This window comes from Engystomops pustulosus, chromosome 1, assembly GCF_040894005.1.
Source record: "Engystomops pustulosus chromosome 1, aEngPut4.maternal, whole genome shotgun sequence".
Taxonomy (NCBI): Eukaryota; Metazoa; Chordata; class Amphibia; order Anura; family Leptodactylidae; genus Engystomops; species Engystomops pustulosus.
The window spans coordinates 213,581,457-213,653,545 of NC_092411.1; positions in this window are offsets into that span (position 1 = coordinate 213,581,457).

The following is a 72,089-nucleotide window of genomic DNA, read 5'->3' on the forward strand; positions in this document are numbered from 1 at the left end:
TTCACCTAAGTAGAGTTTTTTTTAGATCCTGTCTTTGCCTAATAAAAGTGAAAGGAGATACCATTTTCAATTTCCATATATGCATTTTCATACTAAAGATAAGGCTACATTCACACTAACGTATGGGGGACGTATATACGGCCGACGTATATACGGCCGATATACGTCCCCCATACACTTCTATGGGCGCACGGCACCCTACGGGAGTGGTACGGTGCAGCACACGTGCGGCACCGTACCGTTCCGTACCCGGGAAAAAGATAGGACCTGTCCTATCTTTTCCCGTAATACGGCGCCGTGCGCCATAGGTTGCTATGGAGAGGGGCGGGGGTGAGCTGCGCTCACCTCCTCCTCCTCTCCCCGTACACTGCAGTTGCCCGCTACGGTACGGGCGGGCAACGGCAGTGTGACTATAGCCTAACTGTTGCTTCATAATAACAAAGGTAAGACTCTTCACTAAAACCTTATACAGGATTTTTATCAGCACATTGTAGCTTCTTGTAGCTCAGAAATTGTGTAATAGCACTAAAATGTTACCAGACACAAGATCAGTAGAACTTAGTGGTTTATCCATCACACCCAGACACGCGCCACATGCACCTTTGACATCAATGTGTTTTTTAAAACAGCTCTTTGATACTGTCAAGTGCTCTATCATTAAGTGGAGGCATTAATATTTCCTCTTTGACATGTTATTTTAACCTTTTATTATATGGGGACTCATCTATTCACAAAACTGGACAATGTTATACATTCTTTATTTGTAAACTGTCTTTAAATACCTTTCCTCCATAGGGAGCTACCATGAAAGTTTATGTTTGACCTATTGAAGAGCTATTATGGGATCAGACATCAATTTACAGAGTAGTCATCTACAGGTGATACTCAAGAGAAAGTATTCATTGTTCAGAGAAAGCTGTATGCTGACAAAAAAAAACAGGTACATTCTTTTGATGGGCACATGTGACAAGTATACCAAGAAACACAGTAATAGCCCAAAAGAACATTAATAGATAATAATGTGCTTCATCTATTGACCTGACTTCTAGAATAAACATATACATGTCATGTTTTAGAACTCCTTATTAAACTAAGATTTTTAACTGTTTTTAAATAAGTAAGGCAGAAAACAACCAAAATTATAGGCCAAAAATATGTTAACATATAAACTACTGCAATGCTGTAATGGAATAGACACAGATGAAAAGGTAGGACAGCCACTAGAATGAGCCCCAAAGCAAGACCTTCATGTCCCTAACTAATTTCCCATCCTACTCTAAACTGTAGGTGACATCCGGTTGACGTTCTCTTACATTGGACATGTTGAAGTGCAACATTTATTAAGAGGTATTCAAGAGTTATAACTGCAGCAGCACAGAGTCATGCCTAAATTAGAATGGTTGTGCTCATAATTGTTTATCTTTATTAATCATAGTTTCCGATTGACATGTTCTACCAATTTTCCACATATTGTCATATTGGTGTTGTGAAGGAAACCGCGACGTTCCAGACCCCTAAAGGGTACGCAAGGTCATTTAGTTATCCTCTTATAGACACTCCCAGAACGCACAGGTTCTGAGAGGGGCGCAGGAAGTGATTTAAAGTTGTCTACACAACTTCCCGATATGGCACAAAAATAAATCACAACCCTGAACTCAAGGAGATGCCACCAGTTCTCCTTTAATATAAGCCCTGTCCGTAACAGGATTATATAGGGTGAGGAACCAACCTGGTAGCATGTATATAAGCGAGACTTGGACATGGGGATTCATGTTCCCAGACAAAGACAAATGTGGCCTTAGAGGTGGCTGATTATATCAGGTGAGGACACACCTCTGCCCACTCAACAGGAGGATTCATGGGTCCCTCCTACCTGGGCTACAATCAGAGCACTGGAGAAGCCATAGCTTCTCAAGGGGAAGTCGTAGGGTCATGGTTCTGGCATCATTGGATCTGGATAAATCCCTAGATCGGATTGATACCAAAGCTGACCTATTTGCCATGGTCCTATCCAGAGATATTGATATCTCTGGACCCAAGTGTGCTAGAGCCCCTGAAATTGGACTATTGTGATCTCCGGAAAATAAGGAATCCAAAAATGTATTTGTTCTTCTGGTGTGATGGACTATAACTCCAACCTAGTGGTTTAAGAGTTTTTATGACCCTTTGTCTGTTTGGTAGTGCCTGGAGACGATTTGACTGCAGAGGTCTTTTGAAGCACAGCCAGCTGCTGTGTGTAGCTCAATTAGGCCAATTAGGCTGGTCTCATTTATCACTTGAATTCTAGGTCCAAGTACCAGGTCCAAGTGAGTACTAGGTCCAAGTAAGGACTATCTGTTATGTTTTATCTTTATTTTCCATAATATTAAAAGGGAATAACAGTGGTTAGTTTTGGATCCTCTCTTAGTTATAAGATATAAGATATCCTTTATAGCAGATGTACATAACCTTTATCAGTTCACAAGCTGAATTTTCATACTGCTCAATTTCAAGGATGCACACTAGAAACCAAAACCTTAATAACCACAGTACAGCACAAATGCCACCCCCGAAAGCTAACACTGCATTCAGACAATAAAAAACACAGACCCAGTGCAGACTACAAATTCAGTGCACAAACCAGACAGTAATAATAACAGAGATCGTCCAAAGCAGATCAATACTGCTGGAGACCCCAGAGCAGATGTGTAATAGCCGACACTGCATGTTTTAATCCAAACGTGTGTCTGTCCTATCCTGTTGTTATATACCCCAGAGCAGATGTATATTACAGGAGGCCCCCTAGAGCTGACGTTTTTTCTTTTATCATTTTAGATGAGTCAAAAATCTTTTACTTCCATCCAAGTGCTATAATTAGTATTTACTAATACTCTACGTAACATGTTTATCCAAATGTTTGTTGTGTTGTTTTTTATTTATGTAATCAATTATATATGTGTTGGTGTGAACCTTTATTCGAGTGACCAAGACATAAGGTCAATCAGCCACTTTAATTTAGTTTCTAAAGTGAAAATACGTTGGAGATGATCTGTTTTGCTTAAAAGAGAAACCATAAAATTGCAAAGTGTCTGCAGGAGACCGAGGTGAAGCATCCAAGAAAAACAAGCCCAGGAAGGTTTATTTGAATACCATTACTTCATATACTGGGTCATGACTGGACTCCGGAGACCTTTGGGCTGATAGCTTGCTGTGAGATAGTCATTTGGCCAAAATGTTAAGCTTAAAAATTGCTTAAATCTTGTAAAATCCTTTAAAATCTCACGCTGGGTACAAACTACTATTCTAGTAACTGTATTAAGACTACGGAGGTGTCACAGAAAAAAAATGAATAACACATGGAAATGTAACACAAGTCATGGTTCAACACTAATCATTTACCACGCTTTCCTCTTTCTTTTGAAATCTAAATGAAGCAAATCTGTGGCATTTTTGCGAGGTGATCTGTTTTTTCTTGGACATATAAAGTAAAGTATCGGGCAAGTGGTAGCAATTTAATGTCAAGATTTAGCAAATGTGACTAGCTATAGTAGACAAAGGTCATATATAATTCTGAAATCCAGGAAACGTTTGCTATTTGTACAACAAAATGTGAAATATTCTACTTATTATCTTATTATCACCTTTATTTTCATAGTTTTAAAAGTCCAGACCACAACTTGATGAAAAGGGAAATGAAAACCTATTTGGGATGATGAAAAATGCTTGTAGAAAAGAGAAAAACAAACACATAAGTTTGAGGTTTGACATTTCTTTATTTTGCTTATTTATGTTACAGAAGGGGTCTGGGTCCTTAAAACCTAAATTTAAATAAAATGCCACAATTCTAATTAATTTTAACACAGTTCTTTTCATGTTTTGGGAATAAGTTGTTGCGCCAGAAACAGCCCAGTTCAATAAAAGCCACAACGATTCCAGCAAACCTTTGCAGTTTCTTCATTTGTAAAAGAAGGAGGTGTCTTTGATCAGGGTCACTTTATTATATAGGTTTCATGCCCAGGGTTGGGTCGGGGTATAAAAATAACCGACACGTTATACTCAACCCTCCTGTATAGGGCGGCACCACTCATCACTGCCATCCTCTGTTTGTATATGGAGGCTCAGAGGTGACGCAGCATTGACAGTGCACACCCACCACAGAACAAGCTGCATGCTGTAGCTAGTGCACATGTCATCACTGCTGAGCCTCTGTATATAAACTAAGGCTGGCAGTGCCACATTGACCTGGAGTGCCAGGTAGGATACCCGAGAACAAAACTCCAAGAGCAGTCATTTTAGAACTGAGGATTATTTCCATAGTAGCTAATGTATCTGAAATTGTAATATTGGATAAGAATGCTCTGTGCTTTCATGGAGTATACAGATGTAGGATTGAGATGGGGAGGGAATAGATCAACCCTTAACTGGTTACTCTGCCTTATTTACACAAGGTTTCTAGGCAACTTGTGACAACAGCGGGGGAGTCCTGTGGAACCAATATGGTGGTTATATGTATGTTTAATAAGAGCAGGATTCCCACCACAGGTAAAAAAGTGAAAAGGCTAAATGGGAAGAAATTGGCAATCCAGAATGAGAGAACAAACATAAACCACAGTGATTTGAATGTCACAGTAACAAAATTGTCAGAAAAGTATGCAGTGGTTTGGAAGTGATGGAACAGCACCAAAACTTCCAGAGGAGGTTTGTTAAAATGCTAGACAATCTACAAAAAGTTCCAGGATAAAGGAAAACCAGTTTAGAATAATTACAGGCCTTATAAGTACAAGGTCTGCCACACGTTATAAAACCATTTTTTAACGACAGGACAGAACTCTATATGCCAATAGATAAGCCTGTGTATTTTTATAGCGGAACTGAGATTACTGTCTTAAATATAGTTGAACATAGTTGTTAGTAATGTTTTAACTCTTCTATATGAAATAATAGAAGCTAATGCATGTTTTTAGCCACTGTCACTTCCGGTTACGGTAGTTTGGATTGCTGGAAATTTTTAATAATTTAATTTCCAAGAAACAAACCCATTGTGCTGTTTTTCTATTCGCAAAATAAAGACGTTTGCTATTGAACTTCAGTGCTAAACTCCTCACCGCCTTGACTTTGTCCAACAATTTAGCATTGCACTTCAAAGTAGATTGTCTGGATGATGCCACTACACTGGGCCATGAAAGTAACATGATCTGAAAGGTCTTTAGCTGCTTGACACCATACTGGTGGTGGTATAGTAGGTCATTTTCTGCTGACAGGTTCCCTTTAAAACCCACTTAATTCCCCCAAACATTACATAAAAATGTATGAAAATGGTATATATTAAATAAGCATAAGTATTGGATCTATTTAAGCAAAGGAATCACAAGGACATTTATTTTCCTGTGGTATAAGTTGTGGACTAGAGAAATTTGTCACACAACCTCTCTTAAAACAAAAAAAAATTGAAACATCTGGGAAATTTCTGGAATTTGATGTCTTGCAATGTGCCAAGATACAGTCCTGATACATGTGCATTGGGAAATAAGAAATGTTTTTCTAGGAGTTTAACTTCACACTGCGGAATTGTCCATATTAATGAGCATAATTGGAAAATTAACATTCTTGTTTGCAATCAGAAGTCTGAAATATAATATTTTATATGATATTCCCAGAAAGCCAGTGAAATATTTCTCATCCCTTGTTACACGGGATATGTCTGCTGTACATGCTAAAGTATAACACAATCCTAATTACTTTCTATAGAAGAAGCCGTGTGCTTTACCTCATGTATCTCATGTAGACATTTAGGTTAGAACTTTAATTGTGTCAAATTAAGAATGAAAAATGAACTCATAATACATAATTATTTTGCTAGCAGTTCAATGTTCTACAGAAATTCCTCAGTGCTTTGATTCAATTAACTGAACAATATAATGATAATGATGACTTTTCCTAGAGGTATTAGTAAAAAAAATTCCAAACTACTGACAGGAGTTCTAAAGTGCTCTGATATTTGATATACTGATATTTACTATGTTCATTTTTAATACAGTATATGGATTATTGAATTCAAGTGGCCGTAAAGAGATGTACTATAAGGTGCAGGAGAACGGGTGATAGAAAGGCCTAGTCCAGATTGTTCATTGAACTGAAATGTTTTACTGAAAGGAATGCAACAAATGATATGTTATAGTAGAAAAAAATCTACAGCTTCAGTCTAGTTCATGTGATCTAGTTAAATGATATTATATTATATGAAATAGATTAAAGATAAACCCAGTGTTTTAGCCAGAGACTCACTGGTATAAAAGTTAAGCTTGGGGAACATACACAGTCTCTGCTCGTGCTCCCAGTTGAGGTCTGTCTGTACCTTTCAGCACAGCCTGATGCCGTATTTGTAGCCTGGTTAGTTTCTTTGATAATAAGGTTAACTCTATGTATGGGAAATACATCTATAATATTGTTTCAATATAATTATACCAATATTGTTTAGTCCAGTTTTACACAGTGATAAGTACTTATGTTTCAATGTTTTTATGTTTCGGATGAGAACAGACATACAAACATAAATACTGCATATACAAGTTTTTCAGCACAATTTTTGTGCTGAAAAAGCCCCACTCGGCTTATACGCTAGTATATAAAAAATAAGCTTAGTAGTCACCCTCCGGCATCCTCCCCTCCTCTTCGGATTACCGGTAGTGTAGGTAGATACACATTGATGTGCTCTGCTCTCGCATAGACTATGAATTGGTGGTGTTGCTGCCTGTTGAAGACCGTAAAAAAATAGCCATTCATATGGCCCCATGCTTTCCATTGGGCAATACGGCCATCCATGTACATGGCCGTATTGTCCACTGTATTGTAACATACTGTAAGCAAGCCGCATAAAAATATAAACCATGTGCTATTTTCCACCATATTTCCATTCTGTACAGCCCTTAGAAGTCAATGGGAATGTATAAAATACAGGCTAAATACATGCTGTATACGGCTGTGCACTGTATGGTGCCACATATACGTGCAGTATCCAGAACCGGTGGGAGGTGAATTCTGTCATCCAGCCAATAGTCAGCCATCCATCATCTGCCGGCCCACTGTATTTTATACGGATACGGTACGGATACAGTGCAATACATTGTCATACTTTTGCAATAAGTCCCATGCTTGGAACCCAAAGACCAGAAGAGGATATGCAGGGAGAAGAGGACGCTGGAGGTCATACTAAGTGTATTTTCTTAAGGGAGCTGGGTGGGACATTTCATTAACCCCTTCCCGCCGCAGCCCTTTTTTGTTTTTGCGTTTTCATTTTTCACTCCCCACCTTCAAAAATCTATAAGTTTTTTATTTTTCCATGTACAGAGCTGTGTGATGGCATATTTTCTACGTTACAAATTACACTTCAAAATGGTGGTATTTAATAGTGCATGCCGTGTACTGGAAGTAGGAAAAAAATTCCACATGCAGTGAAATTGAAAAAAAACTATTTGTGCTGTATTCTTGTGGGCTTGAGTTTTTTTTTATTATAGGTTTTTTTTTTACTACTGTATGGCAGAATATGTGGATTTTACTCCCCATTCATTACAATGTGCTGATAGCACATTGTGATGAATTGGTTAACCCGAAGTAGCCTCGGGTCTTCGGAAGACCCGAGGCTTCCAGGGATCGCTATTTTTTTAAATCCGCTGGCGAAGCGATGCCTGTGGGAAAACACCCGCGATCGGTGCTGGCACCGATCGCGGATGGTACTGGTAAGCCTTTGCTGCAATATGCAGCAAAGACTTACCGGCTTTGGAGAGGGCGACATGTGACGTAATACTCCATCATATGTTGGTAAGGAGTTAATGAGGAGAGTGGGCTGAAGTATTAAATTTTGAATCTGATGGACTTGCATCTTTATTTGGACTACTATTACTATTTGCATCTACTATGATAAATTGATTATGAATGTACATGATGGCTACTCCAGCGTGGGAAATGTACTGTACAGGGCCGCATCTGCCATGAGGCGAGATGAAAATCTTGCCTCAGGCGGCAGAATGCAGAACCCTTTGGTGAGCGGCATTATTTTCAACTATATGGTGGACGATTTGGGCACCCTTTAGCGCCCTAATCGCCCACCAGGTAAATCCATCGCACCTGTCTCTTTAAGACAGGTGCGATAGATATGCCGAGCGACACAGCGCCTTTCCGGCTGTCTGTGTCGCTCCGTATGATGCATTGACACAGGCGGCGGGTAATGACGTCACGCCGCCTGTGTCTCTGCGCGGAGCCAGGAGAAGACTGGAGCCGGGAGTGCCTTGAGAAGACGGGAGCCGCAGAAGATGGGAGCCGCGAGTGCCGAGAACCGCAGAAGACGGGAGCCGGGAGCAAATGGGCTGTATGTAAGTATAAGTTTTATTATTTTTATTGGCAAAGGATGTATTAAAAGCGGGGTCTGGTGTCTACATATATTTTTTTTATACACCTTAAACTGGGATTTAGACTTGATGGGGGGTTTCTATATGGTTCTAAATCATATAAATAAACTGGTGGCTATATTTTAAGCTATATGTATATATACTGGGAGGGGAGTTCTGAATATAATAAAACTAGAGTGGGAGAATATATATGGGGCAAGTTAATTAATCTAAGGGGGCTATATAGCAAGCTGCATATAGTAAAACTGAGGGACGATAAAAATATGGGGGCGACATATTAATTAAACTGGGGGTACTATATGGTAGGCTGTATATCATTAAACTAGAGGGGGGCTATATATTAGGGTCAGATACTAATTCAGCTGGGGTGGTGGACTATATGGGAGACTGGTAGTCTGGTGGTCCGACAGGACTCTACAGCGCATGTCTGGCCACTGCTGCCAGAGTGTGAGGTGGTCGTATCCGAGGAAGCTATCTGATTTCTAAGGGACAACATGGCTATGTTTATGGGAAATTATCTTCACACGGAAACATCTAATTGAAGAAATGTTTATTTATGGATGTGACTGCCCAGATGAGAATACCCCTTAAAACTAGTGATTTCTGCATATGGGGCAGGAAACTAGGGGTGTCTGTTAATAGGGCACAGAATATAACTAAGGTGGGAGGGCTGTATATATGGGGTCAGATTTTATTTAACCAGGTCTGTATATAATTTAATTGGTGGGGGTATATTTTGAATATATTAGAGGGGGGCTGTACATGCTATAATTCCAGTAGACTATATATATATATAATGAAGGAATGTTTTATATGTGTGGAGAGTGAGGTCAGTTGTGTTGCGAGGGGTATATATTTGGAGCACAGTGTTGTTATCCAGGAGACTTTATACCGTAAGTGACTGTGGTATTTTTAGGGACGCCGGGTGGAGATGCTGCACAGAGCTGAAGATATCCGGCCGTGAATTCACCTGTGATACGTCATAGATTGGAGAACCCGGAATAAAGTCCTCCTGATGGAAGAGATTGTCATCTATAAGGTACTAGATGCCACTAACATTTGTTAACACAATGTTAACACATGCGTTCACTCAAGTGTTAACATTTGCGTTTTGTAAACGCAAGTGTTAACAGCTGTTTAATTAGCTAGATCTTTCTTCAGCTGTTGCAATGCCTTTTTAAATGTATGCGTTAAACGCAACGTTTGACCGCACCCTCAGTGATCTGTGGGGATGTTAATTGTTAGTAAAGTTTTCAGCATTCAATGAACCTGGTGTGGATAATAGAACGGGAGTGGCCAATTGAAAGGGGGGGAGGCAGCATTTTAGTTTTCGCCTCAGGCAGCGAATATGCTAGGAACGGCCCTGGTACTGTATTACTTTCCTTTTTATGGTTTATAGTTGTTGTTCTTGAATAGGAGCCTTTCAACATATCAAAATATTCTTCCTAACCAGACTACAACGAGACAATGCTGCTGTGCCCAGTATCCCCCTACTGTATATTATTCCACTAAATTCTTTAACACTGCTGGCAAATATTCAGTTAAAAGTTTTATTTTTTATTTTTTGTTCCGATCTTATTAAAGTTTTATTTCCTGTTTATTATTATTTTTGCTCTGCTCATAAACACTATTAAAATAGGTTTCATGTAAGAAATTAAATATATACATGAAATACTATAATAATAGCAACAATGATTTTCGTGGAAAAAAAAACTTCATGAACTTATGTTCAAAAGCAAATAGATTTCATGTATACGTACTGAAAGAATGCCTGAAGTTCCTTCTAACAATAACCAAATACCTTTACAGGCAGGTTTCAGAAGATGATGCTGCAAATGCGTCATTCCTGCATTACAGGAGTGTGATAAATATGATTTCTGATGTCAGACCAAATCACAGAATCTGTCATTCCGTCTTGGAGGTTTTGTTAACCTTTGGTAAATAGACAACAGTATTTGTAAAGAAACTAGGAGGGTAATAAATGTCATCTATATTTCAAGTGGCTGAATAGCAAAGACAGAAAAATATCTATATTTCAATGTACCCCAGTACAACAAAAGTTTTCTTTGCCAAAATTCCAAATGTTAACATAATATTTAACGAGAATGGCCCAGATTTACTAAGGGACGTGCGCCAGTTTACTGTTGGACTTTGCACTTTCATGTGCAAACTGCTGGCATATGTATTTAAGAAGTGCCTGTGCCTTTTGTGGCGCGGCTGAACTATTCTTCACACGACACAAATTTCTCCATTGAAAGGGGTGGTCCGGTGCACAGTCAGACCGTGTGCCACATTTAACATGCAAGGTCCGACAGAAGTGTGTTGCATGCCCTATGTTAAAGGTGCACCAAAAACTCTGTCAGAGCAGTGCAGAGGGCACCAGATTCAAGGAGAACGTGCACCACAAATCCTGAATCTGGCTCCCTCTGCACTATACACAGGAAAACTGCACTATTTTTAGTACATGTACTACAATGGGGGTCATTTACTAAGGGACCGATTCGTGTTTTCCCTACGTGTTACCCAAATATTTCCGATTTGCGCCGATTTCCCCTGAATTGCCCCGGGATTTTGGCGCATCGGCGCCAGCATGCACGCGAAGGAAAACGGGGGGCGTGGCCGAACGAAAACCCGATGGATTCGGAAGAACTGCCGCATTTTTAAAAAAAAAAAGTGTTGCGAATATTGCACTTACCTTCACTCGGCCCGGCTCGGTGTATTCCAGTGCGTTCCGATGCTCTTCAGCGCAGCATCGCCACCTGATGGACGGCGGAGGAACTACCTTAATAAATCCCGGCCGGACCCGAATCCAGCGCAGAGAACGCGCCACTGGATCGCAAATGGACCGGGTAAGTAAATCTGCCCCAATGTGTCATTAGACAGCCCACTTTACAAAACGACACATGTAATGACAATCTACTACATTATGAGCGGGTAAAGTTTTGTAACATGTACCATTGAAAGGGGTATAGCCGATGTGACTATATATATATATATATATATATATATTTCAAATCTATTTATTGAGTTTTTAATTTATTCACAAAAAAAAACCATACAATACATACTGTATGTAAGTATGAAGGGCTATATTTTAAAAGAAACCTTGGAGTGAGAAATAGCACACTACTACGCTACAGTCATCTGCTATCTTGATTTGTTTTAAAAGGAGTTGTCCTAATTTAGGATGCATGGGGGATAACTTCCTGTCCCAATCTATCAAAATCTAAAAACAGTTATTCCCGTCAGAGAACCCCATGAGCGCCCAAATGTCCGAAACCTCACTTTTTCACTATTTTGCATCACATAAAATTTTTATAAAAAGTCATCATTATGTTGAAGTATGAAAAAGTTATTGGGGCACATTTACTTACCCGGTCCCTGCGCGATTCCTGATCCGGAATGTCAGACGAGGATGAAGTCTCCAGCGTGCGCCCGATATCCTGCATGTGTCGCTTCCCGATCAGGTCCGCCGGAGTTCACCTTCTTCTTCTCGGTGCATGTAAATGTTAAATCCCGCGCTCAGTCCGAATCCATCAGCGCGATTGCAACACAAACCGATCGCGTGTGGCACAATCCCTGGCACAATCCTCAAAAACGTTGGGAAACACGACGGAAATGTGGCCGCGCGACCTTAGTAAATAAGCCCCATTGGGGCTCATTTACTAAGGGTCCGCGGGACCACGATTCCGTTGGGTTTTCCGAATATTTCCATTGTGGGCAAAATTGCCGTGGGCTTTTGGCGCCAGCAATCCGATTGTAGCACATCGGCGCCGGCTCACACGTGACAGAAATCGGGGGACGTGGCCGTCGGACAACCCAACGGATTCGAACAAACCACGGAATTTAAAAACGGAATTGTGTCGCAAGACATGCTTTCACATGCACCAGGAAGAAGCAGGTGAACTCCGATGGACCTCGGCGCAGAAGCGATGGATGCAGGATGCGCACAGGCTTAGTGAATTGCGGCAGACCCGAATCCACGTCGGACAATGCACCGTGGGATCGCGACAGGACAGGGTAAGAAAATCTGCCCCATTGTGTCAGAACATGGCTAAACAAAGACATTTTTTTTGTACAAAATGTTTTCATTTTTTAAACTGTATGAAAATAATAATAAAACCTACATAAATTTGGTACTCCCCAGATCTTATCAATCCAAAGAATAAAGTGCAATTTGTTAAACTAAAAAAAAAAAGACAAAAATAGTCTATCAGTTTTTAAAAATTCTCAACAGAGTGAAGTTTAAGAGGGATAATTTAATTGTTGCATACTAAATGCCCTTGTAAAACGTATTACTGTAAACTAGTACCTATTACGTGTCCCGATAGAGCGCTGTCTTTAGAAATGATTCAGACACCCATATCATGTTGCCAGGGCGTTGCTTTATGCCTGGAAACTCTTGCTGCCTTGTCTGTGATTCCAACAAATGTGAATTTTCTCAGGTCCATGGGGCCTCCTCTAGTGACAAAGGAGAATGTTGCCAATAAACGCCTTCTTCAAAGTGACTTTCAAAACTGTGTTGGAGGGTTTCCAGCCACTCATTTGATGGAACTTTAACTAAAAACGTGTTGGACAAATTAAAAATGGTTTAGTCTACTGCTCTGGACTACATCAAGATCATATGAATGTAAAATACTTCAGTCACAGAAGACGGTCTATAATTAACTATGGAAACACTCCTCACAAATCATTCTCAGCATTCAGTGCAGGGTTCAGAATGTCAGAAGGTGGACATTTAAACAGAAGGAACGGTAGGTCCCAATATTTCTTTATTAGTAAAACCAAGAATAAATGGTGAGACCAAGATATTATTTGGCCGAATGGACAGACTCAGATGATGCATCCAAATGAAAATACCTTAATTTGCTTAGAACTATTGTTACTACTGATTTTCTACAGTATTTAAAACACTTGATAAACAGTCTTCTTACATTTTAGGCTCCATAATTTTTATGTAACAGATGATTGATTTGGAATTAACATCTTCTCAAAGGTAGAGAGTTGTTCCTTCATAACCATCACTTACAAGAGACAAAGGGGTAGGTTGACAATTTGTACAATTGGAAAGTCAGCAATTCCCATGCAAGGAGACGGCAAGGGGACAAAGGGCCAAGCCTGTGACCCATTGAAGGAACTGTACTTGAAGCTGTACATATTTTTTAGGTTTTGTTTTGAGGCATATACGGACAGTAAACTTCTTCACTGGGTAACATTCTAGATGAATTAGGGACAGAGCATATGATAGAAGAAAGCCTAATTATTATTTTGTATCCTTTTTAGAGGCTAATGCCACTGATTGGGAACTAAGAAATCATTGTGAGGGAATCCGGGGAGTGACTTCTATCGAAGAATACAGAGGGAGGAATTCATTAATGTGTTGCATGGTGTGACAGTGCAGATCTCGACAACACTAGTCTATTGCTTGTCTGGGTTCGGGGTCAGTGAACCCCCTGGACCACCGCGGGAGATGGTACTAGCCGACACCTGAGACCGGAGTCTGAGTGGCAACTGTTCTTCACCAGAGCCCGTCGCAAAGCGGGATAGTCAGGTGCGACTAGCCTGCAGGGGCAGCCAAGGTCGCGGTACATGGCTTGTGGTCAGGCACAGGAAGGTTGTCAGGGCAGGTGGCAGAGATGCAGAGGTCAGGTACGAGACCACAACTGGAATACAGCAGAACAAGGAACAACGCAGGGAACACACAAAGCTTTCTATTTGGCTACGAGCTTAAAGATCCACCAGGGAATGATGGGAGCTACCGGTCTTTAAGGAAAACCCGGAAGTGGCCAGCGGCAATTGGCGATTGGTGCTGGCCACTTCCGGGTTCGCTGGAGAAGGAATCGCTGGGGCACCCGTGACAATACTGCACCAGATTCATTACTGTGATTATGAATTCTGGTGCAGTTTAAAGGAAATCTACCATTAAAATCAAGCATGGATAAACCAGGGACACTTACTCATAGATCCTCCTTTCTTCTAAAATCAACTTATATAATTATGCTAATGAGTCTGGAGGGCTTCTAGGGCAGTTCCCAGAGCTGCAGATTCATAGTCTTTTAGATTGTCTCACCATTCCCTCTCCTCCCTCAGCACTTTATCTGCCTGATGTAATCTCTCTGGAAGTTTCAGCACAAGGTAGGAGGGGGAAGTGCTCCGTGCACACCATTGTTGGAAACCCCTAGTAGACTTTCAGGCATAATTTTAAAGGTTGATTTTTAGAAGGAAGGAGGCCATGGATGACAAATATAAGAAGATTACCATGGTCAATGTGCCTGGATCTATGAGTAAGTGTCCCTGATTTATCCATGTTTGTTTTTGATGGGATCTTTCCTTTAACCGGTTCGCGACCACCCGCCGTGTATTCACGGCGGCGGTCGCGTCGCGCTGCATGGAGAGGGCTCACGGGCTGAGCCCTCTCCATAGCCGGTAAGTCTTTGCTGCATATTGCTAGCACCGATCGCGGGTGTTTTTACAGCGTGGGCTGCCGACAAAGCTGCCGGCAGCCTCAAACAGATAGCGGCGCATGGGCGCCGCCATCTTACCTGGGATTGCCGCTCCCCGTGACGTCATCGGGGGGCGGCGATCCGTCTCCATGGTAGCCTCGGGTCTTCCGAAGACCCGAGGCTATTTCGTTTTAACCCCTTCATTACAATGTGCTCATAGCACATTGTAATGAATGAGGAAGAAAATCCCCATATACTGCCATACTGTAGTATGGCAGTATATGATAGGATCGATCAGACAACATAGGGTTAAAGTACCCTAGGGAGTCTGAAAAATAGTATAAATAAAAATAAAAAAAAGTTTAAAAAAAAAAAATTATAATAAAAAAACCTAAAATTTCAAATCACCCCCCTTTCCCTAGAACTGACATAAATATAAATAAACAGTAAAAATCATAAACACATCAGGTATCGACGCGTCCGAAAATGCCCGATCTATCAAAATATGATAACGGTTTTTCAATGCGTTTAACCCCGTAACGGAAAATAGCGCCCAATGTCGAAAATGGCACTTTTTTGCCATTTTGAAAAATCTAAAAAAATCTATAAAAAGTGATCAAAAGGTCGTACAGTCCTAAAAATTATATCATTGAAAATATTATCAAATTTCGCAAAAAATGACACCACCCACTGCTCCGTACACCAAAGTATAAAAAAGTTATTAGCGCCAGAAGTTGGCAAAATCAAAAAAAATATTTTTGTACAGGAGGTTTTAATTTTTGTAAATGTATGAAAACATTATAAAACCTATATAAATTTGGTATCCCCTTAATCGTACCGACCCAAAGAATAAAGTAGACGCGTCATTTGGGGCGCTCAGTGAAAGACGTAATATCCAATGCAAATGCGTTTTTTCACCATTTTCATTGCATTTGGAATTTTTTTCCCACTTCCGAGTACATGGCATGGAATATTTAATACCATCATTATGAAGTGCAATTTGTTACGCAGAAAACAAGCTGTCACACAGCTCTTTACGTGTAAAAATAAAAAAGTTATAGATTTTTGAAGGTGGGGAGTGAAAAATGGACATGAAAAAACAGGAAAGGGCCCGGTCCTTAACCGGTTAAGACTCTCTGGTTCTATTTTAGACCAGCTTTTAGCTAGTCTTTATTTTATAACTCATACAACAATTTTCACAATGTGTACACATTCTTTCACCCAGCTACCTCTTCACAACTCAAGTTTGCCAGTCTTCGCTTGGAAAACACAGGAGGAGCCCCGTATGAATGTTGTCCAGGATTCATTAGTAGTAGTAGCTGATGTCTTCCAATTCTGAAAATACCAGCTGCCAATGCAGATACTACCAACTCACATTGAAGGAACATCCTTGAAGGGATACTTTTAATGAAGTGCTTGACAACTATTTTCTGTAAATGGATATGGGATTGACGTAGTAGAAGTTGTTTGAATGCCTATATGAAAATGCTGCTCATACACAACAGCTTTGGTCACTAGATTCCACCAAAATGATCTGCAACTAAAGATATAAATGTTTTTTTTCAGCTACAAAATTAAAAAATTATTGGAATTTGAAATGCATATCAGACTAGAAAGAGACTATTCATTCATAATGCTGTTTTCATGCTTCATTTAGAAACTGGTCCCAGGTCTTACAGAGACAATAACAAAGAATTCCTGGAATGTTCCATTAGATTCATTTTTCACAATGGCAAAATTAAAATATTTTAAAATTTCCAGCATAGTGCATATTAATCATTTTTTCTCAAGTAGAATTGCTGTTCTTGTCACAAGTGAAAGAAAAATAGTGTAGATTTCTGAGCAGAGCAGAAATAATTGACAAATGATTCTTACTAGTCAGTTATTGTCCTCTAAAACATATTTATTCACATAGAGGTAAAATAAAATTACCATGTGTGGTGTGTAGACCAGGGAGCCCCACTTCATATACATACTACATAACAAAATTATCCACTGGGAAACAATACTTCAGTATTATTTATACAATGACTCTCATGTACCAATCATTGCAAAGGATAATGCACAGACAATCTGAAAAAGTACCGGTAATTTATTTCTTCTACAATGGATAACATACTTCCTCTGACGTTGGACACGCTAAAACACATAACCTTTGGATTAGTGATTAAAGAAGATATATTTTCCCAGGGGCCAATGGGGTTTTTCATTGGTGAGGGATCTAACTGATAAAATCTGGAAAAAGGCTATATTCTTCTTCTAAGCATGTGCTAACTTTGAATCCATTTCACGCCATTTTTTCACTCCCCTTCAGGAGTTCTTTTGATGGTGTGGTGTGCCACGTGTGGGCTGACTGCTGGGATGACACCTTTTTTCTGATAACTCTCCTTCCTGGTAACAGATTTCTGTGTTTTACACTGTCCTCTGTGACACACTTAACTATGGCACCCAGACCTCAGGACTACTGTAGATGCATGGTCCACTGTTGACAACTCATTTTCCATTCCCTTGCTAAATCCCTAGTATATAACCCCACAGTTTTACTGGGAAATGTTTCTCAATATTTAACATAGGTGCTACATATCTCCCCTTCACAACTACCAGATAGAAAATATCCCTAGTTCCAGGTGTGGGCAGATGTTGCTTACAGGTTTCACTGTAGTCCTGTCCTATAATCTAGTTCTTCTGGGGCAGAGTCTTTCTCTTTGCATGCAGATAACACTCCAACGACATTAGATGACATCTCCCTGGTCACATGACATGAAGTACCCAGTGATGTTACAGAGCTCTCTCTTAATGTTCCACACAGCATCATCATCCTAGCAATGAGATCTGCCAATCAGGGACAGCGAGGCAGGACGTAAACACTGCATATACCGGAACCCATTACTATCATTGGACTTAGATCAGGGGGTTTGCATGTAACTTTACAAACTGATTTTTTTTTAACATTGCAGCCATGGAAAGGAACCACTTATAAATAAGGGCCATGCTTTTTAATCATGGTTTTTAATAAAAAATCTATTTGTGTCGGTTCATTTAAATGGCAGGTTCTCTTTGAAAGACATCGATCATCAGACAAATATTTAATTGAGCTTTTAAATGGCACCATTATTTCTGTCTAATGCTTCCCCTACCTTCTGGATCCACCCACTGCCAGCTCTCCTCCTCTTGAACAAAATCCCCAGCTGATGTCACAGGTGAAACCAAGGTTCAGTGCGGCGCATACACAGGACCGTAAGGAGAGTGGTACAAGTGGGACAAGGCAATGGTAGAAAGCAAGAAAAGGAATTCAAGATGAAGATGAAAGAAGGGCTGTTTCTCTATGTAAACCGAGGGGAGTGACCCGGCTGCCATCTCATGAATGGGTTGGACTGCTCTTCTGAAAGTAGCTTTGATCTGACCCATCTCTGCTCATTTGCATACATACCAGGAAATATTTAAGTACGCATTCCAAAATAAATATAGAACATTGTGCTGTAACAAATACATGTTTTAAAAGGGCTTACTTTAGAAAGATACAAATGTGATTACGTAGGGAGCTAAATTGACAGGTTTCCTTTAACTGCTGCAGGAGCCCAGCTGTCAGAACAGGCAGTTCTGATGTTAAATAAAGCCTTTTCAGGTTTATCCATGTATTGTGTATTCAGGCAGTCACCAACTTAAGTACACTCGACTTACAGACGATCCCTAGTTACAGACGGACCCCTCTGTCCACTGAGACTTCTGGTGAAGCTCTCTGGATGTTTTACTTTAGTCCCAGGCTGCAATGATTAACGCTAAGATGTCTGTAATGAGGCTTTATTGATAATCCTTGTTCCCATGACAAGAGAAAATTTTGAAAATCCTATTGTCGCTGGGACAAAAAAAAATGTTGTCTGGAGCTACCATTATAAAAATATACCTGTTCCAACTTACAAACAAATTCAATTTAAGTACAAACCTAAAGAACCTATCATGTACGTAACCCGGGGCTACCTATGCAATTATACTATTTACATGTCATTTCAACCTCTTTTGGTTTTTATCTTCCTAAAAATATTTTTTGCACTTAAATTCAGTTGGGCACATGTTACAGAAAGTTTTCTATGATTTATCATGACTATAGGCTTTACTTGAAAAAAAAAGAAATCTGAAGATCTACATATGTTTGATATCCACTTTATGAAATGGATCTCTCTCTAGAAATTTGCATCAGAGGGTAGCTAAAACAGATAATCTTACCCCAAATATTCTGAGTCTAGAAAAGTAAACCATATTCTTATCTACGATAAAGTACTGCCAATAACGTGATCCTTTTAAAAATGAATTCAGTCCCATTTTAAGAGGAAGGGGCTATCTCAGAGGAACAATTGTTTATTCTTTGGTTTCACAGTGTGCTTTCTTAGGAAAAAGATACATTTTGAAGGTCATACTTTATTAATGTTTCTCCCTCTACTCAAGTTCCCTGGTTGGTTAACCTGTGTGTTTTGTGGTTGAACATCTGGGGCAGCATTAGCAGTCAGAAAGCAATAAATTTGACGTTTTTTATTAGCCATCCCTACCAGGAGCAGATTCTTATCCAAAGTTCTGCCACGCTCTGTTTCGAGGCACATAAATATTTTGGCAGGACGTGGTATCCTATGTCTCCCTTGTTACAATTTTTAACAGAGTTTAACAAAAATGTCAGCCATTCCAAACTTCTATCCTATTATATTATACTGCTCCCTTTGGATCACACTGTAATTTGTTTTTAGTATCTGCACTTCCTTTCTTCATTTCCTTGTCTGTTAACTTCTGTCATGCAGTTATCCCACAAAAACATAGAATAACAATCATTTTCCAAGCCATTTGTAGCTTTATATTTCTGGAGTAATTGAGGGTGTTCTACCAATCATAAGTGAATGATGAAATATTGGAAGTGAACAGAGAGATTTGGGAATGTTGCTGTTATTTTAGGAAGTGCTGTGTGATCTCTATCCATGTGCAATAAAGAATCATATTATACCATTCTTAAATCTACAATTACACAGATTAGTTTTCATTGATCCTTTTTTCCATGCACATATTATATATTGCAAAAATATTTTCAACCCATTCAGAGGTAGCTGTTTTTAACTTTCCTATGTTTTTATGTAGCAACAGAGAGGGTAAAAAAGCATAACTAAAAATTAGACCATTCTTTCAGAATCCTCTGCCATATGCCCAAGATCAAGGAAAGAATGAACAAAGATCTGGATTTGTTCTTTCCATGAGCGGATTTTGTGCCAGCAATAAGCCTATGCAATAATATAGCATTGTTATTGGTTTTCCGTGTACTGGTTACTATTGGTGTTTACACATGTCATCTATTGTTCATATGGAGATCTCCCTGTGTAACCAACAAGTATTTTCATTTCTTTATCGGAAAGGTAGTCGGTAAACACATTTGCTAATTTATTGAATGTGTCAATAAGTGTGAATGAACATTAGCATGATTGCCTCTTTTTTGGCTCCTAGTTATGGGCATCCCTGGCATTCCTATATAAATCAGGTTATTATGGAGTAATTAGTCTGACAGTATGAAATGCCTGAATCAAAGCAGTTAGCCATTTTATTGAATTACATGACAAGGAGAAACTGCAGTACAATGGCTAGAACAACATTAAGTAGATCTGGGCCTAAAAAAAATAAAAAGACTAAATATGAAATACAAACGAATAACAAACAGTGGGAAAAGAAAACTGAGCTTTAGGATAGAGATTAACAGGTACTATTAAAAGACACTCATGGCAGGGGCTAAGAACAAACCCAAACCATGGTATTATACTGTACAACAGCAACGGATCATGGGTGTTTCGATGGCAGGATTGTATAGCTACCGTTTATGAAGCAGGCGACCCAGGAACTTAGAACTTGATTGGCTACTCATATAGACTATGGGGGTTATTTACTAAGGGTCCCGCGGATGCATTTTTGTTGGGTTTCCCGACTTTTCAGGGATTGCGCCAGGGATTATCAGACGATCCGACAGATTGGGACTAAGCGCAGGATTTAGAAGAAGAAGGTGAACTCGGCGGACTTAAACGGGGAGTGACACATGCAGGATATTGGGCGCAGGATCTACGTGGATTGCAGAAGATGTGCATTCCGGCTGACATTCCCGGATCGGGGATCGCGACTCGGACAGGTAAGTAAATGTGCAATCCCTTGCCAGAAATGTGCCAGAATGGATCCATTTTGATGGTTCTGGAATTTTTTAATGATGTTGAAGTTAGCTCCAGTATGCTTCTGGAGGCGTGTCCAGGAACTGCTTTATATACCTGCCTAATCTCAGACCATGCTGGTTATTAAGTCTTCTGTTTTCTCTAGTGCTCTTGCTATGTTGTTGTTTGCTATCCTGTGTATTTACTTCTGCTTTGCCTACTGACCATTCTATTGCATATGATTTTGTACCTTTGTCGCCATCTTTCGCTCCTCTGTGATTTTAGTTGATGTACTAATGCTGTTTCATAAATAAAGAATCCCTTTTAAAGACTACAAGAAAGCCTGCGCTGAAACCTTTTTCTTTTTATTATTTGCCGCCGACTGTCTGACTCTGCTTGTCTCTTTTGTTGTTTGTCCCTCAGTGTCGTGTTTTTCCAGTGTGACCCCGCTTTCCCTCTCTTAGTCGGTTTTCAATTTACCAATGTGAACACTAATATATCCAATTCGTGTTACCTGTCTGCTCCACCATCATCAGCTGCCAGACAAAGTAAAACTCTCCTGTCATCTTGTAGGGTCACTCAGAGACCATTGTTTAGCTTCTTGATAGCAGGTTCACCACTTGGCAGGGTGGCTTATCTGCTGCAGGTAGGACCATAACTAGCAGAGATGTTGCAGGGTGAGTTTCGCCACCATTAACCCAGTCTGATAGCTTGTGCCAAGTTTGGTTGTGGTTGTGCTGTTGCTGGACATTTTCTGCATTTACCAGAAAAATTTGAAAATGAAAAGATATCAATATGTTTTTGTTCTTTGCACCTGTTATATCAGGATTAATGATGATTTGATGTATTATGGATGTATTATGATGAATGATCTTCATCTGCAAAGAGTTTGAATGTTCTCTCTGTGTTTGCGTGAGTTTCCTCCGGGTCCTCTGGTTTCCTCTCACACTCCAAAAACATAGTGGTAGGTTGATTAGATTGTGAGCCATTAGGTACAGGGACGGATTTGGCAAGTTCTGTGTTTTTTTCTGTTAAGGCTTTTCTTTTACTTGCTACTTTTTTAAGTAAATGTAGTATTCTGCCTAAAGACCGGTCATATGGGTTCAGATACATGCTGAAGCCGGGACAGACAAAACAGGTAACAAGTTGGGTCACCGAGGACAGACTAAAACCAGAAAGCAAAATATACAGGAGGAGAAAGGAGGTCTTCTTATGCAGAGTACTTAAAGGAAACCTGTAATAGGTTATACCTATTATGGTAGATCCGGTGTCAGGTTTAACTAATGAATGGCATCGGAACCGTTTTAGGGCTAATCCTTGAGTGCCCTCTAACTTTTGAAATCTTTTATCACCCTAAAATGCAAATATGTGAAAGAGGCTACTGGGGCATGGAGTAGCTGGAGCTGAAGCTACACGGCGCCGCTACTCCATGCCCCAGTAGCCTCTTTCGATCCTCCTACTGTGACATTTTAAATGCGCAGCTCCTGGTAACTGCACGCACTCATTTGCGCATAGACTATCTCAGCTTTGAAGCTGGAGATCCAACTACTCCACGTTCAGTAGCCTCTTTCACATATTTGCATATTAGACTGATAAAAGATTTCAAAAGTTAGAGGACACTAAAGGATTAGTCCTAAAATGGGCTCCAATGCCATACATTAGTTGAACCTGCCACCGGATCTACCTTAATAGGTAGATCCGAGATGGTAAGTTTCCCTTAAGCCCTTCAGGACCAAACTTTTCAGGTTTTCCAAGAGACCTTTTAATTTCTTGTGCCATGTGCTGGGAATATAGAAGAAAAGTACAAACGTGGTGGTATTGGCAAAAATTATTGCATCATTGGTTGCATCACGTATACCACTGTCACTGCTTAGCTACAAGCATGGAGAAACCGCGCAAGCCCAGTAAACCCACTTTGCCGCTCACTGTGCATGACTTATGCAGGGTTCAACATCTGTGAAGTTCCTATGGCGCAGAGCTCTACCATCCCATCTCCACTAAGCCAAAACAACCCCTTCTTGCATGTGGCATGCATGTAACGTCTAGGTGATTTGGGACACTAAACCAACTACAGGTCATAATAGACCTGTGGATTAGTATACAAAATTGTCCTGTTTGAGCTTTCTCCGTAGACCCTAAATCTTGCTTACCTAGAGTTGAGTCCAATATGCCATATTGAAATCATCTCTGTACTCCCTATGCCTGCACAGAGATTCAATGAAGCCGGAGTAATACACCCAGTATTGTCCCTAATGCACACATGGAGTAAAGTCGAGGTGTATTACAGCGATTCCACTAAAATATGCGCAGGTGCTGAGAGCTCTGGACCGAGGTAAGTATATCATTTTGTTTTCTTGTGGGCACAAAGTAAAAAGCTAAAGGGTGATTTGGGACAGTAAACCACCGATCCATAAGGTTTTCCTTTTATAATTTCTAGTACTTTCAATAACATAATTGTGGCTCATTAATTGAAAGGCAATATTGGAGCATTACATTTCAAAAAGCGCTGAACTGACATAAAAACCAAGGTGAACTTTTATTCTTTCTAGACACAGATAATAAGTTCTAGGACCACCAAAGTTTTCTTTTCATGACAGATGAAAACCCCATATGCAATATGAGCTTTTATTTTCATTCCACCTTAGAAGAGACTAAGCCTAACATTATATTTAACTCTAGAAACCACCAAAATCTGATCTTGTAATCTGCAGTCCTGCCATTTTGTAAGTAAAGTTGACTTCAAAAGAAACACTTATATATTACATACATTCCATAAATATATCCTTTGCACATGGCGGAAATAAAAGAATTCTAGTCTTATCCAATTGTGAAGTATGATGGCTGTCTCTCATTTACTGCTGTACGTTAATATTTTGAAATCTAATGGACATTTCTGCTATAAATAACCAATTTTTGCATACCCCAAAGTCATATAGATGTAATAGAAAGGTCCTCTACACCTGATGTATGTCTATACATGGAGTAACTACTCTTCTGAAGGGACCCACTCTGATTTTTCAGCAAATTATGAGGATTTAATGACCTTTTAGAAATACAGCGATTGTGCTGAGCAAATTAGCTTCCATTTTATTGTTCTAAAAACACTTTCTCAAGCCCTGCACTTGAGAATTATTGAATCAAAAAGTTGCAAATAATGTAGACACGACATATATTTCAAATATTTAATTCATGATAAATCTCTATGGGGAGGACTTCGGGGAGTTTCGGTACATGGACTCTTTACAAGCTACACTGACTACTAAGTTAACAATATGAATTCTAAATTAAATATGTCCAACTATTATAGCAATTTGTACAGGTACAACACAGGGACAGATTGCCCATGAATTACTTTCTGGCTATATAGTTCTATAATCTGGTTTTCACTGTAAAGTGTAAGGAGCTGTAGTGGTACTTTCTTTCCATTTATAATCTGAATTAGTGGTTACTGTAACTGCATGAATATTATGCACCCTAAAAAGTATAGCAGTGAGGCATAGCAACGAGTTTGAGTGGTCTTAGGATTTCCTTTGCGCATGCTGGTGTTGAGGTATGGCACATTGGTTTATTACAGGTCGTATAAATTAAAATTAGATTATGGGTAAGAGTATGAATGGAACTTGTTGATATAGACAATATAAGATTCCCTATTGTACAAGCACTGTAACTATGGAAAGTTTATTAACGCATTAAGTCCATGCTTAGAATTATATACTTGAGCAAAGTCTTGTAAATGAACTAGACAGAATATAATTTATGGATATAATGTATTCTCTTTATGTTACATTTTCACAAGGTGTTTTCTTTGGCACCGGACACAAATATGTCTCATGGCTCATTCTGTTACATTATTTCCCAGTCGTAGAAGTCTTTACTAATTTCAATGTCCTTCACTCCTTCAACTCCAACAGAGAATGGGATTTGTAGAAAAACAGACTTTTAAAGTAAATCCATTCAACCTTGTCAGAGGGATGCAAGAAAAACCACCGGCTGGTAGCAAATTAACTTTAACTTGCTTCCATCAGCAGTCTTAAAACTCATGGGTTTTAGGGGAGTTATTCAAGATATTATACTATCCATGTCTATGTTAAACATGCATAAATGGATGTGTATCTTTGAAATGCAAAGCTGGCTAGCATACTGAAAACAAATACTGTAAATATATGCTATTACAAACATTAGAAGGCTGCAGAAGATTGTAAAATTATGCGTGAGATAGGACATTAGAAAACAATACATATTCATTACATGACTTGTAGCTCAGTGCAAATCAGTTTGAGATATTGATTTCATGGGAGGGGAGGTTGGTTTGCCACACATTTGGTAATTTAGACATTGTACAACATACCGTATATACTTAAGCATAAGCCGAGCTTTTTAGCACAAAGAAATGTGCTGTTAAACCTCACCCCGGCTTGACACACACTATGATGTCAGCGGGCGGCTGACGTCATGGTGCCTGTGATGGACCGTGCAAGGACACGGAGCCAATGCCGGAGCTGCGACGGATAGAAGAGGACCTGCTGAGGGAGGGGGCACCTTTTGTTTTTTTCCTACAGGCATTAGATTGGGCCCAGGGAGGCTATATACAAGGGGGCTGGCAGTCTATATAATAAAGGGGCTGGCAGGCTATACACTACAGGGGCTGGCAGGCTATATATTATAGGTGGCTGTCAGGCTATACACTACAGGGGCAGGCAGGGTATACTCTACAGGGGCTGGCAGGCTATATACTACAGGAGGCTGGCAGGCTAAATACTAGGGGAGTGGCTGGCTATATAATACAGGGGCTGGATGGCTATACACTACAGGGGGCTGTCAGGCTATATACCACAGGGACTGGCAGGCTATATACTACAGGGGTTGGCAGCCTATATACTACAGGGGCTGGCAGGCTATATACTACCGGGGGCAGGCAGGCTATATACTACAGGGGCTGGCAGGCTATATAGTACAGGAGGCTGGCAGCCTATATGCTACATAGGGGTTGCTGGCTATATACTGGGGAAGCTGTGACCAATGCATTTCCCACCCTTGGCTTATACTCAAGTCAATAGGTTTTCCAGTTTTTGATGTTAAAATTACGGGTCTCAGCTTATAATAGGGTTGGCTTATACTCGAGTATATATACGGTAATTATGCAAATGATGATAATTATAGATAGTAGCTAACTATCCTGCATGAAAATTTTAAAATTCAGCATAGAAGCAATTTTTTTTTTGCAACAATGGGGTCAGAAGTTAAATAACATTAAATGGCATTATGTAAATCATTTGTGTAGGAAGGTTGTTTGGCAGGGAAAAGTACTGCAGTGTAAAAAATTAATGTGGTTTAAAAATATTTACAATAATTTTTATAGAAACTTGAGTAGGTTACATATATTGAAATACCGTATAAACTCAAGTATAAGCTGACCCCGGTATAAGCCAAGACCCCTAATTTTACCACCCAAACTGGGAAAACCTATTGACTCGAGTATAAGCTGAGGGTGGGAAATGCATTGGTCACAGCCTCCCTAGTATATAGCCAGCCAGCCCCCTGTAGTATATAGCCAGACCCCAGTAGTATATAGACAGCCAGCCCCCCTGTAGTATATAGCCAGCTAGCACCCTCTAGTATATAGCTAGCCCCCTGAAGTATATAGCCAGCCAGCTCCATGTAGTAAACAGCCAGCCAGCCCCATGTAGTATATAGACAGCCAGCCCCCAGTACTATACAGCCACCCAGCCCCCACTGGTATACAGCCAGCCAGCCCCCAGTAGTATACAGCCAGTCCCCAGTAGTATACAGCCATCCCCATGTAGTATACAGTCAGCCGCATGTAGTATACAGCCAGACCCCAGTAGTATACAGCCAGCCCCATGTAGTATACAGCAATCCAGCCCCATGAAGTATAGAGCCAGCCAGCCCCCAGTACTATACAGCGAGCCCCATGTACTATACAGCCAGCCCCATGTAGTATACAGCCAGCCCCCTGTAGTATACAACTAACCAGCCCCATGTAGTATATAGCCTTCCAGCCCCATGTAGTATATAGCCAGCCAGACCCATGTAGTATACAGCCAGCCCCATGTAGTATACAGCCAGCCAGCCCCATGTAGTATACAGCCAGCCAGCCTGCACATAAAAAAACAACTTACATACTCACCTTTGGTGCTGATGCCCGATGTTCCGGTCCCCGCGGATCCTCTTCTTTCTTCTCCTTGCTGTATTAGCCGGCAGAGACGCGGCCTCGCAGCGTGGATGTGTCTTTGCTGGCTAACACAGCAAGGAAAAGAAAGAAGAGGACCCGCCAGGAGCTGCGCAGAGGATCGGGAGCCACGCTTATTTTTTTTATTGACTTGATTTTTTGTGCTGGAAAACTTGGCTTATACACGAGTATATGCGGTTCATATAAATTGTAGAAATATATTATTCTGTACTTTTCACCATAGAAAAAAGGCCAAGGTTTCTTTTTGTTTACATAGCTGTATGAGGACTTATTTTTATTAATTTTTTTTAGAAAAATATTTATAAAATCTTTCAGAACTGTACCGAAAGAACTCTAATATACATAAATATAAATATAATTCCTAAGGACAAACAAAAGAAATAAGGAGCAGCACCGCGTTGGGGAGAGAAAAACTCGTGTGCAGGTCTTCACAGCAGGGTCCACTAGGGGCCCCTTGTATCCAAGAGAGAAGAAAATACTGAAGTAGCACTCCGTAAATGTGTTTTTATTCCACCTTCATATAATTCCTAAGTAATAGAAAAGCAAGAACCAACATTTTGTTTCATTTCATGTTCAATGCTTAAACGGTTAACAAGCTTAACAAGGGCCGTTTTGAATAGTTTGAGGGGTCCAATTTAAAAATGTGGTGCTTTGTGGGGCGTTTCTAAGAAATAGAGCTTTTAAAACCCCTATAAATATGGTTAGGTTCTGGATGAACTGCTGTTTCGAGGTGAGGCTCTTCTTATCAAGTGTATCAAGTGTTTTTTTTTTTTTTTACTGTGCCCATGGATAGAGATGAAATAAAGATTAGGTGCCACAAAATTCTGTACCTGATCCACGATGAAGGATTTTTTCCGAAACGCGTAGGCATTTACGCTGTGTATGTCTGTGTTCTCCTATATGTTCATCTGCCTCTCTGAATTTTTAGAGAATGTGAAATAAATTGCTATATTTTTACTGACCCTGGATGGTTGTGTGAAGCTGGATCCGCTACATGTTTTTGCTTGTGCTGGACTGGGAACAAGAGTTATCCATGCTCCTACCTTACCAGAAGCTGCCGCATGATCTTCAGGTGAGCTGACTCTATACCTTCTCAGTATATTTATGGAATAAAACAAATTTGATATAATTCCTTAGCATTATATTGAAAGTAGCTATATACTTTAGATAAATGCTCCTATATCACCCTTATCACCTTATCTGAATATGTAATGTGTATTTAATTGGGGAAAGTGTATTGGGCATGTTGAGATCTTGTTTCTTTCCTATACCTATATAAATAATAATTGGTTTCTCGTTCTGTTGATATCTTGACCTATCTAGATAGATGACCTGATATTTAAATCTGTCTCACTTATGAGAACATAAATAATGGATCTGCAAAGCTTTTCTTCTTTCATCAGTTTTGCTGTTATTTAAGCTGAATCATAATATCTATATCTAAAAAATGCTAAATTGATTTCTCCACTGTAACTGACTTATTTTATTCAACTGACTATCTGAGTCTCTGTATTAAACCTTTAACAGGCTTATCTTGGGATTCATGTATGTCGTAAAGCTGTGTAGTTTTGTGATGGGCTGTAAGTATAATAGGCCCCCAAAGGAATGGAAGCAATACAATTTATGACAATCCTAAACTTGAGAAAGATTTATGACAGACGGACTTCTAAAGATAGCATTACAAAAGACACAAGTGATTCATAGACCATGGCAAAAAGAATGTCTTCTTTCATGGGGTCCCATGTTTCTGAGAAAAGACGGAGTGTATTAATAAGAAGAATGAGTAATTTTGGCTAGATTCAACTAACACCTAAGTGCTTCTAAAATAAGGGATTTGGTGCTTGAACATCTGGTAATAGTACATACATTTTGTGAGGAGGTTCAAAACCATTTTTCATATTAGTGGTAAAAAGAAAAGAATAGCCCTAGTGGTGTTTAAGCTGGGAACTCTGTACCTGACCACCCACAGACCCAATCTTGATCATATTCTATTGTGTATAGTATCTATCATGTTACTGATGTGGAAGAAAACAATAAGACAATCTCCAAGCAGAGGGAATCTCTCAAACTAAGGCCTCGTTCAGAGGGCCGTTTGCTCGTCCCGGAGCAGATCTCGGGTGTAGCACTTGGCTGGGTGGAGGAGGGAGTGGTAGTGAGCACTCCTCAACCCTCCCGTTTCCATTGAAAACCCCATTGAGGCCTAAGTTGAAGGCTATTTATAGTATTTAGAGAAGGAACAATTCATCTTGAAATGCCTGTATTATTCAGTAATATCATAAGTCACCATGACATTATTGCAAGGGACTCAGCAATGAGGAAGGTCTGAATATGTGGTGCTTACTGAAATGACCTACCACTGCTAGTAATATTCGAATATCCAAAATTATTTTATTTTAAACGAATTGTGGATATTTGAATTACAGAGACATTCCAGTAAAAATGGAAAATTCTCATAAATCTTTAAAGGCAGATTTGATCAGTCATTTGATGATGGCTTGTTAGCTCTATTATCTAACATTCCTTCATATCTCTGTGAGGTTGCGCTTCTCTCCTGTTTTTGAAGGCTACTATTACTTCTGTGCTCTAAGGGTGTGATTGGCTAATAACCCGATTGTAGGCATAAACACAATTTCCATTCAGACTGCCTGGAAAGCAAAGATGACACTCCATGCAATGGGAATTTTTTCATGTCTCTCAGTTTCAGCAAAGTCCTGTAGGTGGTGCCAACTCATTAGAAATATTTCAGCACAACATAATTGTGTCTTTTATACAAAGCTTACCAAAGTACTGGATAAAAAAAAATTGCCCTACTTAAAGTAATCTGCTAAGTAAATACATTCAGTTTGTTCTAGGACTTTTTTTTAGATTTTGTATATTCTATCTGTTTTGCTTTTTTATCAGCTGATAAATGCTGTATTTACATTGAAATCATCTGTTTTTTATGTGTGGATATAGTAGGGGTAGAGCCACAACATGAGAACGTCTATAGAATTTTATTAAAATATTTTTTCTCTCAATATTTTATGTTTCTACTATGCATGATTTACTATTTTCGGCCATGTAAATAGACACATCTGATATATGAGGTGCTTTTAAACACCCTTCAAACAATAATGCAATTAAATAAGAGCTCCTGGAGACTGTTCTCCATCCTGGTTATGAAAACAACAGGAACTTCAGATGTGGTGGAGATATTGCTGCATAAACTGTTTCCATTAGTTTTGTAGGATGGTTATACATAAGGTAGGCTGTAGACTCACCTGGAACCTATTGTGAAGCAGTGAGTGGTACAAGACAATTGACTTATCTGCATACCAGATGAACACAGACATGTAGAGACATATGGAAATCATGCCAGGAGCCCTTTAACGGTTTATTAGAGCACATTCAGTAGACCTTCTACATTTCAAACACAGAGAAAGACAAAAGGAAGCATTAGACTTCTCTTTGTGGTCCACTTTGGCAGCCCCCCACAAGTCACATACAGCTCTAAGCTGCAGAAATCACACATAACGAACTTTGAGCAGAGCTTGTCTTAGGTGCAGAGACAGAAGCAAAAGTGCACGTCACAAAAAAAGAAGAAAAAGTTAAGCCAAAACAAAGGTACATGTGCCCCTATGTGCTCTTAAATGACAAATGGCTGATTATGATATGTAATGTTTTCCAGGTATTCAGAATAATCACAAGGGACATGTTTCTGCTTTTAGAAAATATTAAAACTTAGAGAATATTTTTTTCTATTTATACCTTGGTTGGCCACTCAAAGGGAACATCATCTGTGAGTGGATGCAAGGTACAGAACCCAGATTACCAAGGACCTATGGTAATGTCATTACTATCCACCTGAAAAACAAAATACTGTACAAGGTAGTCTTCTGGTCTGGTTGCTGAAGATAAGTACAGTTATGTGTAACTGGGCAGACAGAGCTGTGTATGAGGCAACCTAATAGACAGGATGGGCTGCTCACCATCATAATGTCATCACGGGTCCTGTTCAGTGCTTCAGCATAGGAAAAAGGACAGCTCATTCCCCTATGGGCTGTGTTCTTTACGCATAGACACATTACAGTGTTCTCTCTATTGTTAAAATTTCAAAGCAGCAATTTGTACTAATAATGAAGTTGGGGCTTTCTGGTAATACAGTTCCTTTAAAGAGTGTTAGTAGCGACATTTTGTTATGCCTATCACCTGCATAGTTTGCTAACCCAGAGTTCCCAGCACACACAGCGTTCTTCTGCTTCAGCCCAGGACCTGCCGTCTGCTAGTAGCACTCAGAGTGAACATCCTGGGATGGGTTTATAAAAGGTCAATAGTGTTATTTAGTCGACCCCAGCACAGCCAGGACAAGGCATTTTGGTGCCCTAGACAGACAAGCAAAATTGCGCCCAAACACCCCCTCATTCCCTTTCATAAAACTGTAGAGGGGCAACTGTAGGCCTGAGGGGCAAAATGAAATGCCGCCGCCCCAATTATAAAAATCATAGAAATAAAATCCAAAAGGGCTACTGCTTTGGGATCACCTACAGATTAAATGTACTGCACATCTGGGCTGACATCACTTACTGTTAGGCTACAGCTGTTCCATTCTACATCTGTGTTTGCATGGTGCATTCCATTCTTCTTCCTGTAGTCTCCTCATTGTTGACAATCCTTCTCCACCAGGTAGAGAACTTCATGGAGACTTCTCTCTTATCGCTACAGAATTTGCCACCCTATTGACTGTGGCCTCCGGAGAACAACTACACACACTATGTCCCTAAAAAAAAAACAGTCAATATAAAATATAATGTCCGCTAGGTAACACTTAAGTGCTCCACAATGTGCCCCCTGCACAGATAATACACAGCAATCCCTCAGTATATTATAATATAGACCACCATATACTTCCCCCTCTTTAATTCATATTTAACACCAGTAAATCCTAATTAATTTAGAAAGCAGAGCATTCCCCAGTATATAGGTAGCCCCATCACATGCCCCCCAGTATATATGTAGACCCAGGCTCTCAGCACATGCCCCCCAGTATATAGGTAGCTCCATCATATGTCGCCCCCCAGTATATAGGTAGCTCCATCATATGTCCCCCAGTATTAAAATAACCCCCTTTCCCTAAAACACACATAAAAATAAACAAGTAAAATCATAAACAGTTTTCAAAATGGTATAAATGAAAACGTCATCCTATCCTGCAACAGCTCCATACACTGAAATATGAAAAAGTTATGGGTGTCAGAATATGGCGATGCAAAGAACTTTTAATGAACGTTTATTGATTTTTTAAAAAGCTATTAAGACATAAGTAAACTACTGCATGTATTTGGTATTGCTGCGGTCATACCAAACAGTAAAGGAGAAGTGTCATCTTAAACGCACATTGAAAGTCGTAAAAATAAAGCCCATCAGAATTTTTTGTCAATTCCACCACAATTGGAATTTTTTCCCCCAGCTTCCCAGTACATGGTACAGATTATTAAATGGTATCATTGGAAAATCCAATTGTCTAACAGATAACAACTCATATAGCTTTGAAAATTAAAAAATCAAGCTATGGCTTGTGGAAGGAGGTGAATGAATTATAGACAAGGAAATAATCAACAAAACTTGTACTGTGAAATAATAGCATTGACTTGCAGTACCAGTAATCTGTTTTTTATGAAGTCTAGAAAGAAAAGTATTACACTAGAAAGATAAAGTGAGAGATTTATCATACGCAGCCACAGCGGATGCATCATGATGCTTAGACCATTGGTGGGTGGTGAACAAAACTAGGCCAGGTCTGACCTGGAGTAGCTTTGAGTAAAAATCTGTGAACATTCAGCAGTGAATGTTTGTAGATTTTTAAAAAGTGCCTGCCCACTCTGCTAGCGGCTGCGCCCCTTTACACCCCCTCCACACTCACATGGTGTGAAAGTGGCGTAGTCACCATAATAATTGCAATTTCTTCCAGTGCGCAAGAAATTGTGATTATTTCATTGCTTCAACCCCAGAAAACTGGCAATGAAACACTTATAAATCTCCCCCAAAGTTTTCATCAGCTGCAGTCAAATGAGGAATACTGACTTCTCCTTATTCTACTATTCAACGAAGAGTTTGCTGCTGGTAAATCTTTTCATGCTCAAAAGATGAGGCAAACTTAGACTAGATTCCAGTCACACTGATTAGGATGCCTGATATTTTTTATTGAGAAGATTTACAGAAAACTGTGTAAAAGGTGCTTATTGCAGCGTGCGGAGCTATACTTGTGTACCACGGCCGAGGACCATAAGAGGGATGTGCCCCAAAACAGTAACCGTAGTCTTCCCACCGTAGTCATCATTAATACCACCCTACAGTAGCCATTATTAATTCTGCCCCCCCCCCCCCCATGTAGCCAATAAAAATATGCCTTCCCCCCACAGTAGTCGTTAGTAATATTGCATCCTGGAGTATACAATACTCGCTGCCTCAAACTATGAATAGTTACAGCGTCCCCATAGATTTTATTAAAAAAAATTAAATTCTTACCTCATTCCCCTTCTCTTCAGTTCTCTTGTCAGGAGCTTTGTTGCAGGTGATATATAATGACACATCTGCCAGATCAGGTGACAGGTGATAGGTTTCAATGGACTAGGTACAGGAGGATGCGTCACTTCATGTCACCTGCTCTTCACAGGCTACATGCTGACAGTCTGTGGGATAGAGAGCATGACAGCTAGAAGATCCTGCAGATGACCGACCTCACTTCTTCCCCTGTCATATCCCACCGCTAATCTGTATGGGGAGTAAAGCATGAAGCATGGGCTCCGCTGGGCAGAATTTAGTATTCTGAATTGTGACAGCTGCAGGCCACAGTGACAGGGTTGTTCCCCTCTCTCACTGCCCAGTCATTACACCCCTGCTTATAGACAATAGTCACTTCCCACACACTTTTTTGTACACCACAATTACAATCAGTACTTGACACTGTTCCACATAAATATACATCCATAAAAAGTTCTACACTTTTATTGAAATGTAAAGTAAAGTCCCCAGTTGAGAAATGTATTTTACCTCATTAGCTGCCATACCTGTGAGATGGAGGGTCTCATTCCAGCTATCTATGACCAATCTACATTTCAGGTCCTTAAGATTCCACTCTTGTTGACTGTCATAAGGTCCTGGAAGGGTGATTGGTCATGGACGGTTAGAGATCACATGAACCACCATCCTCAGCCATTTTATTGACAGGAATGTCAGCATATGAGGTAAAAAGACATTTCTGAACCAGGGCTTTACTTTAAATTTAAAGAAAGTGGTAGAGAACTTTTAATAGATGTATACAGGCAGTACCCGGGTTACGTACAACATAGGTTCTATAGGTTTGTTCTTAAGTTGAATTTGTATGTAAGTCGGATCTGTATATTTTAAAATTGTAACCCCGGTCAAAAATGTTTCCGTCCACTGTGACAATTGGATTTTAAAATTGTTGGATTGTCATAAAAACCAGGATTAACAATAAAGCTTCATTACAGACACTTGTGATAACTGTTATAGCTGATTATTGTAGCCTAAGGCTAAGGTACAGTAAAATACCAAAATACCGAATATACGTTTGTAACTAGAGGTCGTCTGTAAGTCAGGTGTTCTTAAGTAGGGGACTGCCTGTATTGGTAAATTACCTAACATCCTGCCCCCCACACATTACATAAAACCTGAAGTAATGTGGCCAACCACATAAAGTGTTGTAAACACTTGCTTCTAATTTAATTTAATCTCTAGTCCAATACTGTATGTTAATTATTACCAAATACTGAATAAGATGCTTGTCAAATGCTTTATTGGTTCTTATGGTTTGTTAACAGGTTTTTTCCCCATTAGTGGATTATTAAATAACCATTTATGTAAATGAGGTGCATTTGCATATCTATTTAGGAATGTCTCTAATAATTGGGTATTTATCTTGTTTGAGTATGCGTCTTGTTTCTTTTTGATAACACTGAGCTGGAGCTTTATGCTTAGAACAAATGCAGACATAACCTGGAATAACATTCTATGTTAGCTTTAATAAGTACATTTAAGTAGAAAAGCTAACTGAAAGATAATTACTAAATCACCGTACTCATAGACGCTAATTATTTTTACAGACGAAATGGAGGTGAAATAGCTATAGTTAGGGAAAGAAAAATAATTTGAGACTCAAGGACATATGAAAAGTCTGGAGGACAGAATAAAAAGTCCTTCTGGAGGTTTCACAATAAACAATGTGAACGAGGCCCCATGGGATGTACAGAAGTATATTAACACAGCCTCAGAATGTGCTGGCAATACAAGTAACAAAGCTGCTTAACCCATCATAAGTCATACACTGCCCGGTCAGGCTAGTGAGGAATGTGACTAGAAGTGTTACTGTGGTGATATAATTAGTTTTATATCAGATTAGATCAGAATAAAATGCTTTTTATAGAGAGATCACGCTACAATATTTTATATCATTAATTTTATAAACTACATACCAGAATGAATGTCTTAAGTACAATAATAAAAACTTGAACACATCCTAGTCTAGAGCTTCACTCTCAACAGAGATTTTGTTCCAATGTAATGATAAGAACCATCAACCAAGAGGCCAGGGCTATGGTGCTTTGTACAGTATATACGTATATGCAAGAAAGGTCAATGAAAGTGTGTATAGGCAAATGTAAACAAATATTTATTACATCAATAAGTACACCATACAATTAATACCAAGAATTAAAAACATTTAAAAAGTACCAGAGTACATATTATCCATGACCCGTATATGGGGCCCTGATAAGCCCATATATCACACACTGCCCATAAAGGAAAACCAGTTATCAGCTGCCACCTGAAGTATGCCAAAAGTTGTAAACAATGCAAATTCAATAAACAAATGATACCTTATAAATGAAAATATTGACACATAAACAAGTTAGATGGCACAACCTAAAGAGTGGTACTGCTAGTAAATAGTTACTCAGATAGTTACCAAACGGGTTAATTGTCCCATGTATTAGATATTTCGGGCTGCGTGTGGTTTAGCCCACTTGCAGCAACTTCCTCAGGGATCCACTAACTAGTCACTAATGACCACTAATGTCCCTAGGATGGCCACCCAGTCCAATCAAAACCATCAACGTACCTTATGTTATCTAGTAGGACACCTGTGTGTGGCGTCATAGTGGCGCGTGAAAGACAAAATTCTCAAGACCAAATCCTCCTTCCTGACGTATCTCATGAGTTCTTATCTTGCAAGATCTCACAATCCAGTAATTGTGCGCATGCGTCCCCTCCAGATCGTCGCTAGGTGCATTTAGTCAAGGTATCATTTGTTTATTGTATTTGCACAACTTTTTTTACAACTTTTGGCATACTTCAGGTGGCATCTGATAACTGGTTTTCCCTTATGGGCAGTGTGTGATTTATGGGGTTATCAAGGCCCCATATATGGGTCATGGATAATATGTACTCTGCTACTTTTTAAATGTTTTTAATTCTTGGTATTAATTGTGTGGTGTACTTATTGATGTAATTAAGATTTGTTTACATTTGCCCATACACACTTTCATTGACCTTTCTTGCATATACGTATATATTGTTTAGTGTGTGGGCTAAAAATTGATTTTGATAGTACACTTGATTACATAGCTGTGCATGTTCCTCCTTTTTTGTAGAATTCAGCTTTGTAAAGTATATGGATGGAAAAAATGCATAAGAAACAATAAATATACGTCACTTGATTTGTACGGTAGTATTAATTGACTGTTATCTTTTTTCTTGTCCACTCTAATTGATGGAGTAGCAGATGATGCATGGCCACAATCTATGGGACTGCCAGAAGCAGCCAAGCACAGTCATTTCTGGAACCCCATAGACGTCCGACTCCTGCAAAAGGACCAGCAGGGAAACAGGAGAACGTGAGTACAATTTTATTATTTTATTAGTTTATGGGAGGCTGTATATATACCGTATATACTCAAGAATGAAGGCAAGTTTTTCAGGTAAAAAAATGTGCTGAAAACCCCAAACTCGGCTAATAAGTCTATTAAAAAATGTGTACTCACCTTCCGATGCCCACCCGGAAGGTCCTCTTCTATCCATTGATGTTCCGGCTTTGGCTCCATGTCTCCGGGCAGGCTGTATACTGTTGACAGGGGGCTGCTGGCTATATATTGGGGGCAGAGGCTGCAGACTGTATACTGGGGATTGGGGGCTGCTGGCTATGCACTTGGGACAGAGGGATGCTGGCTATATACTGGGGACAGGGCTGTAGGCTATATACTGGGGACAGGGGGCTGCAGGCTATATACTGGGGGCAGGGGCTGAAGGCTGTATACTGGGGGGTAGGGGCTACAGGCTATATACTGGGGGAAGGGGCTGCTGGCTACATACTGAGGGCATGGGCTACCGGGTATATACTGGGGGGCAGGGGTTGCTAGCTATATACTGGGGGCAGGGGCTGCAGGCTATCTACAGGGGGCAGGGGTTGGCAGGCTATATACTGGGACAGGAGCTGCAGGCTATATACTGGGGGCAGGGGCTGCTGGACATATACTTGGTTCATGAACTGGCTGTCTATATACTGGGGACAAAGGGCTTTTGGCTATATATAGGGGGGGGCATGTGCTTGCTGGATTTATACTGGGTGGAGGCTCCAACTAATTCATTTCCCACCCTAGGCTTATACTCAAGTCAATAGGTTTTTCCAGTATTTTGTGTTAAACTTAGGTACTTCAGCTTATACTCGGGTCGGCATATACTGGAGTATATACGGCATATATATATGGCCTTACATATATGTATTACTGGACGCATTGGCTTAATTTTGAAAGCTGATTTTAGAAGGAAGGAGGGCATGGATAACAAATGTAAGAAGATTACTACAGTCACAGTGCCTGGATCTATAGGTAAGTGTCCCTGATTTGTCATGCTTGATTTTGATTTCCTTTAACCCCTTAGCGCTCTGCGCCGTAGCTGTACTGCGCTGAGTCCCGCGAATAGCGCTCAGCGCAGTACAGCTACTGCGCAGAGACGATGCCGGTTCAGCGCTGTATAGCAGCCGAACCGGCATCGTTAGCCGCGGGATTTCAACGGTAATCTACCGTTGACATCCCCGGCTAACACCCGCGGTCGGAGTGGGCTCCGATCGCGGGTGTTTAACCCGTTAAATGCCGCGGTCAACGCGACCGCGGCATTTAACATGCCTTCTGGGGGTCTTTACATCACAATCGGCCCCCCCGCACCGTTTTCGGGGGGGCCGATTGCTGTTTTGGCACCTCTGGGGTCCGATCGGGACCCCAGAGAAGCCTGGAGGGTTTACCTTTAAGATGGCGTCTGTGACGTCATCTTAAAGGCAAAGTGTCAGCCTATGCATCTGCATAGGCTGGCACTGATAATACCCTGCAATACATTAGTATTGCAGAGTATTATCAAGAACAAGCAATCAGATGATTGCTTGTTCATATCCCATGGTGGATCATGTAAAAAATGTAAAAAAAAAATGTTTTTCAATAAAAAATTACTTTATAAATCACTAAAAATGCCCATAAGCCCCAAAACATATAAAGAGACATATAACACTCAAAAAAGTCTAAATCATAACACAAACCCCACATATATAGTATCATCGCGTCCGTAACAATCCATAGAATAAAACTAAATAACTATCGAACCCATATGATGAACGCTGTAAAAAAAAAACGTTAAAAACCCGCCAAAAATTATGATTTTTACCTATTATATCCCACTAAAAATGCAATAAAAAGTGATCAACAAAACATATGTACTCCAGAATGATATTGTTGCAAAGAACAACATGTCCCGCAAAAAACAAGCCATCAACCAGCTCTGTAGCCAAAAACGTAACAATGTTATGCCACTTGGAAGACGGCGATGCAAAAATGATAGATTTTTCCCCACATTAGGGTTTTATTTGGCAAATTTAGTAAAACATAGGAAAAAATATTCATGTCTGGTATCCCCGTAATCGTATCGACCCATAGAATAAAGATAACATGATTATTAGGCTATACGGTGAACAAAAAAAAAAAAAAAAGTAAAAAATCCAGTACAGAATTGATGCTTTTCTACTCATGACCTCAAAAAAAGTTCCAAAATTTTCAACAATAGGTGATACCAACCCCAAAATGGTAACACTGGAAAAAGCATCTCGTCCCGCAAAAAAAATGCTGTCACATGGCCCAAATAACGGAAAAGCGAAAATGTTATAGCCTTCAAAAGGGGGCAACCAGAAAACTAAAATCCTGGCAGCTGCAGGGTGCTCCTTCCCTTCTGCGCCTTGCTGTGCCCCCATAACACAAGTAATGTCCACATGTGGGGGGTCGCTGCACTCAGGAGAAATTGTAGAACAAATTTTATGGTGAGTTTTCTCTTTTTATCTTTTGGAAATGTGTAAATTTTAGGGCTAGATGAACGTATAACCGACAAAATTTGACCATTCTAAATTTCACCGCCATTTTGATTCAATTACTATGAAGATCTCAAGGGGTTAACAATCTTTGTAAATGCTGTTTCTGATAGTTTGAGGGGTGCAGATTTGAAAATGGGTTGGTTATATAGGCGGTTTTGTTGCTAAATATGTAAAATTTGATTTCAAACAGTATTTATCCCCAAAATAGTCAATTCCGAAAATACGGAAAATCGCTATTCGATTTGTAGGCCGCGTGACGTCAAAATAAATTATCCAAACATTTCAAAAATTATGAAAATGTAAAGTAGACAAATGGGAAATGTTATTCTGCAAGTTATTTAGGTGTTAAATCTATCTGCCTGAAAACGCGGTGGTTTTGAATTTCGAAAATGGCAAATTTTTCTAAAAATTCATCATTTTTTTCTTTTTTTTGTAAATAAACGCAAAACTTATCAGCCAAAATTTACCACTAAAATGAAGTACAACATGTGGGGAAAAAACAATATCAGAATCGCTTTGATAAGTAACAGTGTTCAAAAGTTATAACCATATAAAGAGACGCAGGTCAAATTTAAAAAAAAAGTTGCGAGCCTTAACCTGCAAACAGGCTGCGTCCTTAAGGGGTTAATGATGATACAAGTTAGTGTTTACATTATAAAAAGTGGGACATATTTGTTTAGAAAAAATAATTGAATGAAGCTCTAGTCTCCTTGTTTATACACAATGAGATATGGTCGGCTGTAGAGGATACAAGCTCCATATGGTATCCTATGACACGTTTGCCCACAGATGTTGCAGCTGGGCCTAGAGATTTTGCACACTTGAATCTTGTCATAGCTGGCATTTTAGCTTGTCTCATAAATACCTGGCAATAAATTTACCTCCTGGCAAACCAAGGAGATGTAGCTTGTTGCCATAGACATTACCAGGAAACCGGTGCCCTGTATGGGCAGGTGTTATCCAGCTGAAAAATGCCAGTTAGAAGCCCTGCCATGAGGAACAACACACATATTACCACGTAATGTCCTGCACATATTACTTAACTGTTTATTTACCTTTTATAACTACTAGGGGTGACTTACTGTTTTCTACAACAGCTTCCTAGATTATATTATATTTGCTGCTCAGGCTTCAGGAGGCTGGCAAAATGATTGCGATACTTGATGTCAGGCCCGTTGCCTCAGGCAGCTGCAGGGGACCCAGGAGAGAAGACAAAAGTGGTACTTGCTGCTTCTGTCTTCTCAGCTTCTTATACACATCCATTGATCAAGTGAATATAGGCAGCTGTTTTTATGCATCCAGATGACCACTTGATGAAACACGTGATTGATAAGATGTCAGTGCTGTGGGGCTCCTGGTGGGTGTGTCTATACCCAGCACAGACAATGACAATTGTCACTGTAGAACAGAAGAGCAACCCAAATTACAAAGGAAAAGTAAAGTGTAATAAAAAGTGAAAAGAAACTAGGAACACACAATACCATGCCCCTTTAGGTGCACAGTTTTAAAAAGTGTTGGAGAAAATGCAGCTATGACACAATTGTGCCTCACGAACATAATAAAGACATGTGCAAGCTCCAAAGACACTTTTTTCATGCAAATGTGGACAAAAAACCGGTGCAGACACAATAATATATCTGGACCATAGTTCCTAAAGGTCTTTAAGGGACAGAAATAAAAGTGAAAAAAAACTTGAATACATTTTGTAAATCTTTTTTTTAAAAGAAATTTGGTTTAAAAGTTAAAGAACCGAAAAATTATAAAATAATCCCATATTTCTCCAGAGAACAAAAAGGCAAAAATGACATCATTAACCCCAAATATGAAAATGTTAGAGCCATTACTTGACAAATTGTGTCTGGTCCTGAACCTGAACCAGTTAAACCCATAGGAAAAAGAGCAGCCTAGTAAGAATACATGTTATAATGTGGTAACTTTCCATTTTCTTGCCATAAATAGTTATGTAGGACACAATTCTATGTGCAAGCTTCCACTTTGTGGTTGAGGTTGAAAAGAAAGAGGAAAAGTGTTCTTGGTTTCCTCTCTGGTGTATCGCATACCTTTATGCCTTATGCTCCAAGTTCAATTGTCTTTAGCTTGAGAACTATTTTTAGAATCATTGGACTGAGCATTACAGTGTTTTCAAAGCTTTCTCCTTTTCTATTAAATCAATGAGAGTTTAGAAGAAGTCCCTTGAGGATTTTTCTTAGAAGATTCATTCTTTTCTGTATTGCACATTTGTTAAATCAAGTCAAGTCTAAAACCAAAGGTCTTTATAACAAAATGAAAATGGTAAGGAGAATATCCATTCTATATATCTAGAGTACCTGCTTGGAAGCTCTAAGATAAAGATATATTGTATACATATACTGTAGCGTCATGTGTCATCAGACCAGTAGAACAAATTGCTGAATTCATTGGTTATTTTGATCATATAGTCTTGCAGAACTGGATCCTTATTGAGAAATAGAACTTAAGTTTAGATCTTCAGTGGCATTAAAGGATTGTTGTCTAAACTTTTACTATTAATGCCTTCAGATAATCCTCAGTTCACACATGCAGTGGGGGTTTCCATTGGACTCTCCATTTAAGGAGAGTACAATGGAAACTAAGGTGGAGATTTATCAGAAGTGTCTAGAGTTAAACTATTGTAGTTGCTCATGGAAACCAATGAGAGTTCAGCTTTAAGTTTATAAAAAGTTGTGGGAAAATGAAAGCTGAGCTTTGATTGGTTGCCATGAGCAACTAGAACAGTTTTGCTCTCAGACAATTTTGATAATCTCCCCAAGAGCGGAAGGTGAACTCTCTGTTCACTTTATATTTCCATTTTATTTTCCCTGTTACATAATGCAAAGGGGGGATGGAGCATGCCGAATGCAGGTATGTATTGAACCTAAGAAACCATGTAAGAGCATATCCACTAAGTGGTGCATTTTTGCTTTTTTATGCTTAATACATTTTGGATCACTGCATATTTTAAAATTCAATAATTACTTTTAACACTGAATAAAATATAAGTGTTAGTTAAGAACAAATGGAAGCAGAACATTCTGTCCTTCGTAAAATTGCCCTTGCGTGGAGGTATTCAGTTTCTAACATATTTGCTAATGGTTTCTGAAGTTCTACGTGTCTGGCTGCAAATGCTTCTTATAGGATCAGCCTATATTTTAGGTTTAGTGGTCATTTAATTATAGTTCATTACTTCTCAAATTTCCTTTTCCTTTCTTAGGAAATGCATGGACAAGAACTTTGTGGGTTCATTATAAAAGGAATAAAGGTTAGATCTGCAGTCAGCTCTTTGTTATTTTAACAATTATGTTGTTTCTAGCATCAGTGTTCTCAATAATGGCATTTATCCCTCTTTCCTGTTCGATGTATGTTTTTCTCTTCATCGTAAAAACCACTGTCTACAGCCAGTAGCTCTTAAATTCAACTTTAGAGCTTTTGGCCAAAAATCATAAAGAGACTCTACATTGTTGGTGGAAGAACTACAGGTATAGGCCTAAAATGCATATTCAGTGGGTCCATCCCTCCAATTTTAAAGGGAACAAGCAACCATGTAAATGGAGACCTCCTAACACTCTGAAAACCTCCATTCACTTCCGCTGGGTTTCAAGTCTCTTTTAATTTAGAAAATTTTCATGTGTATGGGGGTATTGGTAAAATAGCTGATCATTATTTCTTGTGTATATAGCAGGCACCCTTCATATTTTTTAGTAAAATCAACCAAATCTGAATTTGAATAGGTATGGCCAACTATCTAATGTGTATAGTGTCTCCTGACTCCTTTATTATGATACTGGGTTAGAGAAGGATAAAAAAGTTGGAATTTGATTGCATAGTTTTCTGCTTTTTCTCAGTACATCCCAGACATTGAATAAAAGTGCCTGATATGTTTGTTTTATTCAAAAACCCTCAAGACGGCATGGACATTATAATTATAGTTGAACGATGAATTGTAAAACAATGGAATACACATCCAATGTAAAGTTTATTATGATCATACTTTAATTACCAAGGTCTAAGTCAGTTTTGTTTAATTGGAAGTTGCTTCGCTTTTAATGTCTTTCAAGTAACATGAATCTCTCATTGGCGATGCATGCTCATTCCACATTTGTCTGCCTGTCTTAGATAAACTCTGATCCTTCTAATGAAGTTGTAGACAATGGTGATCAATATTAGTCTGTTAGAAGGAGACACTACTCCTTGGATTCCATATATCAATGCCATCATATCTATTTCTTTTCATTCTCATATTTTGGGTTTTAGAGATTGGAATAAAGTTTGGAGCCTTCTGTCTGACATCTTATAGGCTTGGTGACAAATGAAGACACTGGAAGATATAGATTAAGGGTTTCATATTTAATAACACTTTTTTTATTAATTTGCTGGAGATCAGTAGCTAATGCATTATTACTATGCCTATCCCTGCAGAAGTCACATCTGTCTCAGACATTTGTAAATGAAAAAGTATTTAAAGCATTATTGTTAGGTTGATATGTAGTGTGTGTTCTTTATTGCTTTTAATTTATCATTGCGCAAGTTTATGAAAACATTCATAGTTTTTTCAATCTTTCATGGTTTCCAGAAAATACAATTTTCTAGCCCTTCTGAAATCATTTTTTAAACGGTGAATATAAAAAGTTGTGAAACTACCTGTATTATAACATAGTTTACCAAAATGTAATAAAGAATTTTTGTGAAAGTCTGAGTCTCTAACTCTTGCCTAATTGAAATACAATTATTAATTATAATAAATTATAATCAGTTGGTTGAGACCCGAAACCTCCATCCAAGGCACCTTGTATCTAAATAAGTTACCAGTTAATGGTAACTTATCTCCTCGGTCACACAACAACGCGCAGGGAGAGGAGGAGGAGGTGAGCGCTGCTCACCCCCGCCCTCTCCATAGGGATACATAGCGCACGTGAGCTGCACCGTACCGCTCCCGTAGGGTGCCGTGCGCCCATTGCTATCTATGGGGGATGTATATCAGCCGTATATACGTGCCCCATGCGGCAGTGTGAATGTAACCTTAGGCTGGGGATCCAAGTGTTGTGTTTTCCAACCAATGTTAAACCTTCAGTTTTTTTGCAGACACAGATATAAAACGGACACAAGCCAGACTAACTGAAACAGGGAAAAACCATTCCCTTGATCAACAACACATTCCATTTACATATCATTACAGCATTTTAGGCATGATTTTGGCAAGGAGCCAATACATCGATAATACGCGGTTCATATAGCGGTGTGTGAAGCTGTATAGACTCCGAGTGTTGCTGTACGGGCCTTGTTGAGCTATGCATCAAATAAAAAAACATAATTTTTATGTGTTCAAATTATTGTAAATCAATTTCTATATTTCTGTATGAAATCAGAGAGGTATAGAAGTACAGTAGAGGCCTCATGCATGTACGAGAAGGAGCCATAATATGGCTGTTTGTGTAGGCCCTTAAGGTAACTATACAAAATGCCAGATGGTAAATAACTCAAAAGATGTGAATAGTTGAGATATGAGGGGCACAAGACTGCAAGTGATTGAAGGAACTAAAGATTAATGTGGGACTGATAAGTCTCTAAATACATTTTTGTTATAAGAGATTTTGTCCCAAAGAGGCTAATAGAGAGCTGCATTGTTACCAGTAAACTTTAATCTATTGGTAATGTGAGAGTCATTGAAATGTAAACATCTGTATGGAATAAAGTATTTTGGTATAAATGCCGTCTAGAACAAATCATGTTCTTCATCCATCAGTTTCCTTCTAATTAGACATAGCAAGGTGAAGACGTTTCCCGTCTAACTTGGGTACAATGCTAATAGCTGATGGCACCACTGTGCATGGACAGCTCTATACAGACTTAGTCAACATGTTTTGAGGTCTGGTTTGAGGAAATGGCAAAGGTTAACAGGAGGTTATATCCAGTTTAAAGTTTCCTTAGTTTCAGACCAAGGGAATATTTTACGTAATCCTGTGCCTATTAGGAAGTGAGGTGCAAATTCACCATAGTAATACAAAAAGGGTTATAGTCCTCTGTGCTGTTGCATAAAACATGATATGAAAATTGCTTCCAATTTGCTGAATTTAAAACAAAAAGAAGTTTAACCATATAAATGCTAACTATAAAGTAATATACATCATAACATAAACTATATAACTATAAAACTGCTGTGTGGAAGTGCTTCACTTACATTGAGTGTAACTCAATGTTAAAAAGCATCTTATTTTCTTTCAAGTTATATGAGAATAGTGAATAGTGTAATATACTTTTTTGAAGGAATGTATTTTTGTCCTTTTTTACTTTACTTTTTTTAGAAGAGCACTGTTAAAATTGCTAATGACTTGACTTCTCACTTTCCGATCTTATCTCCTGTGTCACAGGTGCTCCTGCGACCCATATCCCAGGTTGCAGGCACACCCGTGTGTCTCCCTGTGCCCCCGAGCCAGTCTGCAGCCTCATCCACCTTCCCTGGCTCCAGGGGCAGTCTCTGCGTTCCCTAAGCTCCAGCGTGCTCGTCCCCGTCTCCTAGAGCATGCATGCGGCTCTGTATGTTGTAAAGGGCTGGCACGCCGATAATTGGTCCTGATAAAATGCCAGCCTCTTCTTATGTCCCCTGCCAGATCTTTATGCCTTGTGCCTGAAAGAAAGCTTTGCCTTGCAACTGTTTACTGATTTCCTGTTGTGACCGCGTTTCCATTCCTGACTTGCTCCTCCTCTGTCTGCCTTGACCTTTTGCCTTGCTCCTGACTCCGATCCTGTGCCACCTGTGCAGACCTCCTGCCTATCCCCAATCACGATTCTTTCTCATTAGTCTGCCTTGGCCAACCCCGTGGACAAAGTCACGCCTGTGGAGTGACCTGGTGGTACCACGCTGCAGCAAATCCAACCCGCTTTGCAGCAGGCTCTGGTTAAAACCGGGTGCCACTTAGACTCCGCTCCCAGGTGTCGACTTACATCATCGTCCAGTGGGTCCACTACCCCTGGTGCCTGACATCCTGCTGATAACATGGTAAAAAAACAGGTTCGTTAATGATGCACTTCACTGGGTCAGGTCTGAAAAAAGAAATGTATTGTTCATCAACCTAATACCTGAACCTTAATTTTGGTAGCGTGTCATTACCAAACCTTTTTTTTAACCACACTATCATTTCCCTTAACTACACATTGGGACCCAGGAGATACAGCAACCATTTAAATGAGCAATATCATCAAGATATGCCTGTTATTTTGTGTATAAGGTGAGAAATATCAATCTTGATAATATCACTTATACAAAATATATTACACTATGGAGCGTTGTGCGTTTCTGCTGTTAGTGTGAAGAACACTATATATGTGTGTGAAGAACAAATTGCAGATGTTTAAATACATGTGCAATGTGTTCTTAACACATATATATTGTTCTTCATATGCTATTTTGGGCGCACGGTTCCGCGCGTATCTCCCGACAAGTAAGCAGATGTGCCGAACATCTGTAATCTATTCTGCACTGTGTTCTGCACTGTGTTTTTCTCTTAAATGATCCTGTGTTCACTGTGTTCACTGTGTTCACTGTTTTTATTCTATTCTTCACTGTTCTTCACATCTGCTAACTTGTCGGGAGATAATATACACGGGGAACAGTGAAGAATAGATTGCAGATGTAATTTTTCAATTAAATAACACATTTTAATCCCAAACCATGGTCCCTTTGAAAAATACTTGATTCTCCCATTGACTCGCGCGTGAAAAATGCGCCGAAAACACGAAAAAAACGCTAACAACACGCGCATGAAAAACGCAAAAACGCTAATTACTCCAAGGAAAAATGGAACAAAAACGCAGCCAAAAACGTCATTTTTCACGCATTGCACCCTGACGTGAAACGCAACGCTAGTGTGGAAGAGGCCTTACATTTAGACAATACAAGACACCGGGTGCTGATTGCCCATCCCTGTGCGTTTTGATTCAGTTTCATAACATAATCAAAATGCTATCGTGTGACAGCACCCTTAGGTTATGATACTGCTCACTCAGAGAGATAACTTCAGAATGCACATTGTAGATATAATGCCTTCAGGAATTCCTATGTAGGGGATATTTTATATTGGTGGGCAAATCCTTTTCAAAGAACAATAAACAGTACTTTATATTTTTAATTTCCTTCTTTGCCAGGGTTATTGGTTTGAACCCCTCAATGGCAAACTCTTGAAAACAGTATACTCTCCCTATTAAGTATGTTACAGAGTCTCCAAGAAAACTGTCCTAATTAACCAAAAATGCTCATTTAATTAATTCAGCCCCAATAATTGTTCCAAATAAGGAAAAAAAAACAGACCACTGCTGTCCATTTGTGAATCTCTGACCTGCAGTGGCCCAATGTTGTGTGTGAGAATCACAGTTTTATGTGATCAACGCTGCTGTTTTGAGGGGAATAAGCGTCTCGTTGTATCATCTATCAATATGATCCCTGGTTTTCTGTGCTTGACACTGTGATCAGTCTGTAAAATCCAACCAATACAGGTCTGTGATTCAAGAACCGACCACACTGTTTTAGTCCTTATTTACACAATAGTCACTTAATCCTTTAAAGTTTTATATCATTTCCGTGTAATTATCTATTTTAATTATAGAATATTTAATACAATCTCAAACACATTTATCTTGTTTATTTGTTGCAGATGTAGTTATTATTGAGGAATATAACATAAAAAAACTAGATAATAATAAGACAACTCAGGCTGTTAAAAGGGTTAAAATTGCAGTGATAGAAATGTGGTTGTTATGAAGATCATGCTCTAACTGAATAGATATGATGATATAGAGAAAATGCCATTTTGGAGCCAAAACTCATCTATGTAGCAGGTGAAATACAATTAGCAATGACTTCAATAAGTTCTAATCTTGTTGGTCCTATTAGATTCTATTACTTTAAGCATTTTTGTTCTCATAAGGCTTTTTCTTCCTGGTAATTGTAGAAAAGAAAATGTTATTGTTTAAGCACTAAATGACGTGGGCCCAGGTGCACAAACTGGAGCTCCTAGCATGTATCAAGCTAGATAACAACATAGAATTGAATGTTGTGGCACATCAGTATCCTGTATCCAACTTTGTAACGTTTCGGAAAACTTTTTTCTGCATATGAATATAAGAACACTACATATATTTCTTTATCCAGTTACTTAAATGTACTCTAGCTTTCAACTTTCCTGATAAAAATGTCTGCTAAGCTCTCATTTGCCAGTAAAATGGACAGAAACTCAAACCCACCAGGGACAATGAAAACCTTAAATCACAGTTTGAATCCATAATTGAATGTGAATGGATCACATTTTAAAGTCCAATGCTTTATTTTTTTATTATTTCAATAATGTGCCATTATTGGTGAGGAAGTGCAGATAAAGTGGAAATTTTTTTTGTCATTGTCAATGAAAGACATGTTATATTTAACAGTATATGAACCCGTGTTTGTGTGCCCTTTTTGTGTTGTAAGGAGCCTCCCAGCTTCTCAGACACAATCAGAAGGACTACCGCAATACACACATCAATTTTCTTTTGAAAGCATTGTTTCTCTGTATTCATCAGAATATTTATTTTTTTATATAACATTTAGCACAGGGTATAGTCACCCAGCAGTGCACATCAGTTTTCTAGTTTAATGTCCATTAAGCATTGGACAGTGGAGTCTATAGAGCTTCTTACAGTTAAAGTACCCTATAGATCTGAAAAATAATGAAAAATAAATAAATAAAAAATTATATTAAAAAAATGAAAACTTCAAATCAACCTCCCCTCTCCCTAGAATTCATATAAATATAAATAAACAGTAAAAATCATAAGCATGTTAGTTATGGAAGCATCCCAAAATTATTAATCATTATTTCTGGTGTTTAATCCTGTAATGGAAAAGTTGAAAATGCCACTTTTTTGCCATTTTGAAAAATACAAAAAATTTAATAAAAAGTGATCAAAAGGCCGTGCAGTCCTTAAAATGGTAGCATTGAAACCGTCATCAAATTTCACAAAAAAATTACACCACACACAGCTCCTTACACCAAAGTATGAAAAAGTTATCATGAAGATGGCAAAATGAAGATTTTTTTTTCTACAGGAGGTTTTAATTTTTTAAATATAAATCAAAATATTATACAAATTTGGTATCTCCGTGATCGCACCGACCCAAAGAATCAAGAAGACATGTCATTTGGGGCGCATAGTGAAAGCCGTAAAATCCAAGCCCAATCTGCTTCCCAGTATATGGCATGGAATATTAAATACCGTCACTATGAAATGTAATATGTTACACAGAAAACAAGCCATCACACAAAACTCTACATGGAAAAATAAAAAAGCTATAGATCTTTGAAGGCGGGGAGTAAAAAATGAAAGTGCAAAAACAAAAAAGGACCTTGGTGTTAAGGGGTTAAATGTAATCACAGGGATTCCAAAATTAACAACTTTTTGGCCTTTTGAAGGGCTTGTGTTTCAACTAATACAACATTGACAGACCTTAAGATTGAGCTGGTAGTCTCTTCTAAGTCGAGTGTTTTTGGGACATGTTCCCTTTAAATCTACAACTGATGAAAGGGTAAAATAAAAACATGTTACATGCTTAGCCTAGCAGAGGCTGAAGACTTTATTTACTACCTTTCAATCCAGGTAGAAAAAATATAATAACTCTAGTGACATCTGATATATCTTCATTGCTTATTGTGCAATGTTATCTTACAAAATTGCTGTTGGCTAAAGATTATTAGATTTTTTTTTCATTATTTTCAGGGCAAACTGTGTACCAGCAGATTTAGTTATAACACATGTTGCCATCCCAGGAATGTACCTGCTAGAACACTTCACATGTCCTGTCTCATAGATAACTCCCAAGTGATTAAATAGTTTTGAAAAGTGAAGATCATGTTGGTAGGACACTTTCAAAGAGCACTCAAAGGGAGTCTTTCAGTTTTGACCATACAATGCATGCAGAGAATGCTAGGTAGAAGCCCAGGAGATCTGTTTGACCATAGTTTTATGTGTCTTATTAGTGCCACAAGACTGAAAAAATGATTTACATTTGAGGATTGTAGCTGGACTTGGAGAACTGAGGGAGTCTCCCCAAAGTGCTGTGTTCTTTGATCTTGGCCTTGAAGTTGTTCCCTAGCCCCTCCTCTCTGCTGCAATATCCAACCAGAAGTCTGCTACAGTTCTTACTCAGAGGAAAGAGGTTGTGCTGTGTTCAATGAAGAGCTCTTACATCAGAGTGCACTGCAGTGCACCAAGTTCAGATACAATCCTGGAACATGAATGCATTTTTCGCCATCCTTCTGCTACTACCAACACAGTGTAGGTATGGTTATGCTTGTAGACTCCCTGTCTATAAAGGTGCCCTTTTAAATAAATCAAAAAGACAAACCTTATACTTACCTTGGTATGGAGCTCTCTGCATCTGGGCAGTCATTTAGTGAGCATGTCCAGCCACACTTCAACAGCACCTGTATTATAATCTTCAAAAATATTTAGACATGTCTTACAACTGTGCCTTAAAATTTTAGCATAATTGCAGCTACTCTCATGTCTCTGTAGAGGCTCATTCACATAATGGGGCACATTTACAAACAACAACTTGCCTGTGTAGTGTGTAGAGTGCGCCAGATTCAGGATTTTTTCCCTGCCCATCACTGCACAGAGTGCCACAACTTTTTTTTTGGTGCACCTTTAACATGGGGCGTTCAACACAATTCTGTCAGACTTTGCATGTTAAATCTGGCGCATGGTCTGACTGAGCACTGGAACATCCCCTAATTTGTGTTGCATGATGCGTAGTGCAGCTTCGCCACAAAAGGTTCACATGCGACACAAATGTGGCTCAGACTTCCTAAATGCCTGTGCAAGCTGTTAGCACTTAAAAGAACGTGCAAAGTCCGACAGAAAACTGGCGCACGTCCCTTAGTAAATGTGCCCCATTGTGTGCAGTTCATAGTGCAAAGGTTTCATATGGCGGAATAGGGAAACATTAAAGGGATTTTCCCTTCAACAAAAGTTAGGCCCTATCCACGGAATAGGGCCTAACTTGCTGATCGGTGGAGGTCTCAGTGCTGAGACCCCTGCAGATCCCGAGAACCAGTAATAAGAGTAATAAGACTAATGGAGCAGACGGCTGCGCATGACCATTCTGCTCCATTAATCTCTATGGAGCTGGCGGAAATTGCCGAGCGCCGAGGGGTTCTCACGATCTGCGGGGGTCTCAGCACTGAGACTCCAACAGATCAATATGGATAGGGCCTAACTTTTCTTCGTGGGAAAAATCTTTTAAAAGCAACATTTGTTATGAAACGCAAATGTTATCTTTTTCTTTAGCTTTGTGTTGCTAGAAGGTAACAAAGTCAGAGCAGTGTAAAGAGTATATCTAGATAGAAGTGTCTCTATCCACTAACCCAGTGATTTTCAACCTTTTTTGAGCCGCGGCACACTTTTTATACTTAGAAAATCCTGGGGCACACCACCAACCAAATTAGCGCAAAATGACACTAAACAGTCATATTATACATATAGTTAATAATACAGATTCTAAATTTATTTTACTGGAACCTGGGCCTGTTTCGATAAACACAAAAGGGATATCCTGGCAGGAATGGAGGAAAGACACACGAAGCTCTTCCTCAACAGTTCTCAGTTTCTCCCTGTTTTTAGTAAATGGTGCTGATTATTATGTGGCTCATATACTGCAATATAAAGGGGTACAATGAGAAGTACTATGGCCATGAGGCCAGAGTACAAGTGCCAGGTCATATACTCCGCATATGAGCTGGTACTTGTAGTACTACAGCCTCATGACTATAGTATTTCTCATTTTACATTTCTCTGGGAAACAAAACACAGGGGGCACCATAGTTTGGGGAACTTTCCCCGCGGCACACCCGACCATGTTGGAAATCACTGCACTAACCTATCTACTTATCAGGTTTATATATCTCATAATAGGTCCAGTTTGATGACAGAACTGTTTAACCTGTGTTCTACTGATAACCTATACAATGACGCCTAGGCCTCATATACAGCTGATGCGGCTCATGCAGAAGTGAAATAAATTCTTTGCATACTTTTATTGACCTTCAGAGTCTGATGAAACACACTGAGTGTTGTAGTCTAAGATCAGTACTTTCAGTTACTAGATGTAGTTACTAAGCTTAATAGAAAATGCTCTACGGGTCTACAATGCACTATTATTTGACCGAGCTGACAGTGTAATGAGCGTGAAACAAAGGCAAGCCACAAGCCATCATGTTCAATAACATGTACTATTGAAAACACAATTACAGCACAAACACAAGGTCATCTGAGCATGACCTTCCTTAATGATAGGTAATTAAGTTAATACAATGTTTTTTACTTATCGGTCAAAGCCATTTGCTAAATGTTAGTCATTTTTGTAGCTTAGCAAATGACGACCTAATTGGTAGGTTAATATAAAAAGCTAGTAGAGACCTCAGTAGAACATATTGCCCCCTTAAAATGACATCTTGCGACATGAAAATAACATAAGCTGGAAGATCTATGATTGTAAATATATGTTATTAACTCTTTAATGACCAGGCCTGAAGAGGCTTTAATGACTAGACATTTTTAGCGAATTTGAAGATGTAGTGGTTTAACCTTTTTCCCTTTTTCTGGAAATTTTGTTGCGTTATTTGCAATTTTGACAAAATTTACAAATGCAACCCAAAAACTCCAACAAACCACATATTTTCTGAAAGCAGCTGCTTGTCCTATTTTCAGAATTGCATTAAGGAGTTTATAGATATAGGCACTTTCATGCAATTTTGATTAAAGTGTAAAATTTTATAAAAAATGCATAAAAATTTAATTTGATGGCAAAAAAATGTGACAGTAGAAATGAATTCTCTTCACATCTCCTACATGTATAGAGTTCACAAATACCTCATAGTCATATGTTTACATGAATAAATAACCACAAAATCACTCAAACTAAAATAACCAAAAATCTGCTGGTCAGCTAGAAATTTCCCACTCACAACCTGCAAAATATAAACAGATTAAAACAGAAAGGAACCAGTAAAACCTATATATTTTCTGATAGCAACGTGGCTATTGTTTTTGTATTGATTAACAGTTGAGAGCCTGTACGACCATCATGCAACTTTGTGACAAACATAAATTATTTGAAAGAATGCAATGAAAACATACATACATACATACATAAAACTCACATCAAAGAAGAGGTTTATGCACAAAAAGAGATGTAAAAATAATAAGATAACCCACAACATCAGCAATCAACAAAGGTGTTTAAAAATATGTAAAGCACAAAGTATAAAGCTCCTATTCTGTCAAAATAATTTTTCTTTTCAGAAAACACAGCCTACCATGTATACAAAAATAACTTTTTTTTTTTTTAATTCTTTTTATTAAAATTTTATCATTACATTTATACATAAAGCAGTACAACATAGCATATAGAGAGTTACATCAAAACATGTTTCTATATCATAAATCTTTTTAGGTACTGTTTTACATGACGCGACTACGTAACAGACAAAAATATGTCTATTACTTATTAAGGCATGAGATTTTAGTCTCATATATCCCGTAGGCACTTGAGAGAAAACAAAAAAAAAAGAAAGAAAAGAAAAGGCAAAAAAGGGAGAAAAGAAACAAGAATAAAAAAAGAATTATACAGGAAGCTTTAGCTTTTATAAGAATACATCATTGTTTGATGCTTACAGTATCCATTTTTCCCATTTGCTATCAAAGTCAGTTGTTTTTTAGGTGGAAAAGCGGGTTGTCCAGCATCCAGGCAATGAAAATGGCTTGTGAATATATTAAAATTCGACTTTTATTGAAGATTCTTTAAAAACATAAAGACGTCTAGAACATAATCAAACTGACGCGTTTCGGACTAACATCAGTCCTTAGTCGTAGCCAGACTAAGGACTGATGTTGGTCCGAAACACGTCAGTTTGATTATGTTCTAGACGTCTTTATGTTTTTAAAGAATCTTCAATAAAAGTGGAATTTTAATCAATTCACAAGCCATTTTCATTGCCTGGATGCTGGACAACCCGCTTTTCTTTCTCTGAAGTCATTGCTGGTCCCCGCACAGCACGTCCGAGCAACGGCCCTACAGCACAGCGGACATCTCAAAGGGGTGAGCTGAAGAATTATTTTCTCTTTTGTTATTAAGGTGGCTTTCTCATTCAAAATTTTCTCATATTGGTAAATTTGCTTAAAATTCCTCATAATTTTAAATCTGGACAATTTGACTCTTTCCAGTATAATGCTGTAGCTTTACTTGCTTCTGCCTACATTCTAGCTACAGGCCATCAAAATTCTGTCTGGATTATCTCCATATTTAAGTTCAGAAGAGCAAGTTCCGGACTTAGCTCAATTAGTGGGCACCAGATCTGTTTGATCAGATTCTGGACTTCCCCCCAGAAAATTTTGATACTGCTACAATTCCATCAAATATGTAATAAATTTGCTCCCTTCTTTTTATAACGCCAACAGCTATCACTTTCTAACTCATTAAATTTTGTTAGTCGCAATGGAGATATGTGGTTTGTACAATAATATATTTTATATGGTCGTGACACTGCCAAATGCCACTGGCTTAGTGAGAATAACTTCCCCAAATCCTTCACCCAGTTTATCACATAGCCCATTTTTTGGCACCCAGGACTTTGCAGATCTTTATAAACCATAGAGATTCCTCTCTTCAATATATCTGTCCCATATAGGAATTTATTAAACTTGGAGTATTCCGATGAGTTTTCGCTTGCCCTCTTCAATAGATTGTTTTTGATGACCCAGCTCTTTAGACCTAGATATTGCAAAAATAGTCTATTAAATAACAGCTCATCTTTACATAATGAAGGGATCAACGCCCCATTGAAAATTAAATCCTCTAATGTCCTGATTCCTAGATTTTTCCCACAAGTGTAAATAAAGGTTTAAACCTATCTCCTTCAGAAATTTCAATTTGATGTCTCCATAATTAATATTTATACGCAAGTTCTCTTTGTTTTTTTTATTCCAAATATGCAAGAGAATTTGTTGTTCGTAAAAAAGGTTTTAACCTAAATGAGGCCAAGTATTTTAATAAATACCGTAATTGGGCCAATTTCTGCATCTTCTATTTTGGTCCAAACGTTGTTATGTTTGTTATCCCAGAAGCACTTAATTTGCTTGATAATTGCTGCCTTATGATATAATACAATATCGGGGACTCCCATCCCACCTTTGTCCATTGATGTTATCATTGTTTTTCTATTTATCCGCAATGTCTTACCTGCCCATATAAATGTAAGAAACAATTTTTGTAATTGTTTCCAATATTCCAAAGGAAATCTAACTGGTATACATCTCACCAGATATAAGAGATGCGGTATTAGAAACATTTTTACTAAGTTGATTCTTGCAACCCACGAGAAGGGTCATCTAGCAAGTTTATCCAGTTCTCCTGTTAATTTTACCATAAGTTTTTTCATATTTAGTTTAATAATCTTTTCAATCGATTTATCGATTAAAACTCCTAAATACTCTATTCCCTTCGTGGGCCAAACAAATTTAAAAGCAGTTTTTATTGCAAGGCTTTCAGTCTTGGAAGTATGAATCAAAATGATCTGAGACTTTTTTCCATTCAATTTATAAAGAGAGACCTCCGCATATTCGTCTAGAACCTCCCTCAATCTAGACATGGATCTCATTGGATCTTGGCAGGTAATGATCACGTGGTCTGCATATAATCCGATAGTACAGATACCTGACTTAGTAATAATTCCCTTAATTTGGCTGTCCAATCTAATAGTTTGCGCAAGTGACTCAATATATATAGATTGAAGATAAGGGGTGACAGGGGACATCCCTGTCGGGTGCCGTTCGAAAGATAGAACTTTGTAGAGTGAAGCCCTGCATTTTTTACTGTTGCCAATGGCTTGCTATGTAACAACATTATTGCTTTCAAGTAGCATCCACTGAATCCGAAGTTTTCAAATGACGCATAAAGGAACCCCCAGTGCACCCTGTCAAAAGCTTTTTTAGCGTCTAATGAAAGGACTGCACTGGGGGCCCTCAAGGGCTTTTAACCCACAACCACCTCCATGTAACTTTGTAGCAAACAGTGATAAAATAAAAATTAAAACATGAAAATTCATTTAATACATCTGCTTTAGAAAGAAGAAATAAAAATGAAAAAATGGACACGTCAGTGGTAGTGGGGGGACCTTTCCGAAACAAAAAGTTAATTTGTATTAGTGAAGATGGTTATCATCTGTCTCCTGTCTATGTATCTATCATCTATCTGTCTAGTTATCATCTCCTATAATCTGACCATTTATATATCTTGCTTTTTCACTATCTATTTATTAATCAATCTTCTCTCTCTCTTCTACTTTATTTATCTCTCATATCTAGCTACTGTATGTATAATCTACTTTATAGTTCTTAATTAGAGATGAGCGAGTATACTCATCCGAGTACACTGCTCGGTCGAATATTAGCATACTCGGACCGGCTCGTTGCTCGGACGAGTATCTCGCGGACTCGAGATCGAGCAATAAATTAATAAAAGACAGTGAAGAACAGTGTTTACAGTGAAGAATAACACATTACACATGTTTACAGATGTTTTCCTTGTAAGCACACATTGAAATAACACTATTCTTCACTTTGCAGGTGTGCGCGCGTGTCTTCCGCTAAGTTAGGAGATGTGCGTGAACATCTGGAATGTGAAGAATAGTGTTCTTTCAATTTGTTCTGCACTTAAATAATCCTGTGTTCACTGTTTTCACTGTTTTTATTCTATTCTCCACTTTTCAGATGTGCGCGCACATCTCCGAACATATCGGAAGACACGCGCAAACATCTGCAATGTGAAGAATAGAATAAAAACAGTGAAAACAGTCAACACAGGACCATTTAAGCGCAGAACACATTGAAAGAACACTATTCTTCACATTCCAGATGTTCGTGCACATCTCCTAACTTAGCGGAAGACACGCGCGAACACCTGCAATGTGAAGAATAGTGTTATTTCAATGTGTTCTTACAAGGAAAACATCTGTAAACATCTGTAATGTGTTATTCTGCACTGTTCTTTTAATGTTTTCATTCAGTGAAAAAATGCTCGAGTCTCCCATTGACTTCAATGGGGTTCGTTATTCGATATGAACACTCGAGCATCGGGAAAAGTTTGTATAGAATAACGAGCACCCGAGCATTTTAGTGCCCGCTCATCTCTATTCTTAATAAAGTCCTTCTATACTGGGCCAGTACTTGCAGTACAGAATTGTTGGCAGTGCCAAGTCATGATACCATGCAGCAAGTTTGGCAAACACATTGCCAGAAGCCTAAGTATAATAATGGTCAGGAACCATCTGGGTCATCATTTTCAGGTTAACAGGAATGACTGTGATATGTGTGTGATTCACATATGTTATAAGCAGATTTTAACAAGGCTGCCGCTATTAACCCACACATAATGCCAGAGTAGTCATAATGTAAGCAATATGAACAGAAACAGTTCTTGCAATGACCAATAAAAATAAGTCAACTTACTCTATATGTTAAATAAAAAAAATGAATATTACTTCTTATAACCCAGGCGATATTATAGCTGGTTAGAATATATAACCTGTTGTATTGAATCTCTATAGTAACTTAACAATAATTCTCCTTATGCGGTGGACCCCTTGCCCTTTCTATTTAATGCTTGTTTAAATCTCAACATGCTCTACTTTTGCAAGTCACGCGCGTGAAAAACGCACCATACAAGTCTATGTTGATGCATCAGAAACGCATTGCACTCTGAAACAAAGGCAAGTCCAATGCAAGTGCAATGCGTTTTTCACTGATCAATTGCCATAGAAAAGATAGATTTAAACGTGTGGAAAAAAAAAGCAGCATGTGTGCGTGAAAAAAAATGCACAAAAAAGTCTGAAAAATGCAATGCAATGCAAGTTCTGCAAGTCAAAAGCACGCGCATGTGGAAAACACAAGTGTGAAAAGGGCCTAACAAAATGAGCCAGTGCCAGAAGTCTACAATACAAGACATCTATGCAGCCCACCCATTATTCTGATTGTATGGGACAGTTGGACCCCTTTTAATGTGATATTTACCCCCTAACCACAAGTGGATTAAATGTCAATAATGGGAAATCTCCCTTATATACAAGTCCTCCAGGATAGCTTTTCAGGGATTCATACTTATACCTTGGGTAGTTAATCTTTATTAAATTATAGGTGGGCTTAAATGTTAACATAAACATTAATGGTTTTCTAGTTATTTAATCTTATAGCCATCACTTATCAAAATTAAAAAAAGATCTTATTGCCAGTTTTTCCCATCTGTGACTGACAGACATGAAAATTGCTTTGTATGAAATATGTATCGGATTACCGAAAATGCACGGCTCAAAGAGCTCTTCCATGATACAGCAAATAAACGTAATACTTCTTAAATGATAATGTAACATTAACTTAATGAAATTCAAATGTTATTCTGGGTTATTTAATAATCTAGTTTATTTCCCAAATCTTAAGGGATTTAGCATAAATGTGTCGGCAGTTTATGGTTTACATGTAACTGATTTATGTATAATAGGGCTACACAATGATTAAGTGTGAACATACAGTATGCAAGAAGTAAAGTCTACGAATAAGTTTATCTGGTTCATGATGCCAGCCTAATACTATAATAATGTTAGATTGGCTCTGTTCCTTGTTTGTAATCTGACTTGTTTCACTTTATATGGTTAGAACTTTTGAATACTGTACCTTAACTGGGTCGGCCAGCCACAGAGCGGTTCCAACAGCCACAGAGCAGGTCCGACAGGTCGTGGAGCGCATCAGACAGTAGGTGAGATGGGTGGTGTATTGGGTCAGACAGCCACGGAGCAAGTCAGACAGTAGGTCAGACGGGTCATGAAGCAGTTCAGACAGCCACAGAAATGACAAAAAAAACCCTAAAGAGCATACACCCAAGAGAAGGCTTCAGTTTGCTAACTGTAGGAGCTGTCCTGAACCCTATAGGACAGTGATGGTAAACCTTTTAGACACCGAGTGCCCAAACTAAAACCAAAACTCACATATTTTTCGGAAAGTGCCAATGCGACAATTCAAGCTGTAACTTTTTACTACCTGCTGTGTCACAGGTTTAAATTGTATAGGCACCTGTGGACACCAATATAGTAGAAAGAAGGAGAAGAAATTTGGATTATCATTGTAGCTTCCTTCTAGGGTCCTGGGCTGCCTGGGATTGCAAGAGGCCTTGAGTTTTGTCTGGCAAACTCTACCCTGGGGTGATGGCAAGCGTGCCCATAAAAAGGGCACTGAGTGCCACCTCTGGCACCTGTGCCATAGGTTCGCCACCACTGCTATAGGAGCTGGTCATTGTCTGGGACCTGTAGGGGACTCTGAAGCCTACTTACATCAAGGAGGCAACCTTAACATTATGTTGTCAGTAGTTGCAGACTACAGAAAGCGGCGGGCCAGCAGATGCAGCGTAACCAAGTGGCTCAACTGATCTAATCACTGAACTAGATGATGCTAGGATAGAAGCAAAAGCACCAAAAATGGGAAAATTTGCTTAGTAAGTGGTTAAAAGTTATCTTTATCATGTTAGCATTACTAGGGGGATTAAGATTTGAGAATTTTCTTTTTAGGCAAACCCCTTTAATGTCACACTAAAGAGCACTATAATATATGTCCACTTTGCGACTGTTTCCATGTGCCAGTGACTGCTCCAGACTCATTTTCAGGCCATTGTGTGCTGCAGCTGCACATGTATATATAACCCAGTAAACTACTAATCCATGCAGGATATATGTAAATTACTCCAGGGGGATGGCTGAGGTGCTGTTTTGGAATATTGAGTTAAATCTGAAACAATCTAATGCAGTTGTATTACATTGAATTATTACATATGCAGCCATTCCAAAGCTAGAAAAATTGTGAAGGAAATTGTTTTAGTCTGAGATGTTGCACAAATCAGTATTCCCAGATATATTGAATTTGTGGCTGCAAAATAACAAATCATGCCCTCGACATATGTTGGGTATTATGTTAGCGGTTAAAGAAAGAAGGAAAAGCCTATCAAATTTCACTTTTTTCTTTGCATTTTTACATATAAATTCTTAAAGGGGTATTCCGGGAATATGAACATCTGATACAAAAAACCATAATGCTATAAATAAATTAATAAAACAAAACCCACTGTCATTAATCACAAAATGGAACTTAATAGTTTGCTTTTATGATTAACAAAATTTTATGGGTTTTTTAAAGCATGGGAAGTTATCTCCATAATCATTACCATCGACAACTACATCTCCCAGGATCCTACAGTTCTCCTCCTCCCTCTTATACTCTGCTCCCAGTGATGATGTAATTTTGCCATGAAATAATTATTTTTTGTGAAATGAGCTGATGTTTTCACAACTTCCATTTGCCACCTTTTGATCACTTATTACTTACATCAAATAAAAAATTTTATAAAAAGTAAAATGGTATAAAAGGAGCATTTTGGCCATTTAAGCTATTTCCGTTATGGGGGTACACCGCTGGGAATAACCGTTTTTATATTTTGATAGTTCAGGCATTTTGAAACACTTTACTTCTTCCGTTTTTTTATGTTGCAGTCCAAGTGGTAATTTTATAGCCTATAGAAGGATACAAGGATGTGCTATTACTTCCTGTTCATTGGAGTATGTTAAGACCCTTACAATAATGCAAATTGCAAAGCTTTCGCAGTTTTTCTTAGCACAGAGCCAGTTTTTCCATTTGCTTGTCAGGAAACAATAAATGCAGGTTATCCCTAGAGTTATCCCTACAGAACTAGTGGATGGGAGCATGAGTGAAAGGTTTGTAGCTAACCCAAAGAGAAACTGGGCATGAGAGAGAGACCTCAGAAGGTTGAATCTTTCACCTCCAAGCCGCAGATTTGGGCTGTCGAAAGAAGCTTAATTAAAAACTATCTGGGTCCTAAAAGTAATTTGTGAACTCTTCATGCAATGGTCTGAGTAAGAAGTATGGTGCATCAGGGGCTTATAGAAACTAGAACGATATTTCCATGCGTATACTTAGTCTAGAAAGAAGTAACCATGGTTGGCTCTTGATTCATGGACCATGTGATGGTCGGATTTTATGGGCCAAACACAGTGCCGAAAAAGACAAGGACTCCCTTGCCAAACAGTGATCACACTAATACTCTCAGACCCATCCTCAGCACTTTGTTGGGTCCATGAAATCCAGCCACTGCACAGTCCATGATTCATGGATCGACCACGGCCTTGCGTTCTTAGCTTAAATTATATTTACTTGAGTTGTGGACTGTAGGTAGGGAAGGACAATTATTGTGTAGTCAGACAAACATAGCAATCATGAACTGTACCACATATAAAACTACTTGCTGTAAAAATAAAACTTTTTCTAACCTATAACTCAGGAATAACTCCAGGTGAAAGTGATCCTACATTGAAGATGATGATAATCTAAGTTCCTTAACCCTTATGTTGATATTAAGAATAAAGCAGGGATTCAATCCCTATATTATTGGGATCAGCATTGTTATGCCACATTCTATTAATGTTCCAGCCTTGTAAGATGAAATGTATCTAATAAGTAGAAACTGTGGCAGAGTTCATTTACATCCCTTCCATTACTTCTGAAGGCCACTGAAAATGAGAGTAACAGGGGGATTTGGATGTAGTTCTGAACTATGGAGTGTGTTAGGAGTTATCATCTAAGGGAATTTGGGAATATTTCCCTTAACCTTGCTCTGTGATCCATATGTTTGGCAACCATTTGTGTTCTCTACAACAATAGTAATTGTCTTCCTTGATTGCTACATGTTAACTCAACAGCAATAGTTGTTTCAGACATGTTTGTGTACATCAGTCTCTCCAAATTTAGAAAGAAACTAAATCTTTGCTAAAAATACTACAAGCATTAATGCATCTAAAGAAGGAAACCCCAAGTCATCATTTGTATCATTCCATCTGCTTAGTCAAAACAACCAGCATTCAGCAGCTCCCTAATGTTCTTTATGATAATTACAGCTTAATTAAAGCCTGCAAATACATTGTTCACGTGTTAGTCATAGATAGCATCTCACAGCACTCTGCTTAGTAATGCAGCTGGAAATAGAACGACAAATAGAGCAACTAAAAAAGCTCAATCAGAAATAAAAACAAACTTTGGAGAAATTCTCATAATTTGTACAAACTAGACTCCTACATCCACCTAAAACCTAAATCCACACAACATAAAATATTTTTGATCACTACTCAGAATGTCTTAATTTAGGCAAAAATAATCTCTGATGAACAGCAACACATGACTAATTTCAATGTGTCATTATGTAATAAGACTGAAATTCAGAACTAGTTTGTGAAAAAGTAGTACACCCTTACTGATTCCATAGGAACAAAAAGAGTAGCCAGCAACCAGATGCTGCTAAAAGAATGTCCTTCATTAATTGATCATCAGAAGTTTTATCGGTGTTCTGGTCTGATTGATCCACTTGTTAGTTAACACTATGAAGCTAGTAATTGTTTCTGCCCATCAAATTAAACACCGGGATTCTTTCCTGTAAGAGCAGTGAGACTATGGAACTCTGTGCCGCAGGAGGTTGTTATGGCGGACTCTATGTACATGTTCAAGAGAGGCCTGGATGCCTTTCTGGAGAGCAAAAATATCACAGTTTATGGGGAAAAAACTATTGTTTAACGCTTAAAGGTTGGACTTAATGACACTGTGAAGATGCTATGATGGTTGTCAATTTTTTAAGGAGTGGATATTCCAGTAAATTTACCCCATGTTCTCTACCCCTGCAGCTTCTAAAGGTGACTCATAGCCAACAAAAAAATTACTTTTCTAAGCATATTTGTATATGGAGGAATTTTTTTAATAAGTAAACAGATTATTTTTTTATTTTTTACTTCAACTGTTTTATTGGGTTTTTAAGAGAGGAAAAGTACATCTCCAATAAAGTCATATCAAAGAATTGAGTAGAAGAATGCCCTTGTAGGAATCTGTTTCATATAGAAGTAACAGTATTGTAACCTTCAGTGAGAAAACTCTAACAAGAACCGGTATAAATCTGTGAGGTATCATTACTGACCTCAGCAAAACATACACACACACAAGACACAAGACTTGACAAGGTGGGGGAACACATTAAGGTGGGGAAGAATGGTTAACAGATGAGTTTTAACATAAATGAGGGAAGTCTAAAAGCGATATTTCAATTAGATTATGTTGTTTAGGGGTGTAAAAGCTGCTGACAGTTTCTCTTTAATACAAAATTTGAGTGGTCCATAAAACTTTCCTAAAAGACCACCTTTTTGAGAGGACCATCATGTTGTCCAAAATAGATGACAATTTTTTCATTTTTGCCATATATTATGCACAAAGTACTGGCTTTATATGAGAAACCCCTCCCATCAGAAGAACACTTTTCAAATACTTAAAGAGTGTTTTTCTAAAAGACAAATGTATAAACACTATATATAATGTATACATAGATTCGTCATGAAATTCTTGAAAATGACAGACGTGTAGTAAAACTACATTTAGATCATTTAAGAAACATGTATTCTAAATCCCAAATATTTGGTTCCTATAACATAATGCTCATATAATTACAAGTCTGTTTATGATACAGAATGGAAAAGAACTGTACGTGTGCTCTGGTACTTACAGGTTTTATTGGGTCCACATGCAAATGAAAATAAATGCTGGGTTGAAAAGCTTTTACAATCACTTGGTTCTTTTATTCATATGTTTCCTATATCTGTAATTACTTTAAGTACATGAACAAAAATAACTTTATTTTAAATAATCTTTCAAGTATTTTGTTTGTCCCTAAAAGGATTTCCCTACTTCCAGACCTATTTAAGCCCCATAAGTGAACCAAATAAGTCAAAGAGGGTTTTAATGTCAGACACAGCAGTTTACACCAGTTTGGGTTCTTGTTTATTTTCGGTTTCTTTCATTTCTTCTAAGCCTCAGAAGTTTACATTTTCTGGAAATTGCATTTAAAAAATAAACAATCTTTAAAAGTTGTGATTGTTATCAAGCATAAACCAAGATGTTTTTTTCTTTAATTTGAAATGTATTGTGTAACATCTTGTGCCATGTCTGTCATAAAGCACAATTTAGCAAATTCTAACATCTTCAAAAACCATTATTAATTCTCTTACTACACTTCACTATATATTATATAAAATATATTTATCACGAGCCCTTTCCAAAACATTTTAATTATATAAATAAAGATTTATTAGAATTATTTCATCTAATGATTTTTCTGCTTCTACAAGAGAACAGCCTGGATGGACTGGAAGACAGATAAGGACAATGAGCCATAAGACTAAAATAACCTTCCCTGCTGTCCCTACCTAATAGCCCAGCCTAATGTCAAATCCTTCCTGCGCCAAAGTGCCAACAGAGAGGCAAAGACAGGACAATACAGACACCGAAGAGTAGTGGACATGCCCCCTCAATATATATATATAACCTCAGCACATGCCCTCTCTGTATATATACATAGCCACAGGACATATGCCCTCAGTATATATACAAAACCCCAGCACATGCCCTCTCAGTATATATACATAGCCCCAGCACATGCCACCATAATATATATACATAATACCAGCACATGCCCTCTCAGTATATATACATAGCCCCAGCAAATGCCCCTCAATATATATATACATAACCTCAGCACATGCCCTCTCTGCATATACACATAGCCACAGCATATATGCCCTCAGTATACATACATAGCCCCAGCACATGCCCCTCAGTATATATACATAACTCCAGCACATGCCCTCTCAGTATATATACATAGCCCCAGCATATGCCCTCTCAGTATATATACATAGCCCCAGCACATGCCCCCTCAATATATACATAACTCCAGCACATTCCCTCTCAGTATATACACATAGCCCCAGCACATATGCCCTCAGTATATATATCGCCCCAGCAAATGCCCCCTCAGTATATATGCATAGCCCCAGTACATGGCCCCTCAGTATATAATATATAGCCTCAGTACATAACCTCTCAGTATATATACATAGCTTCATCACTTGCCCCCATACCGAACCAAAGAATAAAGCAGAGGTGTTATTTGGAGCGCACAGTGAAAGTTATAAAAATATTTTCACAATTTATTCCCATTGGGAATTTTTTTCAAGCTTCCTAGTACACGACATGGAATAATAAATAACTTCATGGAGAAGTTACATTTGTTATGCACAAAATAAACCCTCACACAGCTCTGTACATGAAAAAATGAAAAAGTTATGGATTTTTGAAGGTGGAGAGCAAGAAACGAGCGAGAAACGTCCTTAATGTCGGGTTAATGTCGGGCACATGGCTGACATTTTTAAAGCCTCTAAAGTTTTTCCAATGTTAAGCTGGTCATCATGTAGCATATCAAAGAAGACCATAATTGTTTCAGAAAACAAAAGTTCCGTAGTTTTCAATGCAGAAATTTTCAACAATAAGCATAACATTCCTTGTGATGAACAACTGAACATGCTGGATCCAAACAATATGAACGGTATGAGAATCTATGAAGAATCTTTTGAGACAATTCTATTCTTTTTTGATATGCTACATAAAAACCTTACTTTTGGAAAAACTTAACCTGAGCCACTAAATGGCGGCCATGTTCTAGACATTTACTAACCGTGGCAATTGCCAATAAAACTACCTATGGCTGGGGATACAAATAGCGTTATTGAGGGCAGTAATATCCACAGTGAAATCATGTGACAGCATAAGGAATGAGAAATCAGCTTCCATTTTTAACAACCACTTTATCTGGATTCTTTCCGATATATTTGTCTGTAAGGAATTTTTCTTTTTACAATTATGTGACTTCCAATTTTGTGCATAAAAATGTTATTTCATCCAGATAAATTTAAATTCATGTGTACTGCTTTGTACTTTCCCTATGATATTTGCCATGTATCTAACGTTAATAGCATTATGTATATCCGTTGTATAAACTATAGATAAGATTACGTATATCTTATATAGAACTATGCAACGATCCTTCTGGTGAAGGCTAATCTATGAATTTTTTTCACTACAAATAAAAATTAATTAAGCAAAGAAAAAATCCATTGTGTGTGCCGAAAATTCTTCTACCTTATATGAAGTGGACCGAGAATCCCAATTTTCCTGAGCACCACATATTCCAGTAGAGTGCGGTACCTCTGCTACTATTTACTGTATTTCTCACCGAGGACCAGCACCACAAGGATCTCCAATGTCGTCTAATACTTTCTCTTATGATGAAGAAACGGCAAATCAGATCATAGGAAATGTTACATCACACAGTCAATTTCTTCAAACTCCTAGCTCTGAAATTCGTGCCAGAGATTTTGAACGTGAATACAGGAAATTTGTTTCATTTAAATTACACTGTGCTACTCTTACAGAATATTATAAAGTTGAACGTATACCTCGAGGCCTTCGGAGCAACTTAGTACCTACTCTTTTTAAGGAAGATGCAGAATTTTGCAAAAAATTTGAAAATATTTTAAACAAATGTTCATTTGATATCATCCTTCTTACCATTGAAACACTCCAAAATAAGATTGCGGAATCTTCTAATCTATTGAAAACAATTGAACAACAACTTAGTTCTGCTTTACCATCAGAAGAATGGAATAAACTAAAAGATAAAGTCGACAAAACCATAGCCGAATTCCGCTCTGAAACCGAGGCAACAAAACGATCTAAATTCCTCAGAGATACTGAAGACTATCAACATAAACGTGTTTACAAATGGCAAGATCCTAATTTTCAAAATTTTCGTCGCAGACAACAGAGACAAAGACGATCATCATCTTCAAGTGACCGCTCCTCAGACTACCGACAACCTCGTTTTTTAGCACACCGACGCCAAACTTCCTTTCGCACAGACCCAGAAATACAACAGGACACAAGCGACCAACAAGGAGGGGACGGAAGAAAACAACAACCACAACCTCCCCCACGATCACAGACTCGATCACAGGTGAGTGGGATCAAGTTGTAAATATTTCTTCAGTAACGTTGACTCCAATTGAAATGACAGTTCTCAGTAAGGGCCTAAGCTTTTGTCCCACGGTACCTCTGAATACATTTGATCTTGAAGAGGATTTACATAGATTTTTTAGATCTATTCGATTAAAGACACATTTCGCAGACAGCCACATGGCAGAGACACCCCCTATATCAAGTTCAAGTATTACGATCGACAGACTAGGACTATATAACAAAAGTACATTTAATCCTCCATCTCACTATCATCCTGTTGAGACTTATGTTACGTTGGTCAATAATGACATCCAAAAGATAATCACCGATACTAAGAGAAAGAAACTTAAATATCATTCTAACCTTTCCCCTCTAGAACGCCAAGCTCTAACCTCCTTACAACAGAATGAAAATTTAACTATAAAACCAGCGGATAAAGGGTGAGCCATCGTAATAATGGACAAAAGTGATTATGTAAAGGAAATTTTGTCACAGCTAAATGACACTTCAACATACAAAAAACTCAATAAGGATCCCACCCCCCGTATAGCCAAGTTAATTGATGATCTGATTTCCAAATATTTATCTCTCAACATCATTGATAATAAGACTGCATAATTTTTAGTCAACCATTACCCCGTAACTCCGTTTTTTTATGCTCTCCCTAAAATCCATAAGAGGTTGGATAAACCCCCAGGGAGACCTATTGTGGCCTCAACTGAATCCATACTTGCTCCTCTTTCTATTTACTTGGAAAAGATTCTTACTCCTATGGTGAAGAAAACACCATCTTTTCTATTGGATACAACTCATTTTCTTGACACTATCAAGACACTATCACCATTACCTCAACCATCCATTTTGGTCACATGGGACGTGTGCAGTCTTTATACTTCCATTACTCACAATAAGGGGATCGATGCCGTCAGACGTCTATTGGAACTGAACCAATTTACGGGACACACAAAAGAACTGATTCTGGAATTTCTTCACACAATTTTACATAATAACTTTTTTTTGTTTGGAGACCAATTTTTCTTACAGATCCAAGGGACGGCGATGGGGTCAAATGTAGCCCCCCCCTACGCGAACACCTACATGGCTTTCTTTGAAAATGATTTCATATATCCAAATACTCTTTTTCAACAAAATTCAAGATATTGGCGTCGCTATATCGACGACGTGTTCTGCGTATGGGGGGGCTCACTAGACTCCCTCCAGGCCTTCCATCAATATTTGAACTCTATCACACCGGAACTTCAATTTACTTTACATTTTGACACTGTCAAAATGAACTTTCTGGATACCCTAATATTACTGGACTCGCAAGGACACATCTCAGTTGATCTCTACGTTAAACCAACGGATCGAAATACACTGTTACATTACAATAGTTCTCACTCGATTCAAACGAAAAAATCTCTTCCCTTTTCACAATATAATCGTGTTAATAGAATTGTGAGTAACCCTGAGATAAAAACCCTAAGACTGACAGAAATGACCACTAAATTCCAGAAACGAGGATATCCTCCAAAACTGTTACAAGAATCTTGCGACAAACTTACTTCACACACAACTTCCACATCTTCACGGAAAAGCGAAACAACAAAACGAATACCATTTGTACATCATTTCCATCAAACCTCTCCTTTAATATCCAGAATCATCAAGCAACATTGGCCCCTGCTGAAAAAAGCTTACCCACAGATACCAGAATTTCAAAGACCCCCTATGATATGTCATAAAAGAACAAAAAATCTACGAGACAAATTAGTAAAAGCCGACATAGGCAGCTTTTCTAAGAAAACCAGACAAACATTTCTCTCCTCCCCAAAGAAAGGAACATTTCCATGTTTAAATTGTAGTCAGTGCTCCTCAGTAATCCGCGGAGAATTCTTCAGTCATCCTAGAACGGGACAACAATACGCCATTTCTGATTACTTCACATGTAATTCACGCTACGTAATATATTTACTAAAATGCCCGTGCGGCCTACTCTACGTAGGAGAGACCACCACCCCCATCAAGGATCGAGTGAGCAAGCATAAATCTACCATAAGAACGAATCAAAATCTACTTCCGGTTCCAGCACATTTCAACCTCCATCAACATCATCCTTCACAACTAAGATTTCAAGTAATTGAGACAGTGGAGTTACCAAGAAGAGGGGGCAATAGAACAAAACTTCTACGGCACAGAGAATCATATTGGATTCATACATTGCAAACCATTGAGCCATTAGGCTTAAATCGAGCCTATGATCGGACATTTACATAAAATGTATATTTCTAGAATCTGTATATGATATGTGTTTTGATAATATACTTTTCTCTTTTCAGAAAAAATAGAAATATTGAAATAAGTCTCTTCCCCACTACTTCAATCCGGATGGTAGAATATCCACCTTCGTATATATATCCTTAATCTGCAATTTTTATCAAAATTTAGTGCTATGTTTAAGACTATATGTTGATCTCTCTGTAATCTGGATCATTTACGATATAAGTGCCTCTAATTTGTCACGACTCTCATACTATAACTTCTTAAACATGCACAGTAATATTTATATAAGGCGCCACACATAGTGTTTCTCTTCTTGTACCTCCCTGATACATTGCGACACTAATCTTTCGATCATGCGCAGCTGCGCCTATTTGATGCGTCACAATTAGCATTCCCTTTCTCCATAGCAACCTGTCTCCCTTCCGGTCATGCGCATCTGACTTTGGACGACGCCAAGTCAGTATATAAATAACGTGCTCACATGCAACTAGTGCTTCTGCCTCACCTCAACTCTGTATACCTCCACTACAAAGTAAGTCTTTTATAACAGATTTCTCTTGACCCCTACATGCTGCCTATGTCTAATTGTACTTTTACTAATGTGATGCTTTTGCCACTTTCATCTGCCTCCCCATAACCTGTTATTCCCCTTCACTCTGACACGCATAGCTTCCACTCAGCTTCCATTTTTAACAACCACTTTATCTGGATTCTTTCCGATATATTTGTCTGTAAGGAATTTTTCTTTTTACAATTATGTGACTTCCAATTTTGTGCATAAAAATGTTATTTCATCCAGATAAATTTAAATTCATGTGTACTGCTTTGTACTTTCCCTATGATATTTGCCATGTATCTAACGTTAATAACATTATGTATATCCGTTGTATAAACTATAGATAAGATTACGTATATCTTATATAGAACTATGCAACGATCCTTCTGGTGAAGGCTAATCTATGAATTTTTTTCACTACAAATAAAAATTAATTAAGCAAAGAAAAAATCCATTGTGTGTGCCGAAAATTCTTCTACCTTATATGAAGTGGACCGAGAATCCCAATTTTCCTGAGCACCACATATTCCAGTAGAGTGCGGTACCTCTGCTACTATTTACAGCATAAGGAATGAGAGTCATACAAATTTTATCCACATGCTACAAAATTGAGTAGAATTGAAATGATTTAAGCTTTGGGTATATCATTTGCATCTAGAATGCATTTGTGGCTGGACAATCCCTTTAATCACACAATTTCTTAGTTTCCCTTTGTACTTTTGTACAAAAGTTTAGATCCTACTGATTTCTATACCTGCAGATTTTGGAACATACAAAATTCTCTACTTCATTGGTAAACATCATGAGAAGGTTTTCTTTTTAACTAATAAATGTCGGGATTCTTGTTTCAATTACCCTTTTCAATTTCAAAATGTTGTTCAGTAGGAATAATGTTATTTCTAAGTAGACTGCTACTAGAGGCACCTCATCTCCATCCATATAAACAGCGCAGAGTATATAAGATCAGAACAGAAATGTAAAATGTCAGCAAACCAGGAACTGGTCACGGCTTATTCCTGATGAGTGCTTTCAACACCTTTCTGTTGACACAACTGGCATGTGAGTAACTTATTATGAACAGAGTTTTCAGCACAGTATTCCCTGCGGATCACCAAATAACTTTTTTAATGAATACACAAGTATGGCCTGTAGCGATATGACTAATGGAACATAAAATACAAGTTTCCACCATTTTGAAAATGTTATTCTTAAGAGTTATTTACCTTCTATATTATTGGATTTGTGAATTTGTGACACGGATGAGAGGCTAGAGCATTATTCAAGTGACAAGAGGACAACTCTCACCAAATATTACTCTGGTCAAGTTCAGCAATGCATGCAAGTGTTCTCAATTAATCTGCTTTGTAAAAAAAACTAAGAATCTGCAACACTGAATTCCAATATCCAATGTTCTTACTTTCACATGGCATCTACTGTCAGGGGGAAGACAGAAAACTCCCATAGACAGTACGTGGTTGGCGGAACTAGGTATTATAGATACATTTGGTTATTGTCACTTGAATGCACACAGCCACGTTCTCTGATGTGTCGCACTGCAGGAAGGGGCACATTAACCTCAGTGGTCTTTAGACATATATTGCATT